This window comes from Dasypus novemcinctus, chromosome 12, assembly GCF_030445035.2.
Source record: "Dasypus novemcinctus isolate mDasNov1 chromosome 12, mDasNov1.1.hap2, whole genome shotgun sequence".
NCBI classification, from domain to species: Eukaryota; Metazoa; Chordata; class Mammalia; order Cingulata; family Dasypodidae; genus Dasypus; species Dasypus novemcinctus.
In genome coordinates, this window is record NC_080684.1 from 33,945,045 (window position 1) to 34,013,683 (window position 68,639).

A 68,639-nucleotide genomic window follows, 5' to 3' on the forward strand; every position below is an offset into this window, starting at 1 on the left:
TCGACTCATATAAAACCATCCAAACCAGATCATGAAGGACAGATAAAACACCGCAAAGGTTTTCTAACCATTTACTTCATTTACAAAGATGAAATAAGCTTATTCTTCCCATATCGTTTCTTACTTGGAGTTGTACAGACCCTGTTTCTCTTTTGCTCCCTAATCCCTTCTCTCTCGGGCCTGTGTCCATCCAGACACATTCCTCAAGATCCTCTTGCTGCAGCTGTCGCCATCCTAACGTTCCAGTGGTTAGCCACGTTTGCAGTGAAAAACCCTATGGGATTTATGAACAAGGCAAAGTAATGTCCCCATAATGGCAAGTGTGGTAGACTTGTGGCGAAAAAATAGGACTATAAGGTTATATATGTTTATGAGTTTTTAATGTTTATAGGCTTAATATTATGGCCCTCATCCTGATGGGAATAGGTGTGTCTGAGGTTGGTTCACTACTAAGGAGGTGACAGGCATGAAGAGTTTCTGCTAACTACCCAAGCTCATAAATGCCTTCAAATGGCATTTTTTCATTTTTATAGGGCCAATCCTCTGATCACTACACACATAAAAGGGGTGCTAGGGATCCACTAGCCTCAGAGGGACTCCTAGCTCCAGCTTGCCCCATTCGACCATCGTGCCTTTGCTCCTGCACAAGAAGCCGTCATGTCCTGCCGCTCCTACAGAGTCAGCTCTGGTCACCGGGTGGGCAACTTCAGCTCTTGCTCAGCAGTGCTACCCCAGACTTTCAACCGGTTCCGGGCCAGCTCTGCCTCCTGCAGGAATGGGTTTGGCTTCCGCGGCCTTGGCGGCTTTGGTAGCCGGAGCATCGCCACCTTTGGACCGTGCGCACCCCGGATAGCTGTCGTAGGACCTCGTCCCATCCGCTGTGGAGTTGGCTTCGGTGCCGGCAGCGGGGCATCCTTTGGCTTTCGTGATGGAAGTGCCGTTGGTCTAGGGTACGGCGCTGGTAGTGGCATTGGCTTGGGGTTTGGAGCCGGCGGTGGCCTTGGCTATGGCTTCGGCGGCCCTGGCTTTGGCTACAGAGTTGGAGGAGTTGGAGTCCCAGCAGCCCCAGCGATCACAGCTGTGACTGTTAACCAGAGCCTGCTGACCCCTCTCAACCTGGAGATTGACCCCAATGCCCAAAGAGTGAAGATGGCTGAGAAGGAGCAAATCAAGACCCTCAACAACAAATTTGCCTCCTTCATTGATAAGGTACTTATGATAGCTGAATCTCTGGGCTTGGGATGATGAGGGCTCAAATGCCTTGTGGTCTTCTCCCCCTGAAGCAGTGGCTCAGGCATGGGGCATCAACCCCGTGTCCTTCACGTGTCAATCAAAGGCATTATGGTTGACTTCTGGGTCACTGTGCTGCAGAGTATGGACAAGCTTGAGGAAACACTGCATGGTGGGACAGGCTAAGAGAGGGGCTGTATCTTCTAGAGGAAAGTGGATCATCCAGTCAAATATGAGGGCATTTAGGCAAACTAAGACCTGCCATCTGGGACTTAGAAATAGCTCCCAAACATACTAAAAATGTTAGAACCTCAGCCAGATGTTGGCTGGCATATGTTTTATTCTCTGGATCCTCATGCTCTTTTTGAGATTCCCATAGTTTCTGAGACTGGTGGCCACATTTGTTCAAGTTTAGGAGAGTGGAGAATGGAGTTGAATAATTTTCCATAAAAATTAAAGAATTCATTGAATAATCTGAATTTTAAAATAATGAAGGGTCAATTATCTGACATTGTATTTAGACTATACAACCAGATAATTACTTCTGCTTGCCTGCTTACAGTAGTGCAGACACAGCCTAAGTTTAAACTGTTCCAAGCTATGAAACTCAGGTAATGAGCTTGCTCACTGGGACTATGTAGTCAGGCAAACCATACCATTCAGAACCAAGCAAAAAAAGTCTTTCCAGGCCTAAATTAAATTCACTTTGGAGTCCACAAAGGGGAGCAGCCACAGGCTTACCTACTTGGGGTATCAAGATTCAGCCAGAGTTGCCTCAGTTGGGGCCACTGCAGGGAATGGCCATTCGTAGCCCCTGAACTTCAGGCCAATGTAAAGGAAGAGTGATGTGGATAACCCAAAAGAAGCAACACCTCACAAGCCAGGTCCACATGGCGCTGGAATGCTTTCATTTTTTCTGAGTTTGGAAATTAACTTCTGTGAGCTTCAGTTTCCTTATCTCTAAAATTGGGGGGTGGGGAGGCAGGGAGCAAATTATCTTTACACTCTCCTCCAGCTCTACAGTTAATGTAATATCTGAAATGATGAAGCCCCATTCCAAACCAAATGAATTCCACTCTGCTCCTCATTCTCTGCTAAGGATGGCTGACATTTCTGAATATAGGCAAAGCTTATATTCAGCTTCAGCAGAATCAGTCTTTCTAATGTCTTGACAGACTGCCTTACACCTTTGTGGTGGAGGGGAAAGTGGTACTGAAGTGTGTTGGTTCAAAACCCTCAGTTTGTGGCTGAGCCTGGCAGAGCCTGAGGAGGAGATGACAGACCAGCTCTTCCAACTCCCCCTGAATTAGAGGAGGGGTGAAAGTCAGCAGAGGAGAGAACAAGGGCAACCTGTGGTTAAGCGTCATCTGTGGCCATCTGAAAAAATGGACAACAAGACAGGGACCCCATCAATTACTTCAGTTGCCTTTTTTAAACCCCTGTGAATGCAGGTGCGGTTCCTGGAGCAGCAGAATAAGCTCCTGGAGACCAAGTGGCACTTCCTGCAAGATCAGAAATGCATCCAGAGCAATCTGGAGCCCCTCTTTGAGAACTACATCAGCACCCTGCAGAGGCAGGTGGATGTAGCAAGTAATGACCAAGTCCGGCTCGAGGCCGAGAGGAACCACATGCAGGACGCCCTTGAGGGCTTCAAGAAGAAGTGAGTGACATCTGGGCTGCAGGATGAAGGATGGGAGTGGGTGGTCCCAAAAGCAGCTGCTAAACTCAGAGGAGAGGGTCAGGAAGGACCGGGGCTGAATGTTGGTTACAATACCAACCTGGGGACAGGGAGAGGGAGGCTCCTCTTCTCTAGCTCTTAAGGGGAGAGAAGACTTGGAATTGGGAATGATTTGTCCATCGTTCTGCCTATGGGAAGGGAGAAGTTGGCCCCAGAAATAGGTGCCCTCTTGTTTTGAACACAGTGACCAGTTCCTGCACTGAATTGGGTGTCCTCCTTCTTCTCTGGTCAAGTGTATGATGCTCATTCTTTTCTGAGAAGTAAAGCAATGGTGCAGAGTGTTCCACCCCAAATTCCAACGTGAGAAAGTAAAACTGATTGGAGAACTGAGAGCCACTGGCTCGTAAGAGGTTTCTAAATGTGGGGGAGAGAGGATGACACAGCATGGGGGTGGCAATAGGAAGCCATGCTGCCACCTGGAGCAATCTTAAGTGGATCACATGGGATTTAGGAGTCACTGACTCTCAGTTCAGAGTGAGAACTTCCTTCCTAATTCTTATTATCCCAGGTATGAAGAGGAAGTGGTACTGCGGGCCAATGCTGAGAATGAGTTTGTGGCTCTGAAGAAGGTAAGACAGAGCAACAGATCCAGGCAAACGTCTCCTCCAGGCAGGCAAATGTTCTCAAGCCCCTCCCCACCCAGAAAATCCCCAGGCATCCCAATGGAGTATGGTTCTACTTGCACAAAGATAGTAAGACCCTAAGATCAAAACACGGTCCCTTCAAGTTTCTCATTTGGCCTCAATTGGTTATGATCAGGGTTTTGTGAGAACGAAGGTCTGAAGAGATGACCTTTTAAGTCTCTTGGACTATCCAGATTTCTCCCTGCCTCTAAATAAGCATCAGGACTGAGACTATATTTAGGGAAAATTTCTTTTTTTTTTTTTTTTTAAGCTGTAAGGTAAAGTCTTTATTGAATAAAGTTTCAAAATTAGATATCTCTTGTGGTACATCCACTTGAGGGGGCTGGGTATCTTTTTCACCTTCAGTAGAAAGAAGCAGAGAGACAGCTGCTGTAACCAGCAGCCCCCCAAGTCACACGATTTCTTTTGACCCTTGACAGCCCAGCCCGCCAAACCTCCCACCCCACCCCACCCTTCTTCAGGGAGACTTTCTGGTCTTTCTAATAGTTGTCTAATATCCTTGAGACACATTGTGCTTAGTTGCGGTGGACTTTTTTTAGTATGCTGATATCTTACTTATATTTCCTAATTTTTCTTTTTTTTTTTTTTTTGCTTTTATTATTTTTTTAATATTTATTTATTTATTTTTTTAAATTACATTAAAAAAAATATATGAGGTTCCATTCAACCCCACCGCCCCCGCCCCCCACTCCCCCCACAGCAACACTCTCTCCCATCATCGTGATACATCCATTGCACCTGGTAAGTTCATCTCTGAGCATCACTGCACCCCATAGTCAATGGTCCACATCATAGCCCAGACTCTCTCACGTTCCATCCAGTGGGCCCTGGGGGGATCTACAGTGTTATTTAGGGAAAATTTCTAGCAGCCCCTGGGGGAGTTTTCACATTTTAGTGGGGAGAAGAGCAAGAGTCACTAAGCATCATTTCTATCCCATGACTTTACAACCCATCCCCAAAGCCCTGGCCTGGCCCTGTGGGAATTGAACTGATCTTCACACCCGTCTCCGGACGCTGCCAAGGTGGGAAGGTGAGCCAGACGCACAGGAAATGAGTATTTTGTCCTTGTCTCTCTTATGCAGGATGTAGATACAGCTTTCTTAAATAAGTCTGATCTGGAAGCCAATGTGAATTCTCTAGACTGTGAGATTGAATTCCTGAAAAACCTGTACTTTGAGGTAAGGCCTCACCCTCTCTGAGTCATCCAAGGAAGTTCAGTGGTTGGCCTGGACTCCCTAAGGGCTTGGTCTGGGGTGGCATTGTTTCCAGCATTTGCTATCAGACACCTTTCCTCCCACTCCAGTCTACATGTTCTATATGCCAAGGTAGCTACAAGTGGAGAATATAAGGTAAGCAGAAGAATTCTCAGAACCTCGACTCAGGACTTTGAATAAACTCCTTGGATCTGTACGATCCAACTCCTTATTAGCCTTTCCAAAAACTGGGTTCTAGAAACCTTACTTCCCATCTCCTAATCAGAAGACTCTAGAAAACTGATTTGCCAGGAGAGGTAAGGGGGAAAAATGAGTTTGATCTAATTAGTTAAACCGACTCACCATCTTTTGCTTCATGAGTGGTCTGTTTGTTCTAGTACAGACTCCAGCCAGAGCTAAGTTTCTGGTACTGAGCGGCATGAGTTTTCTTCAGCCCTTGCAGGCTAGTTCCAAGCACCCTGGTTCTATTAAGGACTTGGGATATGTGAATTCCCAGACCACCAAGTTCAAGAATACTGTCAGCCCTCAACAATCCAGGACCAAAACAGCCAATTTGCAAATAATAAAGAAGAGTTTAAGCCCCGGCATGGCTCCCAACCCCCTCCACAAAGTCCCTAGAGCCCCATGATTATAATATTCGTCTAAGCAAATTAAGATGTTAAAGGGACTTCTCCAAAATGCACAAGGGTCCTAAAGTCAAACAAAAATGGTTGTCCACTCCACTGCTTTGCTCTGAGCCAATGGGCCAGAGCTGGCCACAAGGCTCTCTGCTCCTGACACCACATTCTGGGGCTCCTCTGTCAGAGTCCTGGCCGCTGAGAGGGGTCCTCAGCCCATTCGCTTGCTGATCCCCCAACACAGGAAATACGGTTGCTGCAGTCCCACATCTCAGAGACATCGGTTATCGTGAAGATGGACAACAGCCGGGACCTGAACCTTGATGGGATCATTGCTGAGATCAAGGCCGAGTATGAGGATATCGCCAGGCGCAGCCGGGCTGATGCTGAGAGCTGGTACCAGACCAAGGTGGGCAGGGCAAGGCTTGAGCAGGGGTCTAGGCAGGTCTGGGGGGAGGCTCAAACAAGGGAATTGGCCCACAGGAGGTCTGAGGGCCCCAACTCGGTGGCCTGACCTTGAACCCATGGCACAACCCCTGCTTCCCCCAGTACGAGGAGATGCGGGTGACGGCGGGCCAGCACTCTGACAACCTGCGCAACACGCGGGACGAAATCAATGAGCTGACTCGTGTGATCCAGAGGCTGAAGGCGGAGATCGAGCACAACAAGGCTCAGGTGGGCAAAGGAAATGAGAGGAAGCACCAGAGGGAGGAGAGGCAGGACCCCAAACTTTGGGGAGCCCCAAGTCTGGTGAGGTGGGGGAGACCACCAAGACCCAAAAGCAAACAAAGGGATGGAGTCATCCAGGAAGGCTCCCTGGAGGAGGAAAACGTGGAAAGAAAGAGGAGCATCCCATATAGAAGGAGAGGTCTAGCGCAGACACAGAGGGAGAAGGTGAAACAGAAAGATTGGGTTTATTCCCTGGACCCCGTGAATCTTGGGGAAGCAGGAATTGGGAAGGGCACAGTCAGTAGGGATGGAAACTGAAGAAAAGCCAGGCCCTGTCCCCGAGTGACATCAAACCACAGGGTTGCCAATCCCTGGGAAAGCAGCTACCCAGGAATCCATCCTGGCTTAGCATCAAGCTGTGCTTCCCCCAGCAGGGAGTTTCTAACCTCCCAACCCATACTCCCCTTGGCCCCTGCCAAAGCTCATCTGCAGCCTGCCTTCCTTACAGCATGCCAAGCTGGAGGCTGCAGTGGCCCAGGCAGAGCAGCAGGGCGAGGCGGCCCTTGCCGATGCCAAGTGCAAGCTGGCCGAGCTGGAGGCCGCGCTGCAGCAGGCCAAGCAGGACATGGCGCGGCAGCTGCGCGAGTACCAGGAGCTGATGAACGTCAAGCTGGCCCTGGACATCGAGATCGCCACCTACAGGCGCTTGCTGGAAGGCGAGGAGTGCAGGCGAGTCTCTCTGTGCAGCAGGAGGGAGTAAAGTCAGACTTAGGCATCTAGAAAGACTAACCAAGTGGGGGAGGGGGCATAGACAACCAGGTGAAGAACTGAAGAATTTCTGAAACGAGCAGTCTCTAGAGGTGATAATACCTTTTCTGCAACATCGGTCAGAGGTTGCCGTTGGCTCTAGATCTGTGGCTCCCAAATGCACATACATAGACCGGCTGTACCAGATCCCAGGCGGTTTTGCTTCGTTGGTTAGTGTGTTTAAAAATAATAAGAGTAATAACACATTTCCTCAAATATTTTGACAAATATTTCAAAGCTCATAGCCAGAGGTGAGAAGCACTGGTTCACTTGATCACTCAGCCAAGGAAGTTCTTTTCATAGCAAGTACGATTTCAGGGAATAACAGATTTGTCTCTTTGTCTCTCCAGGATCTGTGAAGGTGTTGGACCAGTGAACATATGTAAGAAACTTGTCTTTTCCCTCTTCATAAATTCCTCTCCTGGGGCCCTCCAAATTGCCTTTAAACTGGCGCACACGTGGGGTCAGGAGCCCGCCAAGAGGGTGGCTGGCCCCGAGAGCCAGGGTCCGCCAGTGCCTGGGCTGGGACGATCTCCTTAGCCGTGGCCTGAGATCTCCTCGGAGCCCGCCTTCCCCAGAATGAAGCATTAACAAAGGTTTGCAGTGGTTACAAAGTGGGAGAAGGCTCCAGAAGCAAGTCAGCCCTTTTTGTTTCAAGACCAGGGAAGGGATGGAAAGGGGGGTGTTGGGAGCTCTCTCACCCCCCGAGGGCAGAGGAGAGGACATGGCTGAATGGAAGCCCCACCTGCCACTCCCCTTATGCCCAAAGCACGCAGGGCACTGCGCCAGGCTCTGCAGGGCAGGGCAGGGGCACAGAGCATTGCCAGCCCCAGCCCCTGCTCCCTGGAACTGTGGTCTTCCTGAGAAGATGGGTGCTGTCCACAATCAACCAATCCTCAAAGGATCCCTGGAGGAACAGGCATTGGCACCCTGTTTGCTCACTCAGAGAAAATAGCTGATCTGCCTGGAGTCACAAAATTAGTCATCGGCACAGCCAGAATTCAAACCTAGGTTTGGTTTCTGACTCCAAAAGCAGAAATATACACCTGCTCGAGGAGATACTTGAGTGGGTCAGACAGGGGAGAGCCGGCAGAGAGGGGGAGGCGGCAAGGAATGGCTTTCTGCAGGAAGTCACACAGGGGGCAGGAAGGATTTGGGTAGGAGGAGAGGCTGTGTCCTCCGCAGAAGGCGGCTAGCCTAAGCAAGAGTCCTGGGGCAGGGAGGAGTGTGGGGTGGAAGCCAGAGGGCTCCCGGAGCAGAGCCGCTGACTCTGGGTGGGAAGAGCGCTGGCGAGGGGCTGTGTTGGAGGGGTTTCTTGCGTGCTGCTCTGGGTGGGAGTGTGACAGCCACCAAGGCGCATAACGTAACTGGAAGAGCACGACGCCCCCCCCATCACTTTATATAGCCACTGCTATAGCTGGATAACAAGGTTCCTATCTGCCTCAGACAGCTCATCCCAGCTCTGGCTATATCTAAGTGACCGTCATCAAAAGCTCTGTGCAGACATCTAGGGAACTGGTTGACTTCTTCCATTCTAATCTAGATGTTTGACCTTAGTATAAATCACAGCCTTTTGAGTCACCCAGACAAGAGAAGGGCAGGCTACAGACAACAGGGAACGCTTCTACCCACCCGGGGCCACTTGCTCCGATGCCCAAAGCCCTGGTACCCACTGCTCCCCAAAACGCCTTGCCCAGGCGCTGGACGCCCGTCGCGCGGCCCCAGCGGGGAGCAGGGCGGGCGCGACCCCGGGGCCCCGGGTGAAGGGACGTCCCCCAGGCTCAGCCTCCCTGACGGTTTCTCTCTCCCGCAGCGGTGAGCAGCTCGCGGGGCGGCGTGGTGTGCGCGCCCGAGCCCTTCGCGCCCTGCGCGCCCGCCCGCGGCGTGGTCTTCTCCAGCAGCAGCGGCAGCCGCGCGGCCGGCGGCCTCCTGGCCTCGGGCGGCCTCCTCGCCTCGGGCGGCCTCCTGGCCTCGGGCGGCCTCCTGGCCTCCGGCGGCGCCTGCGCCTCGGGCCTGAGCGGGGCCCGGGTCGCCGTGGGCGGCGGGGATCTGCTGAGCTCGGGCGCCCGGGGCGGCGCCGTGCTCGTGGGCGACGCCTGCGCCCCCTGCGTCCCCAGCGTCCCCAGCGTCCCCTGCACCCTGCCCGCCCAGGGCGGCTTCAGCAGCTGCAGCGGCGGCTTAGGCGGCCGCGCCTCCAGCGTCCGCTTCGTCACCACCACCACCTCCCGCCACACCAAGTACTGAGAGCTGAGCGCGAGAGCCACTGCTGAGAGAACCATCTCGACGTCCCCTGCTTCCAGCCCCCGAGGCGCGCGGACTCTGTGTCTGAGGGCTTCCAGCCACCCCTCCTGCCAGGAATCCGACCCTCGATCCTCCCCCAGGGGTCGCTCTGCCTGGCCCTGAATCCTCTAAGGGGATTTTTCACCTGTAGCGGCGCCATCCGCAGGCCCAGCGGAGCTGGTGCTCCCTGACTCCCAACTTGCTTCCTTTGGATCACTCCTCACCATCCAGCTAAACAGCCTGGAGAAACGCAGATTCAGAAAAAAATCAGGCTTCTTGCGGAGAAAAGGAACCGTTCAAGGCCAAACGGCATGTGTTGTGGCACCGTCGGCATCCGTGGCTTTGGAGCAATTTGGAGGATCTGGCTGACCATCCGTGGCCCGCGGCTCTAGCCTGCAGTTTCTTTGCTTCCCGCCTCTACCCTTTCCCTGGCAGGAGAAGACGCTTTCCTTCTCTTCCTGACCCAGAAGGTTCCAAAGTCCTTGGTGGCTCAAGGGACCCCCCGAGATGGTTCTCGCAGTTCTCCCAGTGGCATATGTCCTGGATGTTCCTTTTCCTGGGTTGGTGGTTTTCCTCGGGCCTGTGAGTCCGGGAGGTGGGTGGGGTGCTGGTGGAGAGACGGGCTCTGCTCCCCTCCACCTTGCCCTGCCCGGGTTGGTAGGGGGAGGCTCAGCCCTCCTGCTGCAGGGGGCTTGTGGCTGCAAGCTCCGGGGAGGGCTGGGGTGGGACGGGGCTGCTGTTTGTACTGCTCTTTGTGTTCCTGGGTTTTCAATAAACTTGCCAAGCTGATTTCACAAAGACTCTGGCCTCTCCTTCTGGGTCCTGCTGGACTCCACCAGCCAGACAGCCCACCCTACTCAGGACCTGCCAACGGCAGCGACTGGTATCCTAGGCAGGGGCGAGGACCTGAGGATAGAGAGGGGAGGAACCACGGGAGCTGAGAGATCAGCAAGGAGACGTGCAGCAAGCGCGGGGCACTTCCCTCCAGGGATCAGCCTACACCTCGGAGATGCCTTCTCCTGGCCAAGGCCAACCTTTCCCCTGTTCTGGTCCACTTCTCCCACTCCTCTGGGATCATTGTAGGGACTTCCAGGTCTTTCTACTCCCACTCCTGTCCCCATCCAATTCACTCACCGCGATGCAGGGAGAGTGATCTTTCTCACCTGTTCTAGAAAACTGATCGTGACTTTCCTCTGCTTATAGCCCTCAGGGGCTCCCCATTGTCTTCCAGAAATAGCCCAAGCTTATAAACCCAGTGTGATCTGCGCATACATTTCCCACTCCTGCCATCCCCTCCACACACCCCACGTACAGTCTTCCACCCTTTTTTCATTCACTCAACAAACATCTGCTAAGTGCCTGCTACACACCAGCCATGCTGCTGGGAAAATAAGAACAAACAAGATTTGGTCCTTGCCTTCAAAGAGCTTGTAGTCCAGTTTGATAGGTGTATAGGCAAACAAAAACACACAATTATGATTACTGCGTTGAGTGCTGTGTTAACAGTAGAATCAGCACTACAGTGGATAGAGAAGAGGTCCTGTCCAGACGTGGGCCATTGTTGAAGGTTTCCTGGAGGATGTAATGTCCAAGCTGAGATGTGAAGGATAGGAGGGAGCTGTACTGAGAAGGGAAGGTGTCCTGGGCAGAGGCAAGAGCGTGGGCAAAACCAAGAGGCTGGACAGAGCATGACACTTTGGGAACCCACCTGGAGTTGAGGATGACCACAGCACAAAGTGGCACAAGGTGGTCACGGGAGCTGGCCAAGGCACACCCTGGTCATCGCCCCATTAAGGCACAGAGCTCAAAGAGGACTTGTTTGCGGGTCCGCCTCATCTCAAGAGAACACTCTGTTTAGAGAGCTGGAGGTACATCTTCCATCTTTTTCTATTTTGCCTTGCCCAGGCCTCGCCCGGCCTCTGGGGACCTGCAGGTTACAGCTCACAGGGTAAGGTCGGCCTGACTGTGGACCCCCCAGCCCACCTGACCTCCTGCTTGCAGGGGCTCCTGACTTCCCATCTCACCTCCCGTGTGCAAAGTCACAGCCACCCCGGAGGCGGCAGCAGCGCCCAGGCAGCCCCATCCGGACTCGGTGCCTGCCCTCAGCCAGGCCTACACCTGCCCTGCACCGACATGGCTTCATTGCCTCAGCTGCACATCCACTGTTCATCACCTGCTCTGTGACAGAGGTGCTGTTTCCTTCAAGTATTTTTTCTCTGCCAGCTGCCAGGATGTTCAGCTTTGTCAGTAGATATTGCAATTAGTCATGGGAGAGCCATTGCTGAAGGAAGGGTCTCTCCTTCTGGTGCTGTCTTGGTGGGCTCCTGGGCAGGGTCTCCAGGGTTCCTGCAGCACAGACAGCGTCTACAGGCCCAGCTCCCGCAGCAGCTAGCATTTGACAACATTCTACATCCATTCCTGATTTAAACAAACAAACAAACACATTAACTCCCAGCAAACTCAGAAGAGAGGAGAACTTCCTTAACCTGGTAAAAGGCATCTACCAAAAAAACCTCAAGCTAACAATGAACTTCATGGTGAAAGACTGAACGCTTTCTCTTAGGATTGAGAACAAGATAAAGATGCCTGCTCTCACTACTCCTATTCAATATTGCATATCCCATCCTAGCCATTGCACTAGTGCAAAGAAAGGAAAGAAAAGAGGGAGGGAGGGAGGAAAGGGGGGTCATACAGGTTGGAAAAGAAGAAATGAATGTTTCCATTTTCAGAAAATGCAATTTTTTACATAGAAAATTCCAAGGAATCTAAAAAAGAATACCCTACTAGAACTAATAAGTGAGTTTAACAAGATTTCAAGATGCAGGGTCAATATACAAAAATAACTGTATTTCTACATATTAATAGTAGCAATGAACTATTGGAAATTTTTAAATTTAAGTACCATTTATAATAGCACCCAAAAAATGAAATATTTATGTCTAAACCTTTAAAAATATATGAAGTGGAAAGTGGATTTGGCTCAACTGATAGAGCATTCGCCTACCACATGGGAGGTCCAGAGTTCAAACCCAGGGCCTCCTGGCCCATGTCGTGAGCTGGCCCACACACAGTGCTGATGTGCGCAAGGAGTGCCGTGCCATGCAGGGGTGTCCCCCACATAGGGGAGTTCCACGCACAAGGAGTGCACCCTGTAAGGAGCCGCCCTGCACGAAAAAAGTGCAGCCTGCCCAGGAGTGGCACCACACACATGGAGAGCTGATGCAGCAAAATGACGCAACAAAAAGAGACACAGATTCCCAGTGCCACTGATAAAAATGCAAGTGGACACAGAGGAACACACAGCAAATGTACACAGAGAGCAGACAACTGGGGGAGGAGGGGAAAGGGAGAGAATTTTTTTTTTAAAGTATGTGAAGGATCTGTCTACTGAAAACTACAAAACAATGAAAGAAATCAAAGTAGACATAAATAAATGGAGAGCTATTCTGTGCTCACAAATTGGAAAACTCAATAGTGTTAAAATGTTCAGTCTCTCCAGAGCGTTTTATAGACTTAACACAATCCCAATAAAAATCCCAGCATGATTCTCTACAGATATCAAGAAGCTGATAGTAAAATGTTTATAGGACAAAGATCTAGAATAGCCAAAACAATTTTGAAATAGAAGAACCAAGTTGGAGGACTCACATTATCTGATTTCAAAACTTATCAAGCTTCAATATTCAAGACAGTATGGTATTGGCAAAAGGATAACAATGAAACAAAATAGAGGGTCTAGAAATACTTCATGGTGAAAGACAGAACACTTTCTCCTTAAGATTGAGAGTAAGATAACAATGCCTGTTCTCACTATTCTTATTCAATATTGCATATGCCATCCTAGCCATTGCACTAGGGCAAAGAAAGGAAGGAAGAGAGGGAGGGAAGGAGGGATATATGAGGGATATATGATCAATTGATTTTGTCATAAAGGTACAAAGGCAATTCAATGAAGAAATATGATCTTTTCAGCAAACGATGTTCGATAATGGGACAGCCATATTTTAAAAAATGAATCTTACGCCTTGCACCTTATACAAAAATTAATGCAAAATACATCATAGGCTTACATGTAAAACTTAAAAACAAAATTTCTGTAATAAAATACAGGAGAAAATCTTTGGATCTTGGTTTAGGCAAAGATTTCTCAGATACAACACCAAAAGCACGATTCTCTTTTCAAAAAATGATTGAATGGACTTCATCGAGATTTAAAACTTTCTTTTAATAGAAAGACACCATTAAGAAAATGAAAAAGACAAGCCACAGAGTGGGAGAAAATCGTTGCAAATCTCATATCTAACAAGAGATTTGTACCCAGTTCTCCAAACGAGAACTCTCAAAATTAAACATTAAAAAAGCCAACAATCATTTTTTTCAATGGGCAAAAGATTTAACAGACACTCCATGAAAAAAATATGGCATACAAATTGCAAATAAGTCAACATGAAGAATTAAATCTCATTAGTCATTAGGGAAATGCAAATTAAAATCACAATGAGATACCACTGCACATCTATTAGAATAGCTAAAGAAATATTGACAATTCCAAGTGCTGCTAAGAACTGCAATTCTTATATTGCTGTTGGGAACGCAAATGGTACAACCACTTTGGAAAACAGCTTGTTGGTTTCTTATAAAGTTAAATATACACTTATTTAACTCAACAAGCCCATTCTTAGGTAGTTACCCAAGAAAACGTACGTTCATGCAAACACCTGTATATAAATATTTATAATGGCCCTATTTGTAACTGCCAAAAATTGGAAACAACACAGATGTTCTAACAGTGAGTGAACAGATAAACCAACTGTGATGCATTCATACAGTGGACTCTACCCAGCAAGGAAAAAGAACAAACTCCTGGTATACACAACAACATGAAAGAAACTCCAATGGGTTGTGCAACATGAAAAAAGGGAAAGGCAAGACTATAGGAACAGAAATTGATCAGTGATTGCCCAGTCCTAGGGGTGGAGGGAAGGATTGGCTACAAAGAGGCTGCAGAGGGAATTTGGAGGGATGATGGAAATATTTTGTACCTTTTTGTGTTAGTCAATACTCAAAGAACTGTACATCCAAAACAGTAAATTTTACTGTATATAAATCATAAGAGTGAATGTTTTTTATCAACTAAATGGGTCACATTGCTCAAAGTTTTCCAATAGCTCCCATGTCACACTGAGTTGAAATTTTAAAAAAAGGTTTTGAAATGGCCTACCAGTTTCCCCATACAATCTCTCCTATTATTTCTCTGCACTGACCTCCTAGTACCCTGCCCTCAAATATATCAAGCCTGCTCTGACCTCAGGGCCTGTGCCCTCTCTCTTGCCCCTGCCTGGAACATTTCCCCCAAATATATTATGACTCAATCCCTTACTCCTTCCCAGCTCAAGTGACCTTTCCTCCAGGAGGTCCTTCTCTGTAAAATCGCTTGCCCAGTCCCCTCCCCTCCCCATGCTGTATTTTTCTCCATAGCACAGGTTACCAATCACAAACCACATATTTTATTTAGTTGGTTGCCTGTCTACCCCACAAGAATGCAGGCTCTCTACAAGCAGGGGATTTGTTTATTTTGTTCACGGAGAACACAGTAGATGCACAAGAGACATTGGATAAAGGGAGCAGCCCGCTGCAGCCAGCAACTGCCAGAGCGAGGCAGAGCGGCAGGGTCCGGGGCAGTCAGGCTCGGAAATGGCCTTGTGAGTTCTCTCGTCTGATGGCTGACCACTAGAAGAGGCTCCCCGAGGCCTACATCAGCCCAGATGATCGGCGCCTAGGGCTGTACCAGGAAGTTTCAGTAAATGTCTGTAGAATGACTGAAAGAGGGGAGCCACGCCCAGATTTCAAGAAGTGCAGGTTCTGAGCCCTCACCAGGGAAACCAAGCCTCCATTTTTCAGGCACTGGCGGCCGCAGGCTCTGGCTGGGGTGACTCACTCTCCTGCCAGGGCAGTCACGTCCCACGCACGCCCCCTACCGACCAGACACCTCAGCAGCATCTCCACCTGGTAGGAATGTGGGGAAGCAAGGCATATTCCAGAGAATTTTCCACTAGAAGTCTTGGCTGTATGGGACCTCGCCACCCTGTTCCTTAGTAAGATGCCCGTCTCCTGTGTGCCACAACTGAGGAAATGCAATCCCCTGAACATGCCCAGGCCCTACCTGGCCTCACCAGCCCTTCCAGGCCAAAGGCTCTGCTGCCGGGGCTCAGCCTCCTGGAGGGAAACAGTCTGTTCTCCCCTGGGCTAAAGCCCTGAGGATATTCAAAATTGTTAACAATTAGTAAAGTGCAGCCAACAACCAATAAGAGGGAATGCCAGTGGGCACCTCCCGACAGCCTGCCGCCTGAAGGCCAGCCCAGGATTCCCCAGGAAGGCAGAAAGAGGCTTTCCCTGAACCAAGACGCCCGGGGAAGCCACAGGGATTTTCATTCTAGCTCAACAAAGTGCTTTCCTGCAGTCAGAACCGGTGGGTGATGAATTGACCGATCTGGGTGGTAATGAAATCCCTGTCATGGAGGTATGCAAGCTCAGTCGGGGCGAGTTTTGGGTAGCATCATAGAGAGGCGATTGGACTACATATCCTCTGAAGTCTCTGTCGAACCTAGAAGTCTGTGACTGTGGGAACTGTGTTCCCTTGTTTTATCATGTTCTTCCAGGGGAACAAAGCTAAGGAGCTGCCTACCATGGGCCCCTTGGGGCAGGGTATAGACAGACTGACCAGGAAAAAGCCTGGCAATGGAGCCCCCATACCCCAAACCCCATCCATGCACCCCTGAGCCTGGCCACGAATACCCCAAGCCTGCCTGGCTGCTCCTCCAGCGAGCAGCCTAGGCTGCAGGCCTGAGCAGGGGCCAGCCCCGGGGGCCTTCCCCCCAGCCAGGCTCTCCTGCAGCCTGAGCCAGGGACCCACTCAAGGGGGCAAACCACTGCCCCACATCCCCACTCCGGTGGCCTGGGCCATAGCATCTGCCACGCCCTTTCCTAGGTCCTCAGCAGGGCAGCTCACCTTTATGGAAGGCAGTGTTAGGGGTCAAAGTCATGGCCACTGCTGTGGGCATACCTGAGTTCAAACCCCAGGCCCTCTACTTACCAGTTGGGTGACCGAAGGTAATAACAGGTAACAGTAACAAGTATTGAACCAAGCAGTGTTCCCAGGGCTTTTTGTACTTTAACACGCTAATTCTTCCAATAACCTTATAAGGCAGGTACTTTTATTATTTGACAGATGATAAAACCAAGGCACAGAGGGGTGAAGAAGTGGAAGAGGCCATCTGATACCAGAGCTCACACTCTTCACCTGCCCCTTAATCTCAATAAGCCTCTTCCCTACTCTGTAAAATAGGAAAATATTTCCTCCTTCAAAGAGTTGTCATGAAGATTACATAGCTCAAGTGCTTAGTGCATAACCAGCCTGGCATACAGTGGGTGCACAATAAGTGTTTGCTATTGTTTTGATGACAGCAGCGGCGTCTATAACTGTTATTTTGACTTTTATTATTAATGGAGAACGGCTGTGGCCGGCAGCTCAACCACTCCAGCGCCAAAGAGGGGTGGATGGGGGAGTGCCAGAGGACTGGTTCCAGTCCAAAGCGCTGGAGACCAGTGCCACACCCTTGCCCTGCCGCCTTGCCAGCTCCTGCAGTGACCGCGCCTCTGCCGGGCCAGCTTTGGACGTCTGCTGCCCTCTGCTGGCCGACACCTTCAGCAGCAACACCGTGTGAGATTAAGCTGATATTGTTGGGGGGGGGGGCGGTGAGGGCAGAGGGAGGGAGCACAGAGTCTTTTAAAGCTATTTTTTACTCCGAAATTGTGTTTAGGACACAAACACAGTAACATCTTTTTAAAAGAACTCCAGCCTTCCCTCAGCAGCCTGACACAACACTGTTTTCACCATTCTGTGCATGCTCGGAAAACCACAGCCTGGAAGGAAGAAAGAGCCTTAGAAGAATTTGGGAATTGTAAGTTTTCTAACTGGGTGTCCTCCTAGGGGCTTAAAGGCCAAGGTTTGCCAAAGGTGATGTTTTCTGCCAACTATCCACTATTGAGAGCTTCAGGTATCCATTCACTTATTCATTCAGTAAACCAATATTTATTGTGCATTACCTATAGTCCCACAACTGCGGGGAACTATTTATAAGCAAAACAGAAAAAAATCCCTGCTCCCATGGATTTTACATTTTGGGGAGGGAGAGGAGACAGACAATAACCAATAAATATAATAAAAAAGTAAACTATAGGAGGAATTCGAAGGCAACAGTGCTGTGGACAAAGGAAATAGAAGAGAACAAGATTTTCCAGATGGGGAAGGTCTGCAGGTGGGAGGGCAGGCTGTCATTTTATTTTTCAGGAGGTACCGGGTTTTGAACCCAGGACCTCATCCATGGGAAGCAGGCGCGCAGCCGCTGAGCCACGCCCTCTCTGGGCTGTCATTTTTGAGTGAAGGGCCAGGGAGGCCTCTTTGAGAGGTGGTATTTGAGCAAAGACCCACAGAGAGTGGTGGAGCAAGCCGCATGGAGAAGAAATAGAAGTGCCAAGGCCCCGGTGAGGCCGTGCCCGGCGTGTTCCAGGAGGCCAGTGTGGCTGCTGAGGGCAGAGAGACCAGAGGAAGGCGTCAGAGGAGAGAGGGCCCGCAGGGAGAGCAGGCGGCCCTGTGGGCCAGCATTAGGGAGAGTCAGTCACTCCCAGGGACTGCGGAGTCGTTGGGGCTCTGAGCAGAGGAGTGACCTGCTGCGCCTTAATGCTTTACGGGGACTGCAGGAGACCAGGGGCGAGCAGGGATACCTGTGTATCAATCGTGGTTTTTTTTAAGATTTATTTATTCATTTAATTCTCTCCCCCCTCCCCCCCCCCCAGTTGTCTGTTCTCTGTGTCTATTTGCTGCTGTCTTCTTTGTCCGCTTCTATTGTTGTCAGCGGCACAGGAATCTGTGTTTCTTTTTGTTGCGTCATCTTGTTGTGTCAGTTCTCCGTGTGGGCGGCGCCATTCCTGGGCAGGCCGCACTTTCTTTCACGCTGGGCAGCTCTCCTTACGGGGCGCACTCCTTGCGCGTGGGGCTCCCCTATGCGGGACACACCCCTGCGTGGCAGGACACTCCTTGCATGCATCAGCACTGCGCATGGGCCAGCTGCAGATGGGTCAAGGAGGCCCAGGGTTTGAACCACGGACCTCCCATGTGGTAGACGGACGCCCTAACCACTGGGCCAAGCCCGCTTCCCCTGTGTATCAATCTTGACTGGCTGTATAACTAAATAAGTATATGGCTTTACAGAGCTGCTTTCCTCCTAAGAGTTAGAAAAAATGCTTCTTCAGCTTTAAAAAAAGAATAAAAAGTTTCAAAACCATTTCTCTGGCACAATGCTGAAATGAGAGGTTCTATTTACCCAGCACCTGCTCTGGCCCGGAGCAGCCGTGGGAAATAGCAAAGCTGCCGGGGTTGCTCCCTGCCGGAAGGTGGGTGGGCAGAGTGTGGGAAGAGAGCACAGAGTTTCTTGGTATTCCTGGTGGAAAAGCCCTTGGCGGGAAAGATGGGGCAGGCCAGGGAGCAGCCGTGATGGATGAGGGCTCCCGGGCCCCGGGGCAGAGGGGAGGGCCGGGCGGGTCCCCCAGCGCCTCGGCTTGCTCCGACCCTCACTGCTCTCACACACAGTCTCGAAATCATGCCCAAGTCTTATAAAAGCCAAAGAAAGCATCGTGGGGCCAGAAGACCCTTCGCGAGCTGTGTCCCGGCACCAGGGAACGGCATACACGCGGGTGCAGCGTAAAAACCTGGGCGAAGACCTGCGGCGCTGGAGGGTGCGACTCTTGAGCTGTGTGCCGGGACAGGCCCCGCCCGTGGGGGGCTGGTCAGGGCTGACCGGGGAGCAGACAGCCGGGAAGGACCGGGAGACACAAACACAAACGGGCGTGGCCCACGGGCAGCCCAGGACAGATGGGGCGGGAGCGGGGCAGACAGCAGCACCCCCATATCCCTTGAAAGCTCCAGACAGTCTTCCCGGAAGCAAGGGACCTTGAAGCACAGTGGAGAGAAAGAAGGGAAGGGAGCGGTGAGGCCCTGGGGTGGGGGAGAGGGCGCGTTACCCTGGAAACACCCCAGCTGAGGGGCAAACGCAGGAGGGGTGTGGCAGAAGCAGGTGGGCTGAGGCGGGAGTGACAAGGTCCCTGGGAGTCTCCAGGTGTGCTCGGGGAGCAGGTGCAGAGGGCGTTTACAAGATGCCTGGAGCTCCAGACCAACCAGCCCTGGAGCCTCCCTGGAATATGTGGCCCCTCGAGAGCATTTCAAATTACAGGAGGGACGTGGGTTCTTGAGCTGGCATTCCCGAAACTAGGTGTGGCCTTCAAAGGTGTGGGGCGTGGGGGAACAGGACCTAAGCAGGCTGTGAATGACTGCACCTCGGACGTGAGGGTGTGGAGGGGGATAATTGGGCTTACCTGGGGAGCCCAGGAGAGGGCATTTTATGGCTTACCTGCTGAGGCGGAACGGAGAAATCAGCCACCCCCTGGTGAGATCACAAAGGCTTCCTGGGAGAGGTGGACGTTCTGGGATATTCCAGGAAAACGTGTGACCAAGGAGAAGGCGTGGGAGGGAAATGAAGAGGGCACGGGTGGGCAGTAAATGAGGTGGCCAGGAAGCGAGGTGGTGGGTGACAGGTAGAAGCAGCCACTGGCCGTGGGTTCTCTGCCCCTCCCTCGGACGGCTGGTGGACGCCACGTCCCCCGGCTCCACACAGGCCCTCAGCTATGTCCAGACTGACCTGGCCTGGGAGTCTTCAACTGCCCCTGATGACCTGGGAACAAGCCCAGAGGACTCAGCCTCCCTCCCCGCTTTGCTCTCAGCCCAGCTCCTCCAACCCGTCGTGCCCCTGGACAGCCGTCCCGAGCAGCCCCCGCCGGCCCTGGGCTCAGCGCAGCCATCTGCAGCAGCGCGCGCGCCACCTCGCACCCTGAGCGCGTCCCATTCCCGTGCTGGGCTAGCCCGTCCTCACTCCCGGGATGCCCCCCACGGGGGCGCACACCTTTGCTCTGCCTTAGGATCGTCTGGACAGTCCTGGACGGGTATCTGGTTTTAAAACCGGTGGGTATCCCCCAGGTCTCCTGGCTCCCCCGGCTGCCCCGTCCCCATCCCAGTGCCCATGCCCACTTCAGGCTGGAGGTCTGGGCGGGATGTGTTGGGGTGTGGGTGAGCTGCTGACGCAGGAGTCTCCCTCCAGGACAAGCCTCTGCTCCCTTCTGCCCCCGAGGAGAGGCAGGAATGGAGGCCCCTGTTTCCACCAGCGCCACCCCCCGGGGCAGAGGAGCTGTGAAGGTGAGGGCCCCCCCTCCACCTCCCACCCTCGCCCCCCTCACTCCCCACGATCAGAGGGCTGCAAATCTCCTTTGGCTCACACCAGACCAGCTCTAGGTCGACGCAGCAGTCAGTCAGTGAGCTCAGTGTCCAAAGCACCAGAATTCACCCCTGGACCCGGGCCCCCAGGGCCCCCGCAGAGGGGAGGGGCTGGGAAGTCATCCCCAGGGCCCCTAGGTATAGCCCCCTCCTCCCCCCACCCCGACTCCACCCCACATTTTTATACAAGTGAAATCCCATTAAAGAAAGCCTTGCAGCTTGAAAAGGTACAGGAGTCGCAAATGTGCAAGGAGGCGAAGATGGGCAGGCAAGGGCCACACCCACTCTCCCCTGGGTGAAGGGGGCAGGGGATGTTCTGATGGAAGCGGTGGTCTGTTTCCTTTACCCAGAGTTTCACAGTCCCCAAAGCATTTTCACCTGTGTTATCCCGCTGAATTCTCCCAACAACCCCAAAAGTTGAGGATGACTCCCATTTTACAGTCAGGGAAATGGAGGCTCAGAGAGGTGGAGAACTGCCCCAAAACCACACAGCGAGGACGGTTCAACTGGCACTTGAACCGGATCTTCCCACGCTGATTTCATGGCACAGGTTGCCGCATTCCCTGGCTGGATAGGATCTGAGTGTCCTTCAGGGCTGGCCGGTGAGGCCGCCTGCTCCTCCCCCAGCCACTGCCCAAGGCCTCTGTGCCCTAAAGAACAGGCGTGGGATTTGGAGATGGAACTCAGTTGACCCGATCCCAAGTGAAGACCTGAGGTGGCCCCGGCTGCGGGACGAGGGCAGGCCCAGGACAGAATGAGGGCCTTTCGCCGCGGCCTCGGGGGAATGGCGGCAAAGGGTCAGTGCCTGCCTCTGGAGGACCCGCCCTCTGAGGGAAGCCCCCCTCTTTCCGCTTGCATTCCTAACGTCCCCATCTGGCTTACCACATCCCCAAGTTATGCTCAATAAACATGAAAATAATAGCAACCATTATCCTAATAAGTGGCCCAAGGAAGCGGGACATGGAAAGGTGTGGGGCTCCAGAGCCCGCAGGAGCCAGAAATCACAGCGTCCTCAGAGAAGGAAAAGTCCCATTCCACTCCCCTCCGCGCAGACCGTCTCTAAACAGCCCTCCAGGGACGCGAGCTCGGGGCTGGCAAGCAGGCGCGCGCCCTCCCACGGCGGGCGCTCTTGGGAGGAACAGAGGCCCACGGGGCCTGTTCCTTCCTAAGGAGCAATGTGGTGGCAACCAGGTTGTCCCAGGGCTGGTTTTCCCGATCCTTTCGGCCAGGTGGAGGAAAGTGCCTAAAGGAGAGTCTCCCCACCATCCGCACATGGCCGTTTTTGTGGCCACTGATGACTGAGTGGTTTGCAGTTTTGCTGGGTAAGAAAGGAAAGAGAAGTTTCCAAGAAACCATCCGCTCCTGTCCTGGAGGAGGACATGGCCCAAATGGCCCCTCTGGTCCTGACCCACTTTCTGGGCCACACTACCTGGGTAGGTTCAGCCCCTGAACCCCAGGCATCCGCTTATGAACGAGCCCCGCACATAGCCAGGGGCTGGAGGCGCCGACCTGCCGGGGGCTCACCCGGCCTGGGACCCCAGGACTCATCCCTGGAGTCGGGAGCTCCATCCTCCAGCCCAAACCCGGCCACCCCTGGCTGTTCTGAAGTTCAAATGCGTCTCCAGGTGGGAGCCGAGGCCATCTCACAGGAGACGGCGAGGAAATTAATTACTTAATGTATGTAAACGAGCTTTGAAGATGAAAAGTGCAAACGCACCTAACAACATCTTCAATACTTTTACGGAGCCCCGGAGTCACCGCTGAGCTCACCTTTAAGACGAGTCCTTGGGGAGTTGCTGGCAAACTCCCCAAGCTAATAAACAACATAAAGTGGCTTTTCGCTCCTTTTACGCAGCCTCCCCGCACATAAAAGGACCAGGGAGGATCAGAGAGGCCAGAAGGACTCTCAGCCGAGCACTCCGCAGCCCACACCGACTCCCGCAGCCGCTCAGCCTCACACCATGTCGTGCCGCTCCTACAGGATCAGTTCCGGATGCGGGGTCACCAGGACCTTCAGCTCCTGCTCGGCCGTGGCGCCCAAAACGGGCAGCCGCTGCTGCATCACCGCCGCCCCCTACCGAGGGGTGTCCTGCTACCGGGGGCTGACGGGCTTCAGCAGCCGCAGCCTCTGTAACCCGGGCTCCTGCGGCCCCCGCATGGCCATCGGGGGCTTCCGAGCCGGCTCGTGCGGCCGCAGCTTCGGCTACCGCTCGGGCGGCGTGTGCGGGCCCAGCGCCCCCTGCATCACCACCGTGTCAGTCAACGAGAGCCTCCTGACGCCCCTCAACCTGGAGATCGACCCCAGCGCACAGAGCGTGAAGCACCAGGAGAAGGAGCAGATCAAGGGCCTCAACAGCAAGTTTGCTGCCTTCATCGACAAGGTGGGTGAACCACCCAGGATGTGCCAGCCCCAGGGGGCGGAGAAAGGCCCCAGCCGTGCCCTGCCGTGGCGAAGGTCCCAGCCTGGCGGGCACACAGGGTGGCAGCGAGGACAGAGGCTGAGGCCAATGGAGCGAGGGGGATCGGATCTCGCCGTTTAATTCCGGCAAAGCTCACAGAGGCCTGGAGGTGGTCCAGAAAGGGAGTCTGGCATCTTCTGGAGGGAGACGGCCCCCAGCGGAATCCCAGAGCCAGCTCTGAAAAACCGGACTGGGCGCTGGGTGCTGGAAGAGTGGGAGGCAACAGGGAGAGCAGAGAGCACCGAGGCTCCTGGCCCAGGAGGAAGGGGCAGCAGTGGAGGGGTGACGGGCTCCTCTGATGGTACTCGGCCGTGCAGCAGGGCGAGACCTCGGGCGTGGTGCTGGGCTTCGCTGGCGCAGCCCTCGTGCACCCGTGGGGAGGGTTAGCGGGTTAATGCACGAACAGCGCTGACAAGCAGCACATGGTAGCTGCTGCCATTCCCTCCCAAGTTCAGGGGCCTGGAGGCCGAGGGGGCGAGGCGGTGATTGAAGGCCGGGCATGTGCAAGGGGTGACCCCCAGCTGGCGGGAGGAGACCCATGGATTCAGCCTGGCCCCACATAGCAAATATTCAATAGCATGTGTTGCATAACGAGTAAATGAAGGACAACTAGTAATTATAATAATAGAACCATTTATTGAGTGCATAGTATGTGTCAGGGCCTATTCGAAGCGTTTTACGTGTACTAACTTGTTTTGCCATCACAGCTCTAAGGTGGGTACTGTTGTCATCTCCATCTTAGAAAGAAGAGAACTGAGCGCTTCAGTGGCTTGCCCTGTGAAAGTGCCAGAATGGCACCGGAAGCAGGCCCTGGCTTCGAGCCTGGGGTGCTTTCCCGCTGGCCACAGCCTGGCTGAGGGCCTGGGAGCAGGGACCCTGGAGCCCCAGACACTTCTGCCCATCGCGCAGACCTTGGCTGGACCCCGGCTCTTCAGGAGACCCGAGGGCAGAGGGAGCTCTGGGGAAACAGGCGTGTGCCCGGGCTCCCTCTGAGTCTCTCTCCCCACCCTGGGCGGCAGGTGCGCTTCCTGGAGCAGCAGAACAAGCTCCTGGAGACCAAATGGCAGTTCTACCAGAACCGCAAGTGCTGCGAGAGCAACCTGGAGCCGCTCTTCAACGGCTACATCGAGACGCTGAGGCGCGAGGCCGAGTGCGTGGAGGCCGATGGCGCGAGGCTGGCCTCCGAGCTGAACCACGTGCAGGAGGCCCTGGAGGGCTACAAGAAGAAGTGAGTGCCTCACGCGGGAACAGCTCGGGTGAAGGCGGGGAAGGCTCTGCACACAGCCCTCCCGAGCAGCGTCCGTTCTTGGCGGCGGCTGCCTGGGACCCAGAGGGAGGGTTCAGGAAGGACCTAGGTGTCTTGGGGTTCCTTGGCTCCCCCTCTACCCCCTGGAGGCCTGGAGTTCTTAGAGCCAGCTTTGGGGGGAGTGAGGAAGGGAGACCCAACGGCATGCCACAGCGACCCTTCCCCGATGAGCTCCCTTCGGGCTCTTTGGTCTGCTGGCCAGTGGTACCCGCTTTCTTTGAGACTAGTGTTAAGGAACGTGCCTTCCCTGAGCTCCTTCCGAAGCAGGACTGGGGTGGAAGACGGCCAGACAGGGCAATGCGCAAAATAGGGCACCAAGAGCACCGGCTCACCTCTAAAGGCGGTTGATCCCTCTGCAAGAGCTTGCCCAGGAGCTGGGGTGACATGTAGCTCCCGACACCTGAGCTCCAGCTCCTCTCTCTCCCACACCTAGGTACGAAGAGGAGGTGGCCCTGAGAGCCACGGCAGAGAATGAGTTTGTGGTCCTGAAGAAGGTGAGGGGGCTGGTCGTGGGCTGGGAGGCGGGACCCCAACTGTGCAGCCTCCAGGTCACCCCACTGAGCGAGAGGCCCCTCCCTTGGGACCTCTTCTCACATGCGCCCCCCATTCTCGGACGCGCCATCAGGACGTGGACTGCGCCTACCTGCGGAAATCGGACCTGGAGGCCAACGCAGAGGCCCTGGTGGAGGAGATGAACTTCCTGAAGACGCTCTATGAGGAGGTGAGGGGCGCCGGCCACCCGGCCAGGGCAGGTGGAGGGAGGCGCCGAGCCTGGGAGAGAGGGGAGCATGCACGTGTGCGTGTTTGCATGTGCGCGGTGTCAGTGGGAGCAGATCCTGCTCACACACAGAGGAGCCGTGGTCCGGAAAAGACCAGGTGGAGACCAGAGGCGCATGCACACGTGTGCATAAGCTACGTCTGTGCTCATGCACAAGCCAGGCACGCGTGTTTCATGATCGTGGCGTTTACCTGTGCCTGGGCTCCTCTGTGTCTGGGAGCAGCTTTGTGCAGGCGGGCGTGTGTGCCTGCTGTGTGTGTGTTTGTGTCAGTCTAGTCGGCCTAGAGCGGGGAGGAAAGTGTGCCTGGTAGGGTGGCAGGAGTCAGGGCACGGGTTCCCAGTTAGGGAGGAGTCACAATTAGTGGCCTAATCACTGGTGCTGGCATTCAAATCCTACCTCCCAGGCTGGGTGATTTAGGATTAAGCCATTTTCACTTTCAGGGCCTCGTTTCCTCATTTGTTAAGTGACTTCCAGGGCTCCTTCCAGCTTTATTACTTTATGATGTGCCTATATGTGAATGGGGGGGAGGGGGTATGTGCAGCAGGAGTCATGTGACATCCATAGCCAGAGCCCCTTCCAGGGAGGTGGGGCGCATGGCCCAGATCAGGCGCCAAAACTAAATGCACTGGATATTGGCTCCTCCCAGGAGATGCGCATCCTCCACTCCCACATCTCAGACACCTCGGTCATCGTCAAGATGGACAACAGCCGGGACCTGAACATGGACTGCATCGTGGCCGAGATCAAGGCTCAGTATGACGACATCGCCAGCCGCAGCCGGGCTGAGGCCGAGTCCTGGTACCGCACCAAGGTGAGTGAGTGGCCCAGGACACCTGCTTCCTACACAGCGCTGGGAGGGAGGCAGGGTATATACCAGGAAGGGCTTCTGTTGTCTGGGGATTCTGATGCCAAAGATGATTGTGAAGTGACCTTCCTAGGGATGTGTGAGGAAAGGGCAGACAGCAGGTTGGGTGGGCATGAGCAGGGCTGCTACACGTGGTTGAGCAGGCTGAGCACTGCACAACCTGCACAGTCACGTGTGGTGCCCTGCATGGGTGGGATATCCCATCCTGTGCCCCATGAGCATCTCTGCCTCTCTCCAGTGCGAGGAGATGAAGGCCACGGTGATCCGCCATGGGGAGACCCTGCGCCGCTCCAAGGAGGAGATCAACGAGCTGAACCGCATGATCCAGAGGCTGACGGCTGAGGTGGAGAACACCAAGTGCCAGGTATGGTACAGAGAGGTACTGATCCCCAGCACAGGAAGGCTGCGGTGCCGGGCCTTCTCCCCAAGGAGGGTGGGGGCCTGGCCCTGACCAGACCTCAAAGGGCCCCGTGAGGAAATGGGGACCCACGGAGAAGGCAGGGGCTCTTCCACACCACACGGCACTTAAGCCGAGATGAGCCCTTGGAATTTGGCTGAATTCCAAAGGAGTGATTCAACCTTGTCCTCGACCACCAGGGGCCCAGCACCAAAGAGACAGGGTGAAAAGCTCTTTGACTCCCTGGCCAGAGGCCCCAACCCTCTCTCTGGAGACCTTCTTGCCCTGCCCAGCTCCATCAGCTTGGGTGCTCCACGCTGTCCTTTCTTTCTCTCATCCTTGTCCTCACATGTTTGTCCCCGCAGCGTGCCAAGCTGGAGGCCGCGGTGGCCGAGGCGGAGCAGCAGGGCGAGGCGGCCCTCGCCGACGCCAAGGCCAAGCTGGCGGGGCTGGAGGGCGCCCTGCAGAAGGCCAAGCAGGACATGGCCTGCCTGCTCAAGGAGTACCAGGAGGTCATGAACTCCAAGCTGGGCCTGGACATCGAGATCGCCACCTACCGGCGCCTGCTGGAGGGCGAGGAGCACAGGTGGGACTAAGGAGGACCCAGGGGGGTCCAGGAGTAAAATTCCTTGGGCCCAAGTGTGAGCCACCTCTATGACCACTGCTGGTACAGGTGAAGCTTCAGTAACAATAATTTGCCGAATGCCTGGTCTGTGCTCAACCTATGCTAAGTGCTCATTTTAATTCCTAGCCCAGTGAAGCTGGTGTAAATTTCCCAGCCAAAGAGAAAGAAATAAGCCTCAGAGAAGTGTAGTGATTATCCCAGAGCCACACAGCAGCTAAGTGGAAGAGCCGGGACCTGCCCCCAAGGCACGTGGCTCCAAGTCCATTCTCCTGACCGCTTTTGCAACACCGAAGGATCTTTTCCTACTCAAGGCTTCAGCTCGGCATGTGCACAGGCTTGCGTGTTGCAGTGACAGGGTGCCCCGTGTGTATTTAGCTCTTCTTTGTCCACAAAGTCCTTTCACACACACTGGTACCCTTGACTCGACTCTCCCTCTTCTCTGAGCTTGATCGGCGCTATCTGGCCTGGCTGGGACAGGCAGACTGGGGGCTGCGGTGAAGTTCAAAATCTCACCCGCTTCACGGGAAGCCAGAAGTACTGGTCACCACCGTTCAAGGACAGTTAAAGAAAGTGGGCGTTGAATTCAGACTCCAGAGAAAGCCTTCCTGCCTCTCAGTGGGGTCGCATCCACACGCAGGATGGCCCTCTCTGTCCCCAAGCAGCCCCCAGCTCAAGCAGTCCAGCTCAAGGTCCAGAGCTAACGCGTTTTCTTTCCCCACAGGCTGTGTGAAGGTGTGGGCTCCGTGAATGTGTGTAAGTATCTGCTAGAAATTCCCCTAGGGAAAAAAAAAGGTTTTGTTGGTGGGCAAAGGTGAAGTCCATGGCCTAAGCCGCTGGACTTCAAATGTTCCCCACCTGGGAGGGCGACATTTGTTCCTCTCCTGGCCCCCCAGGGGGGCTAAGGCAGTGACAGAAAGCAGAACTGAACGCCTTCACTGATGGCCAGGGGGGGCGGCGGGTCGTGGAAATGGGGCAAGGCGGCTGTGCCCCTCTGGGTCCCGGGGTCCTCGCTGCCTTCTTGCCCTAAACCCCAGACGGGTACTCTGCAAGGTGCATGCAGCTTAGGGCCGCCGTGGGGTCAGCGGGAGCCCAGCTGCCCGCTCACCCCTCCGTGTTTCCTCTCTGCCCGCAGGCGTCAGCAGCTCCCGCGGCGGGGTCACCTGTGGGGGTCTCACTTACAGCACCACCCCGGGGCGCCAGATCGCCTCCGGACCCTCGGCCACCGGGGGCAGCATCATGGTGATGGCGCCCGACTCCTGTGCCCCCTGCCAGCCCCGCTCCTCTGGCTTCAGCTGCGGGAGCAGCCGGTCGGTCCGCTTTGCGTAGAGTGGAGGGCCTCGGGCCAGGTGGCACCTGTCGTGTCTGCCCCAGCACTGAGTGATGTGTGAATGGAAGAGGTGTGCTTGCTTCTAGAACCTCCCACATGTTCCTACAGAGGAGAGGACCCTCGGGCCATGCTCCCCCACCTTCTCCTTTTAGGGTATTGCTTCCTAGTTCTCTTCTTGGTCATTTCCACACTTTAACTCCAAAACCTCTGTATTACTCCCCAAGGCCTCTGGGGCACTGCCAGTAGCCCAGAGTGGCCAGGCCTCCTGGAGGCTTGGCCTTGGACAGGGAATGGGACTAACCGTCCAACCGGGCCTCCTACAACCTGAGAACCAGAGAGAAACTCCCAACAGCTCCTTTCTCCCAGCTGGGAAGGTTCTCTCTGCAGGAAGCACCTGCCCATTCATTTCATCTGCGTCTTACTTGTCTCTAAGACTGATGACCTTCTCCTGAGTTAACCTGTTCCAGCTAACCTCCTGATGTGACTCCCCATCCAGAGGCCCATTACACTGGGGAATCCTTTTGCTTACAGCCCCCTGGTTGGGGGACTTCAGAGAGGTCAAAGAAACTGCTGGGCACAGCAGGGTGCAGGAGGCTCAGGTCAATGCCAAGCAGGTGGGGTGGAGGTTAGGCCACCTCTGGGCCTCCCTCTTGGTTATGATTGTCTGTGGGTGCCTTGCCTTCTGGGTTGTCTCAATCTGTGTTTCAATAAAGCTGCTGCAATGCAAGACTATGTGACCTTGTGAACTGTAATATCTCTGGCATGTCAGACACAAGCTCCCTTCTCGGGTCACCCCCGTCCTACCGCAGTCCAGCCTGGTGCAGTGTTTCCCCAGCACCACCCCCATGACTCTAGCTCAGCCTGAACTGGGGCTGCTGGCCTCTTTCCCCTCCGCCCCAACCCTTCCTACTCCCAGCAGCCAAAAGCCTGTCCCAAATCCGTTGCTCTCACTTCCTCCCACCGCAGCTCAAACTGCTTCTGGGCATGTGTTAGGCACTTCATAGGCCAAATGCAGGCTTCTTCCATCTCCTCTCACCCCACCTACCCCTCAGCCCTGTCCACCCTCTCTACCCAGCCCCCATCCTTCCAGACAGGGACTCCACCCCACGGAGGCACATCCACCCTCCAAGGCCACCCAGGACCATTCTCTCCCACCCCAGGTGGACCCAGGTGGACACATGGGCCACCCCATACCTCTCCACCCATTAGCCTTTGCTCACTCCCCAACACACACATGCACACCTCCCTCCCACTACCCCACAGTGCCCAGAACCCTGAGCGGCTCCTTTTCTGTTCTTGAGGATCTGGGCCATGGGTGTCAGTGGGTGCACCAGGAGCCTGGATCAGGCTGGAAGTTTTCTGGGTATAGGAACTATCTCCTTTGCGATGGGACCCTCCACTAAGACCCAGGATGGGGCTCAGGACAGACCACAGTTGTGTCAGATGAACTCAGCAGCTGGTAGAGCAGTAGGTGTAGACACCCTACCCTCTCAGCCTCACCTCCACTTCTCCATTAGGAGAACAAATTGGATGTCACTCTTTCCAGGCTGCCCCCTCTCCCAGCACCTTCCCTGGGAGAAAAACAGGAAAACAAATTGGCTGTCACTCTTGCCAGGCTGCCACTTGCTCGTGTTGATGTCACCCCTTCCCCAGCCCTCCTGGACATCAATACCAAAAATCTAAAGCGGACTTGGCCCAGTGGTTAGGGCATCCGCCTACCACATGGGAGGTCCGCGGTTCAAACCCTGGGCCTCCTTGACCCGTGTGGAGCTGGCCCATGCACAATGCTGATGCGCGCAAGGAGTGCCGTGCCACGCAGGGGTGTCCCCCGCGTAGGGGAGCCCCACGCGCAAGGAGTGCGCCCCGTAAAGAGAGCTGCCCAGCGTGACAGAAAGTGCAGCCTGCCCAGGAATGGTGCTGCACACACACAGAGCTGACACAACAAGATGATGTAACAAAAAGAGACACAGATTCCCATGCCGCTGACAACAACAGAAGCGGACAAAGAAGGCAACGCAGCAAATAGACACAGAACAGACAACTGGGGTGGGGGGGAGAGAAATAAATAAATAAATCTTTTAAAAAAAAAAAAAACATGTAAAAACAAAAACAAAAACAAAAAAATCTAAAGCAAGTTCTTCTGGTTCAGAGGATCCGAGGGCTCCCACAGCCCTCCCTCTCCTGATAAAAGAGCTGGTCCCCAGGTAGAGTAAAGGGTACCACCCAACAGGAATGACAGCTTGGAGTTTTATTAGGGAAAGAACTTAAAAGAAGTTGATTGATCTGAAATCAGAGATCAAGGTAAAGCCAGGAGAGCAACAACCCAAACACAAAGCAGGTCCATGTGAGTGACTCCAGAGCTCTCTCCTGAACTCCCTTTACCTTTGAAAACGTCACAAACGTCACAAACCAAGCGAAGACCTTCATCAGAGAAAATCAAAGCTGCTCTTTCTACTCTACTCTTATTTACATATTCAACACCCTCCCCCCCAAAAAAACACAGAGTCTCCAAGGGACTAGAGAATATGGATATAGCCCTTTTAAAAAGCAGGTAACCTTGGGCTTCCTAGTCTTTTCCTTCCCTCTCCGAGGCCTCTGCCAAGTCTGGAATCTCCCCTGCTTGGCGCGTCCTCACAAGTCCCCACAGCTCGCCTCCTTCTCCCGGCCCCAGTGTCCGGCTGCTCCCTTTGGAATCTCAGGAAACAGGAATTTGTATTATTATTCACCTGACCCAGGAGGAGTGAGAAAGATCAACCCTTGCTAAAACAAACACCATACAATGAGTTGGCTCAACAACAGGAATTTATTGGCTCGTGGTTCCAGAGGCTTCCAGCCTCCTTCCTCCCAGGCAGGTGTCTCCTGCTTGGCCAGAGATGTCGGGGTTCCCTGGCTTTTCCACCAGATGGCAATGCTCTTGGCCCTGGCTTCTCCTTTCCATCCGGTTCTATTGACTCCGGCTTCTGGCTGCTCCCAGTGGCTTCTCTCTGTGGCCTTCTCTATCCCGCCTCCCGTAAGAGGATAAAGACCCATCCAGATTCAACTGGGCCTCACTTCAACGGAGGGAGCCTCATCGAAAGGTTCTGCTGGTGTTTGGGGGTTAGGTGACTCCAAACCAACCCAGCCACGTTGCCAAGAGAAGTACGCAGTGTGCTCCACACGGAAATGGAAGTGGGCATCGTGGGATGACCTCTTGGCTGGATTACCCACACCACTGCTGACCTCTGAAACATGACCCTCAAGAGGTGACTGCACTAAGTTTTCATTGCATAGTAGAGCAGCTAGGACATCTGCACCAAGTGCACTCTCTCTGGGTGAGGGGCCTGCCAGGAAGAACTGGCAGTGGGGAGAGACTGGTCACAAGGGCCTCAGACCACTTTCCTGCTCCCCCACCTGGTCAGACATCATTTTGTTCCCTGGAAATCCCTGCCCATTTCTGACTTGTTCAAAACCAGGGGGTCCCCCCAATGTGTCCAGCATTGTCCCTTGGTGCTACTGGACATAGAGGGTGAGAAGCGGATGCCCAGGGATGGGGAGGGGGTGGGGGTGAAGGAGAAGCAGCACCCACAGGAGGAGCCTTCGCCTTGGAAACAAGCAAAGAAACCACCTCGGGTGCAAATATGTACATACACACTCTCCCCACCCCCCTACCACCACCTCCAAAAGGGCGATGTAAACCCTCCCCCACTTGGCATTCCCAGCCCCCGTGCAGCAAGTGCCTTGTGGGGCTCCTTTCCCTCTTCAGAGCTGCCCAGTGGCCCTTCAACCTGACCTTGGCTCTGCTCACACTTGGCAGGATCGAGGAGGTGATGTGCTGGGAGCAGTCTCCAACGGGACCCTCTGGGCCCAGGAGGCAAGGAGGGGGGCACACCACTGCCAAGGAAGACAGAGCTTGGTGGGTCGGGGCCAGGGTGGCCCACGGGCAGCACCTGCAGGCATCAGAAGGGTGGTATGGCCAGGGAGAGCTGGGCAAACATTCTTCTACCTCTCGAGACCTGATGTGTATTCTCATGACAAAATGGTCTCTACACAATCAAGTCCCTTTTTTTCTCTCTCTCTCTTTTTAATTTTAAGAAGGAATTTAAATAGAGTCCATTTACTACCAGGTGAGAGAGAGAGGTTCTTCCTGTACTGACAGGTGAAGGAGAGCTCTCCGTCAAAAGCCCCGCTCCCCAGCTCGTTACACCCAGGAAGCGACACCCTGGCCTCAGAGGGGGCTCTGGGCAGGCTTCCCTAGGAGGGACTGTCCCAGGGGAGGATGTCTTAGGGGCTGTCAAGTCAGGAACAGGCCAGAGACTGTCCACTGCCCCCTTCCAGGCCGCGGGGACCTCCAGCCCAAGGCTGGACCTTTCGTTCCGGCTTCCCAGGCAAGCGCCTGTATAATGAGATCTCCAGGGCGTGGTGGACCCTCTGCCCAGCGTCCTGGGAGAGCAGAGGTGATGGGGGTTTGAATCTACACATGCCTCCAGGGGCCCTCATGTCACCTTCCAGCTCTTTCCTTCCAGTGTCAGAAGCCAGGAAAGGAGGGTGAGCCAGCCTTCCTGCCCGGGAGCAGCTAATGGCACTGATGAGCCAGAATGTTTCTCCTGAAGGAACAATCAGGTAATGCAGCAGAAAAGCAGATGGACTCCAGCATTCCCCAGCCCCGAGTGTGGATCCCGGATTGGCCATGTGACCCTAGTGAAGTTACGTGACTTCTCTCCGCCTTAAATCCTGGCGTGGAAGCTGAGGCTAAGCGGCCTGTTGCTGTGAGGGCTGCAGGCAGGTGCCGCTCTCCTCTCCCCTTCTCCCTTTGCCTCACCCCGCGGTTTGTGTGGCCCAGACAGTAGCTCTGCCCTTTCGGGAAAGCCAAAGGAGAAATGCGAAGGGGTTTCCCTGATCCTGTGAGCATCAAGGAAAGCCACCTTCACAGCCAGAATTATCCAACCCTCCTCTTCCTTCCGCCCACATCAGTCAGCGATTCTCAGACGCTAGTGGTTGTAGAAATTACCCGGAGTTTATTAAAATGCAGATTCCTAGGTTCTACCCTAGAACTTCCGAGGTGGTCCTTGAAGACCGGGTCCCGCTGCAGGCGGTGGTCCATGAACCACAATCAGGACGGGTTCTGAAAGCGGGTTGGGAAAGCAGCAAAGGAGGCAGGCATTAACTTGACTACTGGAGAGAAAGCCTTTGCCATTGACATTTAACCCCATACACCCAAAGGGAGAAAGAGCCTCGCAGGAATCACCCCAATACAATAAAATCCCAAACAACCAATAACAAAAATACTCAGCTGATTAATGAGCCTCAGTAAGCGTTTCAACCCAGACACGTGCAAGTTTGGGGATGCTGATACTTCTCTCCCCAGAGTCCCAGCCCCACGTCCCCCGCTGCCCCTCCAGGCCCAGACGACCATCCCAGCCCCTCTCCGCCCCCACTCACTGCATACCCTCTACCTGCTCCCTTCCCAGAGGGCCTGGCACACAGTCGGTACTTAACAACTGTCTGTTACACAAAAGTTAATTAGGGAAGACAATGACTAAACAGTTGGATACAAAAATCCTTTGCATCCTTTTTCCTGGGCAGGAAAAGGGGGTGGGCCAATGGAGGTGGCAACAAATGCAAGTGCAGGATTTACAGTCAAAGAACAAAGAACCACTTCAAGAGGAAGGAAAAGGGGAAGGTAGGTCTTTTCTGAACTCCCTGTAAGGATAATTTGCTACACTGACATTCAGGCCTGAGAGCGAGATTTCCCCTCCTGCCTCCTCTCCCCACTCCCTGCTCCCATCAGACTCCAGCCACACAGAGTGCCAGCCCCTCTATGCAAACCATACAGATCTGGCACTGGAGCAGCCCCCCGTGCCAGAGCGGGAGCAGAGAACGCCCCTGCCAGCGGCCAGGCCCCCCGGCCACATGTCACTGGGGACCTAAGGTCCCCACAGCCCTGGGGACGGCTCACATCTGTGGACAGAAACAACAAGGTCAGCGTCCTCTTCCACCCCAGATGTGGAATCTTTTAGAACCAACGGTTAACTCTCTTCACACTTGGAGGGACCAGTGACATGAATCTTTTAAAACTACAGATGAGGGAAATGGATGTGGCTCAAGCAGTTGGGCTCCCGATTGCCATAGAGGAGGTCCAGGGTTCGATGCCCAGGGCCCCCTGGTGAGGGCAAGCTGGCCCACATGGTGAGCTGGCCCACACGGGAGTGCCACCCCATGGGGGAATGCCGCCCAGCACAGGAGTGACCTCTGCGCAGGAGTGCTGGCCAACGCGGAGAGCTGGCGCAGCAAGGTGACACAACAAGAGACACAGAGGAGAGAAAATAAGACGTAGCAGAAAAGGGAGCTGAGGTGGCACAAGAGAGTAATCGCCTTTCTCCCACTCTGGAAGGTTCCAGGATCAGTTCCCAGAGTCTCCTAATGAGAAAATACAGCACACAGAGAAGAGCACACAGTGAATGGACATAGAGAGCAGACAACGGGGGACAGAGTAATTAATTAATTAATTAATTAAACTACAAATGAACTTAAACTCATAGCCATCTGTTTCTTGAGGGAGGGTAGCCAAATAGGACACCTAACTTCTTGGCCCAGTTGGTGTTGAGACATGTTTATACCATCAGCAAAAACTGATGGATTGCCTCAGATGACTCACCTAGAAATACGGTGGCTAGGAAGGTGAGGGGAACAGATAGAGCAGCAGCAAATACCTAGCCTGGAGGGGCTGTGTACCTATTGGATTAAAGATTTAAGAGTTGCCTGCAATGGCCCCAAATGATCAGAATATAGTTTAGTATTTCTTCTGTGGTACGTGTACCCCTTGAAGAGTAGTCCATGTGTAACTGAAAGCCCCAGGCTATTTTCACAGAACCAAATAGAGGGTTAGACTCTGCCACACTCCTTAGCTTAGGCTTCCAGGAGGTCCCAGATGGATCCATGCAGGGGCCAGGTGTGTTGGGCTGTCCATTTGTCCAGATCGCAGAGCTCTTCAGCTCCGGTCGCCCTCGCCCAGGGCTCCCCAGCAGAGGCTCGCTCCCCAGTTAGATGCAGCCCGATGCTAAGACTATGGACACCCAGGAAAGCCATGCATCCCAATCCAGGCACACAGCCACTTACAGATATTGACCGAGCCCACTCCTTCACACAGCCTGCAGGGAGAAGAGGGGAGGAGCAGTTAGCACAGGGATCCTCTGCTTTTGTGGCAAAGACCTGCTCCCCCCATCCAGAAGGAGCAGAGAGGAGCTGAGGGGCCAGCATACAGCAGACAGACTCAGGGTTGGCCCTGCTCACCAGCCTCCCCAAAGGACAGGAGCAGAACCCAAAAAGCCATATTATGCCTTGTTTGCTTCTCAACCATGGAGAATTGAGGGACTGACAGGGGAGGAAGGGGTCTTCCTCCTGGTCCCTTGGCTGGAATGTCCAGCAAAGCCAAAGAGTAGGTGGTGTGTGCAGCTACTGCCGAGCTGGGCACCTCTGGGTGGGAAAAGACTTAGGTGTCATCCAAATTGACTCATTCTCATCACATGCTTTTAACCCACAAGATTTTCTTAAATGCAGGAGGAGGCTGGCTCAGATCTGGCCGGGCCACTCACCAGCTAGGTGGCCTTGGGAAAGTCCCTCAACCTTTCTGTGCCTCGGTCTCCTCAGTCATTAAATGGGGCTGATCACACCGGCCTTGTAGACCTGTTAGAAGGTTTACTTGAGTTCTGCATGGAAAGTGCCTAAAACAGATGGGAACTTAAAACTAAGCCCCTGTAAGTGTGTACTCTTAACATTATAAAAATCTCATTAATAATGAGACATCCTAAATGGGTTATTCATAAAGCACTCCCTCCTCCCTCACACCTGCTGGCACTTTCTCTTCTACCTCTCCATGTGTTTTAACCAATCAGCTTCAAATCTTTTTCTCCAGGAAAGCTCCACTCTGATTCATTCTGCTTGACTCAGAATATGTCTTTACCCCATACCTTTCAACATGGATATATTCATTAAAGATGGCTCAATTTCCTGCCACAAAGATCTGACATTTTTGCCTTGGAACTGTGCCCCTCCAGAGGACTCAGCCAATCCCAATCCCCATCATGGAGTCTGTGGAAGCCAAACTGCTGATGAGTGGTAATCTCTAAACCAAACTCAGCATGTAAATGCATTACCTTCCCCCCAGCATGGGACATGACTCCTGGGGATGAACCTCCCTGGCACCGAGGGATTACTACCACCAGCTGGTGATGTAACTCAAAAAAAAACTTGAATAAAAGGGGTAAATGGTAAAGACAAATGAGTCAATATGGCTAAGAGACTTCAAAATGAGTCAGGAGGTCATCAGAGGGGTCGTGCTTACACACATTTCATCAGGATCCCAGAGACAGCCAAGTAGATACAATCTCAGGTACAGGTGTTCCTGAGGGCTATGGAGACATACAGATTCTATCATCATTAAAGATGGCTCTGGAGTTCATTGCCTTGCCAGTGAGCCCTACTTTGGAATTTGTGCTCCTGATTGTGATGGAGTTGGACTCAGATGTGACCTTTCTACATGTGCCTCTTCTGTCACTTTTACTGAACCAGTGATTGGTGTTGGGGTTTGTGTATGCTCAGGAGACTTGAATCTCTGGACTGCCCATATGCCAGGTGGGCCCTGAGCCTCAGCAGAGTTGCAACACCTGCTGTCCGGTTCATTAGACATACCCAGGTCAGCTGATAGGGAGGTGAGAAGTCAACCACCACACCAGGGAACTGAGAGTGTTTATAACTGCAAGCAGGAGAATCGCATCCATCAGCCATGTGGGATCTAAGCCCCCTCTCGATTTAGAGGTGGAGTGGACATCACCATCCCAGGGTCCACAGAATGGAAGAATAAAATGTGGATTAGAGTGGACTTACTGATATTCTACTATAAAACTATTGGGACTAGTAATAGAAGAAATTGTAGCATCGATATGGAGATGGTGGCCACAGGAGTTGCTGAGGGCTGGGGGAGGGAGGAAGAGGTGTGATATGGGGCATTTTCTGGACTTGGAGTTGTCCTGAATAATATTGCAGGGACAGATGCAAAACTTTGTTTATCCTGCCATAAGCCACTGGATGGACTGGGGGAGAGTATGAACTACAATGTAAACTATGGTCCATGCAGTGTGGCCGTGCTCCAGGGTGTGTTCACCAAATGCAATGAGTGTGCCTCACTGATGAAAGGGGATGTTGATGTGGGAGGTGTGGGGTGTGGGGGGAGAGTGGGTATATGGGAACCACTTATGTTTTTTGACGTAACGTTTTGTGTGATCTATTTATCTTTTTTTTAAAAGATGATAAAAAATTCTAAAAATCAAAAAATGGACTTTTGATAAGATTACTTCAGTTAAAGTATGGCCCAGCTGAATCAAGATGGGTCTTAATCCTATTACTGAAGGCCTTGTAGGGAAGGTCTCAGAGAGAGTGAAAGCCAAAGGCAGCAGCCAAAAGCTGAATGCCCACAGAACCTGAAGAGAAGGGAAAAACCAGGAGAGGCAGCCACGTGTACTGCCATGTGGCAGAAAAGCCTAGGGCCAAGGACGGCCAGCAGCCAGGCACAGAGCGCCACTGTCTTCTAGGAGAAAGCATCACCTTGATGATGCCTTGACTTTGCATTTCTCCTAGCCCCAAAACAATGACCCAATTAATTCCCATTGTTTAAGCCAAAAGAAAAAAAAATGCTGGCAGTGGCCACTCCAAGTTACGTGGTGGCTGCTTCTACTTTCATATCTTCTGTATTTTCTGCAATGCGCATGACTTGTATAAACAAATTAAACATTTTAAATGCCAAGAGGAAAAGGTCTGTTAAAAAGATCAAAGTCTATCATGGGGAATGGATGTAGCTCAAGTGGTTGAGCGCCTGCTTTCCATGTACAAGGTCCTGGGTTCGATCCCCAGTACCTCCTAAAAACAAAAAAGATCAAAGCCCAACAATACAAAAAATACTGTAAAATGTAGACACCTTTTAAAATCTTGTGTGTTGGGGACAGTGGATCATTCATTATATGAATACATTAATACATTCGTTATACTATCAAAGTGAAAATAAATATCATAGTATAAATGCCACGTGCCTCAGGAAATGCTCGTGAGTAGGTAGGGGCTTAATGGTCCATAGGGGAAGTTAGTGCTGGTGGCTTCCCCAAAGCACTGAGAAAAGTTTCCCTGCTATGGTCAAACATGGTGCAAATCCAGCTGCAAGGCCCTTCTACCTTCTACCTTCAGTGCTGCTTCACGCCAGATTTCTAACGCTAACCGGATTTATAAGGAGCTATCCAGGGCTTCCTGGGATAGTCTCAGGGTGATACTAAACTGCTCCCTGTGTGCTAACTCTGTTCCATTAACTCATTTAATCCTTGCAACAACCTGAAGAGGTCGGTACTAGGAGTATCTCTGCTTTACAGATGAAGACACAGAGACATAAAAAGCCACAAAGCCGAGAAGCAATGGAGCTGGGGTTTGAACCCATGCAGTCTGGCTCAGAGACTGCTCTTTACCTCTAGCCTCCACTGCCCAGGCCAGTCCACTCCCCTCTGCTGGAAGCCAGCCAGAGACAGTGATGGCGTGGGCACCTCTAGGCCGGAGGCCCGTCACCCGGGGGTGACACCACGTTTCCCCTTCACATGCTGTCGTCACGTGCCCCTGATTCTCAGACCTTCCCCATGGCCTGAGGTGTCCTGTCCCTTTCCCATCCCCTCGTCTCTTCTGCCCTTTTTCCAGGACGCCTCCCATCAGAATCAACCTCCCTGTCCCTGCCTTCAGAGGCGCAGTCACCTGGAGGAATTGCCTCCCCTGGCAGGCAAGAACCCTGCACTGCTCCTTTCTACTCCCTGGTTCTAGCACCGAGCTTCCCAGGTGGCTGGAATTCTTCATCTGTGCACCCTCAATCACATGGTCTTTAGCCAAATTTCTGAATCATTCTGAATCATTCTGGCAAGGTGGCAGAAATATCCTTTTGGCCGCCTGGGTAAAGAGGTTGCCTTGGAATGAGCCTGAGGGGACAGCGTAGGAGAGGAACGGGCACGGAAGTGCCAACAGGAGCCTGGGTTAACCTCAGCTTAGCTGCCGAGCAGCTGTGGTCCTGAGCAAGGCCTTCCCAGTCTGTAAAATGGGGGAGTGGCTGGGCTCCACTTTCTCTGCAGTCTCTTCCCGTCTGAGCATTCTTTGCCTGGAGGGTTAGAGTCCAGTGAGGCATTATGCTAGCCCTGAACAGGGGTGCGGAGGGGCCCGGAGCCCCGTCCTCACCTGCGCTCCTCGCCCTCCAGCAGGCGCCGGTAGGTGGCGATCTCGATGTCCAGGCCCAGCTTGGAGTTCATCACCTCCTGGTACTCCTGAGCAGGCAGGCCATGTCCTGCTTGGCCTTCTGCAGGGCGCCCTCCAGCCCCGCCAGCTTGGCCTTGGCGTCGGCGAGGGCCGCCTCGCCCCGCTGCTCCGCCTCGGCCACCGCGGCCTCCAGCTTGGCACGCTGCGGGGACAGAGACGAGGGAAGGGCCGGAAGAGGGTGCAGGCTGTGGGCCCTGCTGATGTCCAGGGGCCTCGGTCAGCAGACTTCTCTTCCCTTCAGACCGGTCCATTTTTTAACTTTGTAGTTTTTTATTAAAGTGCACGAATGGGGAATTAATTAAGAGAGAAATAATAGCCCATTTGGAGCCTTTCTCCTTCATCTTTATACCGTAAAACTCAAATTCACGGTAAGCCATTAGAGAGCGCAGATGTTAGCATTGGAATGGGAATGGTAGTAATAATTAGTGATGCTGCCTTATTTTCACAGACTGTTGTTATCTTATTTGACCTTCAAAAGTTACACACTGTGAGCTTGTCAGAACAGGTATTATTATTACTGTTATGCAGATGAAGAAAGCCAGGCTCAGCAAGGCTGTGATTTGCCCTCGGCTGCCCAATTAATTACCGCCAAGCCCTGGATTTCAGTGTCTTCTTTAAGGGGTCTCTCTCTCTCTCTCTCTCTTATAAATTTTTATTGTGGTAAAATATATATAACTTTAGTTTTACCACCTTACCCATTTCTAAGTGTACAATTGAGTGACATTAAATACATTCACAATGTTGTATAACCATCACCACTATTTTTCCAAGACTTTTTCATCAGCCCAAACAGAAACTCTGTACCCATTAAGCAGTAGCTCTCCGTTCCCTCCTTCCCAGCCCCCAGTAACCTCTGGTCTACTTTCATCTCTATGAATTTACCTATCTAGACATAAGTGGAATCATTCAGTATTTGTCTTTCTGTGTCTGGCTTCTTTCACTTAGCATGTTTTCAATATTCATCCACACCGTAGCATGCGTCAGAACTTCATTCTTTTTATGGCTGAAGAATATTCCATTATATATACTGCATTTTGTCTATCCATTCCTGTTGCTGGACACCTGAGTTGTTTGTACCTTTTGGCTATGGTGAACAAGGTTACGATAAGCATTGGCGTTCATCCACTTGAGTCCCTGCTTTCAATTCTTTGGAGTATACACCTAGGAGTAGAATTGCCAGGTCATATGCTAATTCTAGGTTTAATTTTTTTCAGGAACTGCCAAACTGTTTCCCACAGTGGCTGTGCCATTTTACATTCCCACCTGCAAAGCATGAATTTCAATCTCTTCGCATCTCGCCAACACTGGTTATTTTCCATTTTTTATGACAGCCATCATAGTGGGTGTGGTTGGAGTCTCATATTTGGGGCCATCATGATCCACACGAACAGAATTTCCCATTTACATCAACTCCCAATACACACAACCACAGCCCTTCCCTTTTTGGCCCTACTTAAGGAAGCGTATCAACATGTGAGTAAGAGTAATGTCCTTATGGGGGTAACTTTGAATCTTTTCAAACTTCATTTCTGAAAAGTAAAGCATTCCCGTATTTCCATACTTTTGTTACTAATAGCAACAAAATTACATGTGCTCTATCTTACATAGTAGTTGAGAGCAGCCACCCAGAAGGGAGCAGACAGAAAGTGAACTGGGAACTTGGCATGATGATAGAGAGCGCATCACAGAGCAGTGGGGGGAAATGGATTACAGAGTAAATTGTCTCACTATATGGAGAACTATTAAATGAGAACCCTACTCACTCCATATACACAACCCATTCAGATGGATTAAAGACCTCAATGTGAGAGGTAAAACCACAAAACTAATAGAGAACAAAATAGAAGAGGCTACCTCTATGACTCTCTTTTTTTTTAAAGTTTTATTTATTTATTTATTTCTCTCCCCTTCCCTCACCCCAGTTGTCTGTTCTGTGTGTCTATCTGCTGCGTATTCTTCTTTGTCCGCTTCTGTTGTCAGCAGCGCGGGAGTCTGTGTTTTCTTTTTTGTTGTTGTTGCGTCATCTTGTTGTGTCAGCTCTCCGTGTGTACGGTGTCATTCTTGGGCAGGCTGCACTTTCTTTCGTGCTGGGCGGCTCTCCTTACGGGGCGCACTCCTTGAGCGTGGGGCTCCCCTACTCAGGGGACACCCCTGCGTGGCAGGGCACTCCTTGCGCGCATCAGCACTGCGCGTGGGCCAGCTCCACACAGGTCAAGGAGGCCCGGGGTTTGAATCGTGGACCTCCCATGTGGTAGACGGATGCCCTCACCACTGGGCCAAGTCCGCTTCCTACCTCTATGATCTCAAAACTTTGTAAGTACAAACCATTAGGGGAAGAACTGAGGATCTGGCCACATGCAAATTAAAGCTTTCTACTTCGGGACACACCCCAGAGTAAACTAAACAAAGTGACATTGAGAGAAGATTAACTACATGCAACATATATAACTGACAAAGGCTCATCTGTTACAGTGCACAAGGAGATGCAGCAAGGCATCAAGGAAGAAGACAGGAATACCAAGGGAAAAACGGACCTTCTTAGAAATGGTCTTCTTAGAAAGGGAAATACAAATGACTAGTAAGTGTATGAGAAGACTTTCCACCTCACTAGACTCACTAGTAACAAGAGAACTGAAAATTAAAGCAACGGTTAAATACCAGATTATACCTATTAAAGCCAGACAGTTTGAGAAGAACAAGTGCTGGAAGCAGTGGCCCCCAGGTGCTGAGAAAGGAGCATGTTAGACCCAGCCCTCGTAGTACACAGTGAAAGTAAAGACATGCACATGTTTCTCACTTTTGCCATCAAAACATCTCACTTAAGTGTATCTAAAGGCATGTGTAACAATGCTTGTGACACAGATGATTGTAGCGCCAAGCTGGATACCCATCAGAGGGGAACGGATGGGAAGCATGGTCAGCGTGTGTTACAGAACCCTCCTGCAGCAGTCGGAAATAGTGAAACAGAAAACTTACAGCACTATGAAAGGATTTCAAAACCATAAGGCAAGAGCCAGAAAGAGCTCTATGGCAGAATATCGTGGTGTGCATTTAAAATACCAAAAATTTTATATAAATCTATTTTCAAGTCCACACACATATAAATATACACATGAAAAATGGGCTGTAAGGACATACGTATATTAAAGACACGAGAATGAGCACTGGAGATGGAGGGCGGAGTTGGGATTGAAAATGGGGGAAACAAATCACTTTTTTTTTTTTTTGCTTTTTTTTTACTTTTTTTGTCCTTATTTATTTTTTTAATGTTACATTTTAAAAAATGAGGTCCCCATATACTCCCACCCCCTTTCCTCCCACTCCTCCCCCACTAACAATAACCTCCTCCATCATCATGAGACATTCATTGCACTTGGTGAATACATCTCTGAGCACCGCTGCACCTCATGGTCAATGGTCCACACCATAGCCCATACTCTCCCACAGTCTACCCAGTGGGCCATGGGAGGACATACAATGTCCGGTAACTGTCCCCGCAGCACCACACAGGACAACTCCAACCCCCAAAAATGCCCCACAAATCACTTTAAAATAACGAAATGGACAGATGATGGCAGTGTGCCCTCTAAACCCAGCCCTGTGTGGTCAGTTCAGGTCTATGCAGATGAGGTCTATCAGGAGAGGTGTGGTAAACCAATAATTCACTTCATTCTGAGAGATTATTATATCCAATAGTTAGAGCTGTAATATAAAAATTAGAATTATAATTAATTTCTATGATATTAGAATTATTATTTACATTTATAAATGTTGGTTGCTATATTATCTATTTCTTATAATTGATTCTATTAAATCTAACCTGGCCTTATACTCTCTTTTAAAATTTGTAATTTCTTTCTATCTATTTTTCTATTTTATTTTACAATTTTACAAGAAAGGTCTTTTTAACAGCTAAAAAAAAGTCATTGATTATACACTTGGATAGATCAAATGGCATGTGAATATATCTCCATCAAACTGCTAACAAATAAATAAATAAATGTGCAAGAATAGCCAGAAATAGCAGCTATGTACAGCAGGTGAACAGAGAAATTGAAAGGGGAGGAATTTCCTTGTTGGTTTTTTTTTCTTATTATTATTGAAATAATGAAAATGCTTTAATAATGATTGAAGCGATGAACACACAACTATGTGATTTTACCAAATTCATTGATTGTTCACTTGGAAAAATTGTATACTTTATTGTATCAATAAAATTGACTTGTTCTAAAAAAAAAAAATAGGGTGGGTTTGGGGGAAAATACACCAAACCTAAGATATGGACTATAGTTAGTAGTAAGATTTTGATGATGCTTTTTCATAGTTTGTAACAACTGTATCACAACCATGCAAAGTGTTGATGGAGGGGTGATGTATGGGACCCATGTATGATGATATGCACGTTTATTTTATAGATTCACAACCCTTACTATATACTTAGTGTTTATTTGTGTTCATGTATGAATGATATCTTCAATAAGAAATATTTTTTAAAAAATAAAGAGGTGTGAATGAGAGAGTGAGAAATCAGAGGGGCGCAAGGACGGCCACTGCACTGCCCCAGACTGTTACAAGCCTCTCCACAGCCTGTAAGCCAGGAGAGCAGAGAGCGCTTCCAGAGCAGCAGGGCCACCGAGCGGGTCCCGTGTCCCCCTGACCTGCTGCTTGGTGTTCTCCACCTTGGCCGTCAGCCTCTGAATCAGCCAGTTCAGCTCGCTGAGCTCCTCCCTGGTTCTGCAGAGGTGCTCCCCCTGCTGGGTCGTGGCAGCCTTCATCTCCTCGCACTGCGGGTGGGAAGACAAGGATGTGAGAGCGGCCGGATCGCCATGTGGCTGGACAGTGGGGCTGGCTGCTTCCCCCACCCAGACTGGCCGGGCTCTGTTCCCAGAGCTGCAGCCCCTTGGGAGGGCAGTGTCATCGCTATCCCCTTTGACCAGTGGGGCAGGTGCGGATCAAACCTACCCCCAGCCGGCAGCTCCCCTTGGTCCGGTACCAGGACTCAGCCTCAGGCTGGCCGCGGCTGGCAATGTCGTCATACTGAGCCTTGATCTCAGCCACGAGGCAGTTGTCCATCTTCACCACCACCGGGGTGTCTGAGATTTGAGACCGAAGGAGGCAGATCTCCTGTAGGAGACAACAATCAGCGCCCTCATCAACAAAGCCCCCTCCGGTTCCTGTCTGCACGGAAGTCCCAAAGTCAGCGTCGACTCTGAAACCTTAGGAAATAAACTATGAAACTACCAGCAATTCAGGAAAATTCAAAAAGTGTAGCATTACGAGGAGAAGGCTGGGGAGGAATTTTGGACCGTGGCCCCAAAGCAACTCTTAAGGTGGAATTCAATTACGGCCTGGATGGGTGGAGAAAACCTCATCCGTGTGTGGACAGACTGGCTCCGCCCCTTGGGGCGCGAATTATCCAGATCAGCTGTGGTTATTTGTAAATTCAGTCAGATAATGACCAGACCTGGGGTCCGGGATTAGCTAACTGGGTTTTCACATCCCCTGAACAAACAAGTATCAAACCACTTCGTGTTGTGCTGTGTAGACTGGGAACGAATCCCGGTCTTTCGGGTTATTTTATTTATTTGTTTTGTTCTGTTTTTGCTTTTGTTTTTGTTTTCCAAGTTATTTTAAAGGAAGAGCACCATCCGCTTCCATTTGGAAGGAGGACCAAGTGGAAGGAGATCTCTGGTCCCCGAAGCCAAGGTGCTCAGGCCTGGGGATAGGGAAGGGCCGCGTTCCTGCCGAGGACCAGGCAGGCACACCCTGGAGACCCTCCTCCACCCCCTCCGCGTGCTCTTCTGGAGGCGGGAGAGACTCACTTCTTCACAGAGGGACGGCAGGAAGCCAGTGTCCTCCCTCAGCGCCCGCGTTGGCCTCGAGGTCCGCCTTGCACAAAGAGGCACCGTCGACGTCCTGGCGGAGGAGGGAGAGGATGGGGCGGCGCCGCTCCCCTCGCCACCCGCATCCCCTTAGCCCCCGCTGCGGCCCCCCAGCGGTCTCTGCCGCTGACATGTCCCCCTCCAGGCCCCTGCCCCCTTCAGTTGCCCCTGGACTTCTCGTCTTCACTTCAGGGCCCCTCCAGGAGAGACGGGATCTTTATTAGCTGCCCACCCACCGACACTGCCTCCCATCGCATAAACCTCAGTGGGACCGGGAGTTCCCAGCTGGAGGAGGACGAGGCACATCAGACCCCTCCCTAACCGGGGACCTTGCTGGAAAGGGCAGCCCAAGGTCACAGTCCAGAACGCCCGGCTGCTGCCTCTGAGCTCAGCTGGCCCACGACCGTGAACCCCTGGCGTCAACAGAGCCAGGGTGCACCCCTCCCGCACAGCATCGTTGGCTCCGGGTCAGGGGACACCCACCACACCTCCAGGGGCAGATGGTTTTCTCGGCCACCTCTGGGTTCCGTGAGTATTCACAAACAGTGGGGAATCTGGTAAGCACATTGCTAGCAAGCATTAGCGCACACTTCAGCTCAACAAGCACAGTTTTCTTCTCTAGCTTGCTTATCACCTGCAGTGCCACTGAATGGGGGCCACAGCCCATAAAACCACCAGCAAGTGGACAACCAAGCACCCCACCCTGCAGGAGGGGAGGAGGCAAGGTCCACCTGAGAGTGAAGAGACTTCAGAACAAACACACAAAAAGCCAAGTGGCAGCACGAGAACGGGGGAACGCAGCCTGCATTCCTGCGCACAGGCCAGGAGGCTCCCGTGGCCAAGCCAATGGGCCTCCAGCTGCCAGGGGGCTGAGGGCCTCGCCAGCCACGGACACCGGCCCGCACACGACAAAGCCCCTGACTCAGAGCATCCAGTGGCCTCAAGTCACTCACCTTCTTCAGCAGCACAAACTCATTCTCGGCTGTGGTCCTGAGCGCCACCTCTTCTTCATACCTGAGGAGAGAGCACACGGGGCAAAGGGCCCTGGGCCGGCCAGAGCCCTAGGTTTTCAAAACCCCTGGCTCTGCCCGTGACATTCTGTGTGGCTTGGGAGAAGAGACTTGGCCTCTCTGGTCTTCTTTATCCAGCCACAGAGAATCCATCAAAAGGACACAAATCCACATCCCTGGTGTCTGGTCCCAGCTTTGACCGAAGTCACTGTAAAACCTGCTGCACGTCATTTACTCTCACTGCATCTAGAGCTAGATTGCTTGCTGTGTAGGAAGGCCTCAATAAATACTGGTGGAATGAATGAAAGGCTAGATGCTCCCAGGCCCTCTCGGCTCTAAAGTTGTATAGAAGCATAAAGCTCTATGAAGCCACCCCCACGACGTTCTGCTGTCCAAATCACCCCACCCGCCCCCACTTTCCAACATCTAAAGACTTGAACTCCCAGAAGCAACCAGGGGCCTGGGACCTTGGCGTTTTCCCAGCCCTCCTCCACCAGCAGGCCTGGGCGCCTGCCTGGAGGCCTTCTCCCCGGAGCAGTGTGCCCCAGCTGACCGGGAAGAGCAGAGTTCCCAGAGTTCGGTTGCACAACTTGTTAATTACAGGGCAGTTGGGCTGCTATAAACGCTCAGCTCTGTCATTACCAGCCTCACACCCCGAGAGTGGGAGACAACCACGACACCTGTAAGCTGAGAAGCGGATGTGTGTTTGCGTCACCCCGAATGAAGGCCCTGGCTGGGCCCATCTAGATCAGGGGTTCTTAACAAGGGGTCCGCGAGCTTGAACTGAAATTGCAAAGACAAAAAACATTCTCGGGGGGACATGTTGGTGCAGGTGTGATATATTTATTAAATCATATACGGTAGAGTGTGGACTTGGTACAGGGTCTGTGTTTTTCATCTGACTGGCAAAGGGGTCTGTGGGACAAAAAAGGCAGAGAAGCCTGATCTAGAGGGTAAAACCTGACCATCCAGGACAAGAATTCCAAGAAGGGTTAGAATTACCGGGACTGAGAATCACCCTTCTCTCTGCCTGTATCTACAAGGTAAAGAAGGGCAAGTTAGCAGTGACCCCCGTGGCTTCGGGCTGGGTAATGGACAAACTAAACTCAGGTTAAAGCAAAAGCTCAATTGGCATCTGAATGACAGAACTTGGCAAAACAAGAGCCTAATGCTTTTCTGCCAGTTAATAAATGAATAGTCCAAGGTCTTTGGTCAGATACCTTGAAGGGCATCAGCCAGCTCGCTTGCAAGCTTGCGCTTCCAGGGTCTTTTCCTCTCCACCTGTCCTAGTGCCAATTATTCTTCAGGCCTGCTGATCCAGTTCCTCCCCCTCTCTCCATCCCTCTGTATGCATCCCGCCCTTCCCACACTGGGAGCACGTCTCTCCAAAGCTTTCCCCAAGCCCTAGGATGGGGTTCATGAGGCGAGAGCAAAGACAAGACAGAGCAGACTGATAAAGCAGAACCATCCAGTAGGTGGTCTGAGAGGACCGACTTCCGGTCATCTTGGCTTCAGGTGGACTTGGGCAGCCCCAGCCCAACACCTACCCTTGAACCTTCCCCAGGAGGTCACATCATCTGGCAAAGTCTGAAAGTGCAGGTCACAATTGTTCCCCAAGTAACACTCCATGCTCCCCTCCCAGAAAAAGCACTCAGTTCACAGAGAAGCGTTTATTCTGCACAGAATGAAATAACGTCTCTTATTCCCTATACTACTGTGCTAGTATAAAGATATCTACACCCAGGCAGGCACCTGGCAGGTGCAGTAAGGTTATGGACCTAAAAATGAGGAGATTATCCTGGATTATCCAGGTGGACCCAAGATAATTGCCTTAAAGGTGGAAGAGGAAGGCAGAGGAGTGAGAGAGATGCTCAGGAGAACAAGGCAGAGGAGAGATATGAACTATGAGGAGGATCTCCTCACCCACTGCTGGCTTTGAAGATGGAGGGGGTGAGGCATGAGCAGAGAGGAAGGTTCTAGAAGCTGAGAATGTCCCCTGGCAGCCAGCCGACAAGGAGAAAGGGACCTCAGTTCTACAACCACAGGGAACTCAAATCTCCTAAAAGCCTGAATGTCCCTGGAAATGGGTATCCCCCCCAGAACTTACTGAAAGAAGTGCAGCCCTGCCAACACACTGACTTCTGCCTGGTGAAATAAACGTGTCTTGTTTTCAGGGGCTTAATTTGCAGTATTTTGTTACAGGAGCGATTCTGAAACGAGCCCACCGTGACTCTGCCTCACTCTGATTCTGGCGCACTGGAGCACAGGAGGGGAGTTTCTGGGGTTAGGAGACCCCGCAGGCCTAACTCTGCCACCCACCAGGTCACTTGGCCTCTCTGAGCCTCAGTTGTAAACCAAGTAAGAGAGGGTCAAAACTGGTACTCCCAGTCCCCCAGACCCTATCTGGGCCACAGGTACATTTTATTTGGCCTGCACATGGTTTTATTAAAATCTGAATTAGTCACCAACCTTTAAAACGTGGGTAGTCTCAGGCAAGAGCCTGGATTTCTCGGACTTTCTTGAAAAGCCAGACACTCTGACAAGGCTGGGCCTGAGTCTGGAGGCGAGCAGGAGCTGCTGCCGGTCGGTGTAGGCGTGCCCCTGCAGCGGCTTCGGTCACGCCACCTGCCGGCCCGCATGGAAGTTACCAGCCCTAAACTAGATGATTTCCTCTTGAGCCCTAAACTTCTGGGGGGACAAGTCCGGTACAGGCAACTCTCAAATGCCCGTGCCCGTGGGCCAGGAAGCCCAGCCCTGCTTAGCGAAAAGGCATCTGCCTTGGCGTCAACGTGCTCGCCCACGGCGGGGGAAGGCGGTCCCCAGCTCGCCTGCCCTGCTCCAAAGGCGTAAGCCCACCGCACCAATGCAGCCGGCAGACCAGGGGTGCCTTCTAAAGGAAGGATGCTGGAGGGTGGGGGGTGGTTCCCAGCAGCCCCAGGGGAGCGGAAGGCCAGCCTCCTGCGGCTGTGAGTCCCTCTCTCCAGCCCCGGAACTGACCCCTCACAACAGAGGAGTAGCATATATTGGCAATGCCCAACGGCCACATGCAAGGACCCCTCCAGCATGTCCTGGCAATGCCCAATGGCCATGTGCAAGAACCCCTCCAGCATGTACTGGCAATGCCCAATGGCCACGTGCAAGGACCCCTCCAGCGTCTGCTCAGGGCCCTCGCTGGGCTTTGGAGCAAATGAGGGAGAGGAGCCCCCTCCTGGCAGGCACAGTGCCCCACCCCCCCAGCCCAGGCTGGACTTCACCACCACCCCCCCATCCTGGCTGGTGTCCTTGTGCATCCACTAGCCTGCATGACTCCAGGACCAGCTCCTTGTGCCAGGGGGAGGGAGCAGTGCCTTGGCCAGCCGACACTGTGTTAAGAAGAGTTGTGACAGCAGCTTTGCTGGATAATGCACCTGTACCTAAGGCTGCTGTTTGTCTGAGGGCAGAAGCCCTGCCCTTCCTCACCCTGGCACGTGTCTTCTTACATGCACACCAGTCAGCCCTAAAGATGAGCCTTACGGAAAGTCTGAGGTCATGTATATTACTAGAGGGAAAGCCAAAAACTGTAACATGGGACTGTGTAAGACACTAAACCTCATGTAAAACATGAATATAGGCGATATTGCACACAGAAGACTGTTTTTACAAAATATAAATACAAATATACTAGAGAGAAGGACAAAGAATAAAAGCTATGTACAGTAGGGGAGGCATAGATTGAGAGGTGATTAGTTTTGTTTATTATTATTATTGGAATAATGAAAGTACTCTGGGAAATCACTCTGGGAATGATTGGGATGATGAATGTACAAACGTGATTACACCAAATACCATTGATTGTACTCTTTAGGTGGATTTATATCTTATTAAAATATAACAATAAAATTGATTTGTTTAAAAAAAATTATAAAATGTAAAAAGAAATGGGGAAATAAGTATCCAAGGGCGAATATGTATGAATAATTAACCGGCCATAGAACATTTTTTAAAATGTTTTTGGGAAGCAGATGTGGCTCAAGCGGTTGAGCTCCTGGATACCACATGGGAGGTCCCAGTGCCTCCTAAAGACAAGCAAGTCAGTGAGCTGATGCGACAGGCAGGCGTGGCAAGCTGGCACAACAAGATGACACAAGAGACGTAAGGAGGAAAACATAATGAACGACACAACAAAGCAGGGTGGAGGTGGCTCAAGTGATTAAGCACCTCCCTCCCACAGCGGAGGTCCCAGTTTCAGTTCCCAACGCTTTCTAAAAAGAAGACCAGCACACACAAATAGACACAGCAAATGCAAACAAAGAGGGGGTGGGGAGAAATAAATAAATAAATCTTTTTTAAAAAATCTTTTTGTGGTACACAACATCTCCTTTAAGTAATGTTCCAATTGAAGTGTTGATTTAATTCAACGTGCAAGTCTGACATTTTATGTAATCTTTCTAAATAAAAGACCAAAAAAAATGAGCCTTTCCTCCCTTGAACTTCAGTGGCTGTCCTTGCCCAAACATCAGACTGTGAGCTCTCAAAGAAGACATCATTGTATCAACAGAAACCAGAACTTCATCACCAACCTGAAAGAGGGCTCAGAAAGAGCAAAGCCAGAAAAGTGCAATTATACAGGCGCTCCGTGGACCATCCCCTGAATATCTCAACTCTCTGTTTTTAATCTCCGTGAGTATTGGGGCTGGTGCTTTGGGCAGAAGTCTTGGGAATCCACAGCTTTCCTACAATGTCACCACAAAGGAGCGGGAATGGAGCCTCCGGCCCCTCTTCTTCTTGGCTCCCCTCTCCAGGCTGGGGTTGGAGAGCATCAGGGGTGCCGGCCCTTCCCACACCTGCTAATTGCATAAAGGCTGATATCCAAGAGATGAAGGAATTAGGTATGTGGAGGGACAGGTGTACATTCAGCTCTCGCTGAGCATAGAACTAACAGCAGTAAACCGGCCTGGTGCTTCTGCCGATTTCACATCCATTATTGCATTTGCCTCTCGCAGCAATGTGTACAGACGGAGGCCCTGAGCTGGTGGGTGGCAGGGCCGGGACTCTGAGAAGGTGAGCCCAGTCGGCGCCTGGGCCCTGCCCCTCCCTGCCCCAGCCCAGGGGGCCACACCCAGACCCACCTTGTCGATGAAGGCAGCGAACCTGCTGTTGAGGCCCTCGAGCTGCTCCTTCCCCTGGTGCTTCACACCCTGCGCGCTGGGGTCGATCTCCTGGTTGAGGGGCGCCAGGAGGCTCTCGTTGACCGACACACTGGTGACGCAGGGGGCGCTGGGCCCTCAACGGCCCCCCACCCGGTAGCCAAAGCTGCCCCCGCTGCGCCGGGGCCAGCCGCAGGCCACCGTAATGCGCGGGGACCCCGCTGCACACAGGCTCCGGCTGCCAAAGCCTCGGGGCGCCTGTAGCCTGGCCCCCCTGGTCCCCAGGGCCGACGGGCCATGACGCTGGTGCAGCCGTGGGCCCCGGGCTTGGGCACGATGGCCGAGCAGGAGCTGAAGCTCCTGACCCTGCAGCCGGGGCTGGCGCGGTAGGAGCGGCTCGCCATGGCTCCGCTCCGCAGGGAAGTGCCAGGGAGAGCCAGCTGGGCCGACGCACAAGCCTGACGAGCCTGACGCAGGGCGGTGGTTGTTCCCGCCTTTTATCAGGGAGAGAAGAGGCCTCCGGCCAACGTAAAAGGCAGGAGAAAGTTAGGAATGCCAATTAGGGGCGTGGGAGCCTCCCTGGGCAGGCTGAGAGGAAAGCTGAACCTTGCCTCTTCTAATAGGCGTATCAAGGAGACCCCCATAAACCTGCCCCCTGCCTTCCCAACCCCACAGGCCCGGGCATCTCCATTAAGCCCCTAACTCCCCTGTGGCCCCGTTGGTAGGCCAAGGGTCATTACCCCACACGGGCACTGAGAGGCTGGGCCACTGCCTTCCTGACAGTCAAAGGGTCCCGTGTCCCACCCACGCCCCGCCCGGCCCAGCCTTCAGGGCTGACCACAGGCGTGGCCAAAGCAGCTGCTGAGGGCAGGTAGAGGGAAGAAGAGATGTGATGTGGCGGCATTTTCAGGACTTGGAGTTGTCCTGGGTGGTACTGCAGGGACAGATGCTGGACATTTTATGTCTTGCCATGGCCCACTGGGTGGACTGCAGGAGAGTGTAAACTACAATGTAAACCATTATCCATGTGGTGTGCAGCGGTGCTCCAAAATGTATTCACCAAGTGCCACAGTGATGAAAGAAGTTGTTGATGTGGGAGGAGTGGGGTGAGGCGGGTGCGGATCGCTTACATTTTTTTAATGTAACATTTTTTAATTAAACAAACACACAATTAAATAAATAAATAATTTTAAAAACACTTCAAAATGTCTAAGGGCTCCAGCAATATACCAAAACGGGGGGTGGGGGGAGTGGGATCAGTCTGCCTGTGGGGAAGAGTATTTCATCATTGACATTATTAAAATCACTGATGCACGACGATAATAAAAAGCAGGTTGATTTTTAGTCATTTTATGTATTTTTTTAAGATTTATTTTTTATTTATTTCTCTCCCCCCACCCCCCTGTCTGCTTTCTTGTGTCCATTCACTGTGTGTTCTTCTGTGTTCACTTGCATTCTCAGTGGGAATCTGTGTCTCTTTTTTGTTGCATCATCTTGCTGCATCAGCTCTCTGTGTGTGCAGCACCACTCCTGGGTGGGCTGCGCTGTTTTTGCGCGTGGGTGGCTCTCCTTGCAGGGCACACTGCTTGCACGTGGGGCACCCCTATGTGGGGGGCACCCCTGCAGTGTCACAGCACTCCTTGTGCATGGCAGCACTGCGTGTGGGCCAGCTCACCACACAGGCCAGGAGGCCCTGGGTTAGAAGCCTGGACCTTCTATATGGTAGGTGGACGCTCTATCAGTTGAGCCACGTCCACTTCCCCAGACTAACTTTTATATTAAGATGCTTGGGGATATTTGTTCCTATTGTAAATAAACTGTTTCCAAAAGCTGCACTCCATAGTTTTTGTCACTTCCTCTTATCTTTCATTTCTATTAATGTCTACTAAGTAAATGTGTCTGAAGCAACTTCACTTCTCCAACTCAATAAAGTGCAACAATTTCATGAGTCATGTTTTTTCCTCAGAGAAGCGGTCCTTAATACCTTTTGTGGGTATATAAGAACTCACCGCACTTATTGCACAAGTTTTCTGTAAACCTAAAACTGCTCTAAAAGAAAGAAAAAGGAAGTATATTTAAAAAAAAATTTTTTTTTAAATCTACCTTTTAGGTTTCTCTAAGTAACCTGAATAGCTGAGATTACTGAAAGTCTGGTCACTAAATTAAATGGATGTAACTGTACTATAACAGAAAAATGCTGGACTACCACAATAAACTCCTTATATACTGAAATAAAGAATTTGCACACAGTACTTAAAAGACTTACACCTATTTAAATAGAAGATTATTTTACCCAGTTTTAATTCAACAGGTTTCTCTCAGGAGAAACACACATACACAAAGAAAAATTAAGAAGTATTATGTCACCTCGTCTTACCTGAGCACCCACCAGCTGCAATGCTGAGTTCACTGGGAAGAGCTCAGTGTCGGTGTTGATAGTGGTCTGGTCAAATGGGCAAGCCTTGCGGTGTAGTTTACTCAGGCACATCTTGCAGACAGTATGGCCACAACCCAAACTGATGGGCTTTCGAATCCTTTCATCAAAAGTCTGAGTGCAAATTGGGCAGGAAGGGATATCGGTCCATTGTGGAGCTTGTGCAGGCATTGCTCCTGGAGCTACAATTCACTAGCACACACAAAAAAAGATCTAAAGCAAAGATTCCACTGGAATCAAAGTCTTTGAGAAGTTGGTCTTTTTTTTTTTTTTTTTTAATATCTTCTGTAGATACGGTCAGCACATAGTGTGAAATATAACTGTGCTGGTCCGAGCAACAGCTCCTCTCAGCTCCGAGTCCCCACAGCCGTTGCCACCATAGATCCTGGTGCTGCCCCAGACCTCCAGGCCACGGCCACCGCTGCCACTGCCACTGCCGCCTCCAGGCTCCCACCTGCTGCTGCTGAGGCTGCTCCTGCATCAGGGGCCATCTTGCTAGTCTGCCTTCTCTGCCTCCTCCACCTTTTCCTCCTCCACCTGTATTTATTTTTAACTGACCAAAAATCTCATCCATTATGGCCTGTGCCCAGGGTGGACCAGTCCTACTGTCTCCTCCCCAACCTTGTACATCAATGAACAGCTCAAAAGCAATAAACCTTTACTCCTTGCTCACTTAACGGTACTGAGGAAGTAAACTGGTCAGTCGGCAGCTTTCCTCCACATGGTCATTCAGGGATCCAGGCTCTGATACGTGCTGCCATTCTCCACCCCACCTCGCATGAGAGAGAGGGAACCCTTGGGTGGTAGGATTAATCACCAAAGTAGAGCTGAGACTCTTCTAGGGACTGGGAGAGTATGAGCCGGTAGGTAGAGTAATGCACTGCCCGAACCCTTTGCTGGGCTTCCAGCTCAAGAAGAGTTAAACTTCTTAATGATGCCATTATGCAACATTATAGAGTGAAAACAAAAAATTCAGAAGTGAACAGAAAGGAAGATCTCAACTTGAATCTCGGGATGTGTTCTGCTCCTGGAGGACATTTGTCATTTCCTGGCCAGATTCTTCAGAGAGGAAACAGCAGGGCTGGAGTGGGGGAGGCCCTCTCAGCTGGAGTGGGGGAGGAGTGGGGGAGGCCACGGTGACATGGGCCCTGGGTGCAGCCTCCCCAGCAGCCCGCCTGGCAGTCATCTCTGGCAGCAAGCCTTTACCTAACACCCGGATGTGTCACGCAAGTGGCACAGGGGCCCCTGAATGCCCACCTTCCACTCTCATCCGTGAGTCCTTAGCTGACCTCATCCTCTCAACCATTCATAACAGTTACTCATCAAGTACCTGTGGATAAAGCACCTTCATGAGATGCTGTTGACACAAAGATGGACAAGAGCCAGCTCCTTCCCTGAAGGGGCTCCTGGTCTATGGGGCAAGATGGGTGATACACAGGTACAGTACACTTCGACAAGCACTGCAACATCTTAACAGAGATGTGCAAAGGTCACTGGCTTTGGTGAAGGAAAATGGCCCTGAGCCAAGTCTTGGGTTCCCAAACCCAGGGAATAGTGTGCACTAGGATATGGAAACATGAGAGAGAGGCACATCTGGGCACGTGCAGCTGCTGGAGCAAAGCCAGTGCCCAGGGCGCTCGCCAGGGAGTGATGGCAAGTAGTGTGGGAGCATAGGTGGGGCCAGAACACGAGGGCTTGTGCCCCATGGCTAGCAGTTTCCAATTTCTCCCGTGGACAATGAAGAATTTTCATCTGATAGTGGTATTTAGGGGTAGATGGTTTGGGTTGGATGGTGACAGGTGAAATGGTGGATGGGTGGGAGGAAAGTGATCAGATGTATGACCAGTTCAACCAAGTATTGGGTGAAGACTAGACTGTGGGAACATAATACAAGCAGCAAGTCCAGTTAGGAAGCTATCGCGTGAAACAAAATGAGAGAGAGCACGGGTCTGAGCTAAGACAGTGTGGGAGGAAACAAAGAAGAGGTGTAGAGAGAATGAGGAGGTATTTAGAAGGGTTTTCAACTTACTGGGTGTGGGGGAAGATTGGTCACTGTTCCTAAGACTGGAAGGTGGTGTCCACCTCAGTGGAAGCAGGGGAGCAGGCGCAAAGGCTGGGTTGGCAATGACCCTGGGGGCTGAGTTGGGTTTGGATGTGTTGACCTTGAGATGCCTATGGGGCATCAAGACAGGAAAATAACAATCGCTACCCATACTGCATGTTGGTGATGGGCAGGCTGTGCTCGGTGCTTTACAAGCACTAGCTCCTTTAAACATCACCGCAACCCCACGTGGGAGCTTATCAGCGAGGTTGGGCCAGGCCAGCTGGTGGCAGCCCCAACATTCCAGTGGCTTAAAACAAAAGCATTCTCACACCCATGTCTACCACAGTCGGATGAAGACTCTGCTTCTTTTTTTTTCTTTTTTTGCAGTCTACATATTTTATTTAGGCTTTCGCATAAGAGTTTCCCATATAACCCACTCCCACCCCCCACCACATCATTTATGTAAATTGTATTTTTTTGAAGATATCTATGACTCTGCTTCTTAATAAATGTACTCGAGGACCCTGGCACAGTCGCTGGTGGAATAAACACTATCTGGAACTTTCCCAGTTGCTGTGGTGGAAGGACAGGGCGGTCTGGAGAGCCGCAGAGACAACGAAACGGTGTGGACTGGACGGGACCCACCTCATGTTCACGCACAACTCGCTGGCTGGACCCAGCACATCCAGGGACAAGGAAAGGCCATCCTGCATACGCCCGGACTGGGGATGAACTAGAGCCATCCAGTGAGACGCACAAACGGCGTCCCCGGGGGGCTTATCCTCACCTAGAGCTCAGGAGGCTCGGCTGACTGGGCCGATGGTGGCCACAGTCGGTCCACCCCGTGCCCGAGACGGGCGCCCTGAGCACCGCACCACTCTGGCCGACTGTCCAGAGGGAGCTGGATGTGGGCACAAGGGACCCAGCAGGAGCCGAGAGTGAGCAGTTTCCACCGGTTTAATGACAAGCACTCACGACCTCTCCTGGCACACGCGGGAGACGGCTGGCACTCGGGACACCTCTGCTAAAAAGGTTCCAAGCTCAGCACCTAGAGTAAAGAGAACTGCAGAAAGGCTCTGCTTCTCTGGAGGCCAAGCTGACGGCCATCTCCATCCAGAGCACCATTGTGCATCGGACATAAGCATAACTAGACCACAAGGTGGCCAAGAGCAAACCAACTGCCCTTTCTCTCGCTAGGTGAAGAAAAGCCAACGGCAAGTATCCAGGCACACCAATCACATCCCTGCCTGAGCTTGTTGGCACGATTAAATGAGAGCACCCAGTGTTCAGCAGAGTGGGCTACATGTACCACATGCTCAGTAACTGGCTGCTCTTTCCACACTGGTGTCCTGCAGGCATCTCAAGCCAGTGTCCTGGGAAATAGCAGGCGCTGGGCTCCTTCGGTGTGAGTACAAATTATTTCACACATCTCAAGATCTCTGGTCGGCAGCACAAACTCAGGATCGTGGTACAAGTCAGAATCAATGTGGACATGAAATTACATCATGGTCACAGAAGCGCTGTACAAAGGAACAGTCACTGTTCTGGGGCTAGTGCCATCGTGAGGTGGTTGCACATCCAGGAGACAGCGCTGGGCTCGCAGCAGAAATCTGGGTTTCTGGTTCCATCTCGGCCCTGAGCTGGCTGTGTGGCATGAGGACAGTCATGGGCCCTCTCTGAGCCTGTTTCCCTGTCTGTGAAAAGACAGGTTGCACAGAATAGCCTCTGAGAGTCCATCAGGGTACCTGCAGCCCGAGCCACTGAGTAAACTCCACATCATGTTTGATGCACATTAATGCACACGGAAGTCAGTAATAGACTTTAGAAATATTTCTATGCACAATGAAAAGCTTTGGGTCAAACTTCAAGTATCTAAAATTGGGTTATAATTCCAGATAAGCAGAAGGTTCCTGCCTGTGGATTCAATTTCTCCTTCTAAGATGCGTTCAAACTAAGCAAGACATACAGTACTGAGGTGGGGGAGAGGACAGTTTTGAACAAGAAGGACAGGTCTGCAGGTACCCCTAGGCAGTTTGGTGGAAGGAGCAGTGAGTCTGAAGTGTGGGGTTATCAGAAGGAAAGTGCCTCACTGGGGTGAAGAAAGAGGCAGCTCTGGGAAGAGCAGCTTTGAGTCTCCTGCTGGTCAGGAAGCGGGCACATAGGTGCTTCTGATTTCTAGGGTGAAGTTGCTGCAAAAAGCTACTGAGGCTCGTGTCCAAGAAGCAAGGATATTCATCATGGTATTGCGTGAGGAATGGGATATACAGTGGAGAACATCTTAGATTCAGGATTAAAAGTATTCTAATAATCAAGAGTGATTGAGAATTATGGGATCCAGCCAAGATGTTTGTTCCAGTTACTATGGTTGTATAATAAAGCACCCCAAAACTTAGTGGCTTTTAAAAAACACCCGCACATTTGCTTCGCTCATGAATCTGCAGTGCCCGAGGTGGAGTCCAGCAGGGACAGCTCCTTTCTGCTCCACGGGACAGGCCGGGTGCTGACAGCCTCACGCAGGAGCCTGGGGCCCGGGTGGCAGCTGCAGAAGAGCCGGATTCCTCACGTGCTGACTCCAGGCTCCAGAGGCACGTGCTCAGAGAGAGAGAGGAGGGACGAAGGGAAGAGAGGATAAGAAAAGAGAACAAGGGAGAGGAGAGAGCCAGGCACCCCGCCAACACACACACCAAGCCTCACTGTTCTCACAGCTAGCCTGGGGGCACACGGTGAGCCTTCTGCCTGCCTCTGGTCAGTTACCCAGGCGACCTGGGTTTAAGCGGAGGGATCAGAAACCCCACCCTGCAGAGAGGAGAGTCCAGGTCACATCGTGGGCTGGAGGGCAACCACCTTTGGATGTACAGTCTGCCGCGAGGGAGTGTCAGGACCCCCCACCCAGGGGGTGTTCAAGCCAGCATAGCTGAGAACAGTTTTCCAGAAAAGACACACGAATTCATGTTTATAACCCAAACAAATAGTACTCTGTTACCTCTGTAAGACCAAAACCAAACTGAAAACAACTTAATTGTCCATCAGCAGGAGGCTGATCCAATCAATGGTAGGTACCCCCACATCGTGAAGTAGCAGCCTATAAAAAGGAGGCATCTCCAGTACATAAGGGGAAGCTGGGGGCGGGGGGATGGAGAAGCAAGGTAGAGAGCCATCTGGGTGGTGCGCTACCAGTCACGTAATTACATGAGTGTGCGCGTGTGCGCGTGTGCGTGCGCGTGTGTGCACGTGCGCGCGTGCGCGTGGACCGTCTCTGGAGGGATACACAAGAGGCTGGTGGCTGCCTCTGGAAAGGTACCGGGTAGCTGGGAATAAGGAGATTTACTTTTCACTGGACACCTTTTTGACCCTTTGAACTGCACACCTTGTGATACATAAACGTCCCCAAAATAAATCTTTATATTCTGCCTTCCGGCGCTCTGGCGCTCAGGCAGCTCCACAGACGCTGGCGTCCAGCGCCGCGCCCGCCCTTGCCCTCTGCTGCTCAGGCCACATGGGAGAAAGAGGTCTGTCTGAGCCCCTGCACAGCTTCCGGAGGGACGCACGGCCAAGAACGCCCCCGGAGGGGCGACGGCACACCAGGGCCCCAAGACCCCACTGGGAGGAGTGGCTGGTGAAGAGCACACCTAGGGGGCAGGAGGCAGCTGAGCCCCCAGGCGCTGAGTGAGGCTGCTGGCGCGAGGGTTGAGGCCGTGGGGTCCCCAAGGAGGCGGACGGCAACCACGGGGCCGAGCAACAGACCTGTGCTTTGGCTGCAACCGAAGGGCACTTCCGGGGCTGCCCACCCGACAGGGCTCCCTGTCCCTGAGAGGGACCCGGCAGCGGCTATGGTGCCAGGAGGGTGAGGTGCAATGGCAACTCCATGGGCTCCAGAAGGAGGAGTTTCGGGGGATAAACGAGACGGAAAACGTGGCGCGGATAATGACCCCTTTCCTGTCTTCTTCCAGGAGCTCATCCAGTTGCGTCACGTGGCATGACGTCCTTCCCATTTCACAGACCAAAATCCTGAGGCCTGAGGACACGCCCACGTGGCTACGTAAGTCTCTCTGCTGCAGAGCGCCTTGCTCGAGAGGCTCCTGGGCCAGTCAGGCCGCGGCGCTGGTCCCACTAGAGGGCGCCTTTGCCTGGCGTCAGAAGGTGCCCAAGCCTTTTCCTACCAGAAGCCTGCCCGGATTCATCCTCGCAGTGTGGCTCCCGGGCTCTTCTCTGCCAGGATTTTTCACTCCCGCAGTAGCTCCCCTCCCAGGGCTCAGCACCCCATAGTGAGTGTGCCTGCTCTGAGACACACACACTCACACACACACACACACACCACCCCGTTTTAACTTGCTAACAGACCTCAGTGTGCCACGTTTCCCTTCCCTGGTCCCTCCCCTACTCGCTTACAGCTTAAACTCCCTAAAGACCCACTTCCATGCAGATTTCTCAGAGGGGCTCCAACTAAGCTCTCTAACTCATTTCCTGAGGTCTTCCCACTTCTCACTTGGCTTTATTTTCCATTTTTCTTTTGGACCTCAGGGAGCTGAGTCATCACACTCTCTAGTTGTACAGTGTCGTCATGGATCCATGGACACCCCCTCTCTTTTTCTATTGCTCATTCCCTTTAAGTCTTACCCCTACTCCTCACCCCAAAAGGCAGCCACCCTAATGCAGCAGTTCCTAAATAAGTATTTATCCCTGTAAAGTTGGAAGCAATGCTTCATGCTGGGTAGGTTTATTTTCACCAATAGTATGGTGCCATAGCTCTTGCTCTGTTTTTACATTTTTTTAACTTACCACTATGTTGCTTGCAAGTACATCAACTTTGCTGCTTCCTGCACTTATTCCATAGACTGCTTTTCACCATCCTTTACTTGATGGCCACGTAGGTTGTCTCCAAGTAATGCCACGACGAATAGGCTGTCCCTTCCATGAGAGCGGCTCTCACGTGTGGACTGGATTTCTCTCAGGAGTGGGACTGCTGGGCCAGAGGATGGACACATGCCTAAAGCCCTGAGCAATGCCGCGCTGTCTTCCGGATCGCCTGCCCCAGCGCACACCCCCGCCCACCTCTCCATCCGTCGTTGGCAGCGCCCACCTTTCTGACCCTGGCCATCCTGTTCGCCTGGTTCTCATCTCCATCTTTCTAAGCTCTGGTGAGCGGCAGCATCTATCTCTTCACGTGCTTTTACCCGTTTGCGCTTTCCCTGTTGTGAACTGTCGAGTAGACCTTGGCTAGCTTTCTACCAGCTCTCCTGTTATTCAGTTGTTTGATGGGAGCTCCTTACATATTTTAGTCATTCAACTTTTCCCAAGCTATCGTCTGTCTGTTGGCGTTTTTCTTCTATAGTCTTTCACTGAACTGAAATTCTTCATTTTGATATGTTCTCACTTTCTCACAAAGCCTCCCGACTTCTCCGGGGCGCAGCCAGCTCCTGCTCTCCACTCCAGAGATGGACTCTATCAGTCAATTGACAACACGTGCAAATAAATAAGCGTGCACTGTCTTGAAACATTGCCTGGTCTAGTATCCATTTAATTTTGCCTATTCGTGTATCCACCCAACTAAACAGTTGGCTCCTTGAAGACAAGAACATGTATTAGATTAAACTTCTCAGCAACGTATACGCGCATAGTACTTATTGAATAAGAGTTGAGTATGGGAATGCCTGCTTGTCTGCTGCCCAAGTCCTCATTTTATCAGCTCTAGCCCAGTATGTTGTGAGTTCAAGACCAGAAGGCAAAACTAGAGCAGCAAGCTTGGCAGAACAAAGTCAGAGGACGGCACGGAAGCTCCCCATCCTGGATAAGAAGCCAGTGCCTGCTCGGTCCACTCTGGCCGGATGCTTGCCATATACTTTTTTGTTGTTGTTGTTGTGGTTGTTAAGTACCAGGGTGGGAGATTGAACCCAGGACCTCATATGTGGGAAGCCGGCGCTCAACCACTGAACCACATTGTTTGGTTTTTTTTAGAAGGTACTGGGAACAAAACCCTGGACCTCCTATGTGGGAAGCAGACGTTCAACCCCTTGAGACATATCCACTCCCCTCTATACTTTTGCATACACACTATTTCATCTTCTTAGAGGCTCTTTAGGCAAATATTATAATCACAGAGATTAACTTTTCATACAGGTAACAAGTGTCAGAAATGGAATTTGCATGCACAGTCCCTGACTCCCAAATCCTGTGTGTATCCCAGGACTTCACCTCTCTGTGAAAACACCACTTCTACAGCCAGGTAGGCAACAGATGGGCACACACAGGGCCAGGACGGTCCCCTTTGATGCAGCAATTCCACTTCGAGGGATTCGTTTTAAGGCAATTAGTGGAGACATGCATGAAGACATACTTACAAATGTTCATCACAGAGTCATTTACCAAAAATTCCATTAAGCAGGGACAAAAATTTGGGGGGGGTGGCGGGCGGAGGGTGGGGTGGATTAAGCCAAGGTGGTGGAAGAGCAAGGAGCTCCTAGAGTCAGCTCATCCTGCAGGGCAGTTAGTAATCACCAGAGCTAGTCAAAGCACCTGTTTGGGGGCTCCAGGAGGCCAGAAGAGCATCCTGCAGCATCCTTGAAGGAATGGAAGGAGGAGAATGCCCATCTGCAGGGAGGATTCATGAGTAGAGGCCTCCGCACCGCAGAGGCCAGTGCCTGCGGCACAAGCTGTCTCAGGAGCTATTCTGTGGCTGGAGTTAGAAATTCCATTTCCCAAAAATAGGAGAGGAAGAGACGGTGTGGCACCAACTTCAGATACTGATTAGTAAATTTGGCGGGCTAAATTATAATCCTAAGAACAGCTAAAGTTTAAACCTATCCAAGTCAGAAAGAGGCCAGTAGCCACCATTTTAACTCCACCCCCAGCATGACGGGAAGTGGGGCTGACTGAAAATCACAGTGCTGGTGGGGACTGACTTCTTTCTACCCAGATTGGATTGCAGCTGAAAATCACAGTGCTGGTGGGGACTGACTTCTTTCCACCCAGATCAGATTGCAGCTCCAGCCTAAACCGCAGCCCCTCCTCCAGCAGGGAGGAAGCTGGCAGCACCTGTCCCAGGCTCTCCAGGCAACTGCAGGTGCTTGCTGTCTACACAGGCTGAATAGTCAGACACCTGGGGCTACATGCCTGCACCCCGTTAGGACAGGAGAGGACCTGGGTATCCTCAGCCTCTCCAGGCAACTGCAGGTGTTTTCAGCCCAAACAGACTGGTTTGTTGAGTGCCTTCGAGCCCATCTCCACCTCTGTCTTTTGGCCTGCACAACCTGACTGTTGGGCACCTGTGGCTCCACCCCCACACCTAAGAGGACAAGAGAGGGGCTGAGTTTGCCCAGCCTCTCTGGGTAACTGCAGGTGCTTTTGGCCCACACAGCCTGGATTGGTGGGTACTTGTGGATTCACCCTTACCCCCCAGTAGGAAAGGAGAGGGTTGGTGTTTTCACAGCCTTTCTGGGCAACAGCAGGCACTTTAGGCCTGCTTGGACTGGACTGTTGGATGCCTGTGGATCCATCCCCACCCCCTATAGGATAGGAGGGTCTGGTGTCTCCACAGCCTTTCTGGGCAACGGCAGGAACTCTTGGCCTAAAGGCACTGGCTCCACCCCCACCACCCAATAGGATAGGAGAGGGCTGGTATGTCCTCAGCCTCTTTAGGCAATGGCGGGTACTTTCCACTTACAGGGACTTTCATTCCCATAAGATCTGCTTATGAGACTACAGGGACCGAACCCACCCTCTAAGGGACAGAAGGACAGTATTTTCCAGCTTCTCAGGGCAACTGCAGGCGTAGTTGAGTGCCCAACCACATGAACTAGATGGTTGGGCACTCCAGAGGGTCCATCCCCACCCCCAGCAGGGAGGGGGCCTGGTGCTATGTCAGTCTACCTGGGAGACTGTGGTCATTTTGGCCCCACATGGAATAAACTGTTGCCTACAACTACAGGTCCATCCCCGCCCCAGGTAGGGGAAGAATGTTGTGAAGCTTCATCAGTCTCTCCAGGCAAGTATAGACAGTCTTGTCTTGTACAACTTGGATTATTACACATGACTGCAGCTCTGTCCCTACCCCTGGCAAAGGAGAAAGTTGGGAGAAGCTTCCTCAGTTCCTGGGGAAACACGGACAGTTTCAGCCTCCATGGCTTACAGCAGTAACTATATTCTTTGCTTCTACTACACAACCAGCAAGGAAAAAAAGACAAGAAAGCCCTCAACTAAAGGGAGAAGCTGCACCCAGAATAAATATACCTAGCAAGCCAAATGCAAGGACACCAACAAAAAAATTACAATCCACACCAAGAAACAGAAAGATATGGCCCAGTTAAAGGAACAAGATAAGCCTCCAGACAACCTAAAGGAGTTGAAACACTAATCATAGATGTTCAAACAAATCTCCTTAATAAATTTAATGAGATGGCTAAAGAGATTAAGGATATTAAGAAGACACTGGGTGAGCACAAAGAAGAATTTGAAAGCATACATAGAGAAAGAACAGATCTTATAGGAATGAAAGACACAATAAATGAAATTTAAAAATACACTGGGGGCATATAACAGCAGATTTGAGAAAGCAAAAGAAAAGATCAGTGAACTTGAAGACATGGCTTCCAAAAGCAAACATACAAAACAGCAGATGAAGAAAAGAATGGAAGGAAGGGGATGTGGCTCAAGTGATTGGGCTTCTGTCTACCATATGGGAGGACCCAGGTTCAATTCCCAGGGCCTCCTGGTAAAAGGCATGTCCACACAGCTAGCCAGTGCCCACACAGTGAGCCAAGTGACCCTGTGGCAAGCCAGGGCATGCACAGCAAGCCAGGCCCATGCAGCAAGCCATGCAGCAAGTAGATGATGCAACAAAAAGAGAGATGAAGGGGAGAGTCAAGGTGAGATGCAGCAGAACCCAGGAACTGAGGTGGCGCAAGTGACAGGAAACCTCTCCACATTGGAGATCTGCAGGATTGAATCCCAGTGAATCCTAGAGGAGAAAACGAGAAGAGAAGACAAAAAAAAGAGAGAGAAAAAGACACAGAAGATCTCACAGCGAATGGACACAGGCAGCAAAAAAAAAAAAAAAAAAAAGCAACAGGGGGTTAGGGAGGGAGAGGGGGGAGGGAAAATGGAAAAAGTTGAACATGGTCTCAGGGAACTAAATAACAGCAAGAGACATGCAAAATATGTGTCATGGTTGTCCCAGAAGGAGAAGACAAGAGAAAAGAGGCAGAAGGAATACTTTAAGAAGTCATGGTAGAAAATTTCCCAGCCCTATTGAAGGCCATGGATATCTGTGTCCAAGAAGCATAGTGTACTCCCATCTGATTAAATCTAAATAGACCAAGTCTGAGACACACTAATATGACATACTAACCAGAATGTCAAATGCCCAAGACAAAGAGAATCCTGAGAGCCGCAAGAGAAAAGCAATGCATAGCGATAAGGGATACCCAGTAAGATTACATGCTGATTTCTCATCAGAAACCATGGAGACAAGAAGGCGGTGGTGTGATATATTTAAGATACTGCAAGAGAAACACTGCCAGCCAAGAACTTTATATCTAGCAAGATTATCTTTCAAAAATGAGGGCGAGTTTAGAATATTCACAGATAAACAGAAACCGAGAGAGTTTATAACAAAAAGACTGGCTTTGCAGGAAACACTAAAGGTAGTGTTCCAGCCTGAAAAGAAAAGACAGGACAGAGAGGCTTGGAGGAGTCTAGAAATTATTATTGTATCAGTAACAGTATCTAAAAGTGTCAGGAGTGGTAAAAATAAAATGACAGATAAAACTCAAAGGTTAAAATGGATGAAATAAGAATTGCCTTTACAGTAATAATGTTGAATGTTGCTGGATTAAACTCCCTAATCAAAAGACACAGACTGGTATAATGGATACAAAAATATGAGCCATCTATATGTTGTCTGCAAGAGACACACCTTAGACCCAAGGATAAAAATAGATTGAAAGTGAAAGGTTGGAAAAAGACATTCCGCACATGCAGTAACCATAAAAAAGCTGGGTTAGATATACTTATGTCAGATGATATAGACTTTAAAAGCAAAACTGTTATTAGAGACAAGGAAGGACATCATATATTGATAAAAGAGGAGATTCACCAGTAAGAAATAACAATCATAAATGTATATTCACCTAACAAGGATGCCCCAAAATACATGAGGCAAACACTGGCAACACTGAAGGGAGAAACAGACATCTCTACAGTAATATTTGGAAATGTCAATATACCACTCTCAGAATTGGATGAAACATCTGGGCAAAGAATCAGTAGAGAAACAGAGACCTTGAATAATATGAAAATGGACTAAACCTAATAGACATATATAGAACATTGTACCCCAAAACAGCAGGAGATACATTCTTTTCAAGTGCTCATGGATCTTTCTCCAGGATAGACCATATGTTGGGCCACAAAGCAGATCTCAGTAAATTCAACAAGATCAAAATTATACAAAGCACTTTCTCTGATCATAATGGACTAAAATCAGAAATCAACCAGAGGCAGAAAAAGGGAAAATTCACGTGTGTGTGTGTGTATATATACATACATACATATATATATATATATACACACATATATATATATGGAGATTAAATAACACATTATCTAGTAATCAGTTGATCAAAGAAGAAATTTCAAGAGAAATCAATAAATATTTTGAGATAAATGACACAACATTTCAGAACTTTGAGAGGCAGTGAAGGTAGTGCTGAGAGGGAAATTTATTACCTTTGGTGCTTACATTAAAAAAGAAGAAAGAGCTAAAATCAATTACCTACTACAAAGCTGAAGGAACTAGAAAAAGAAAAGCAAAGTAATCCCAAAGCAAGGAGAAGGAATGAAATAACAAAGATCAGAGCAGAAATAAATGAAATTGAGAACAAAAAACAATAGCGAGAATTAACAAAACCAAAAGTTGGTTCTTCAAGAAGATTAACAAAATTGACAAACCCTTAGCTAGACTGTCCAAGAAAAGAAGAGAGAAGATGCAAATAAATGATATAAAAAATGAAAACAGGAACATTACTACTGAACCCACAGAAACAAGAGAGATAATAAGAGGATACTATAAACAACCTTATGCCAAAAATCTAGATAACGTAGATGAAATGGAAAAATTCCTAGGAACATACAACCTACACTGCCCCTAGAAAAAATAGAAGACCTCAACAAACCAATCACAGTAAAGAGACTGAAACAGTCATCAAACAGCTCCCTAAAATAAAAAGCCCAGGACCAGAGAATTTCACAGGAAAGTTCTACCAAGCATTCAAAGATTTATCTTACTCAAGTTCTTCCAAAAAATTGAACAAGAAGGAATGCTAACAAACTCATTCTATGAAGCCAATATCACCCTAATATCAAAGCCAGATAAAGATATTGTGAAAAAAGAAAATTATAGACCCATTTCTCAAGAATACAGATGCAAAAGTCCTCAATAAAATACTTGCTAATCGAATCCAACAACATTAAAAAAATTATTCATCATGATCAAGTGGGTTTTATACCAGGCATGCAAGTCAAGAAAATCAATCAGCATAATACACTACTTTAATAAATCAAAGAGAAAAATCTTATCAATTGATGCAGAAAAGGCATTTGACAAAATACAACATCATTTCTTGACAAAAAATACTACAAAAGATAGGAATTGAAGGAAACTTTCTCAACATGATTAAGGCCATATATGAAAAGCCCACCGCTAACATTGTACTCAACGGTGAAAAACTGAAAACTTTCCCATTGAAATCAGGGAAGAATGCCCACTGTCACCACTGTTGTTCAGTATAGAGTTAGAAGTTTTAGCTAGCACAATCAGGCAAGAAAGAGAACCCAAATTGGAAAGAAAGAAGTAAAACTTTCAGTATTCGCAGATGATATGATCTTATATCTAGAAAGTCCTGAAAAATCTACAACAAAGCTGCTAGCGCTAATAAATGATTTCAGTAGAGTGTCAGAATACAAGATCAATATGCAAAAATCAGTGATATTTCTATACAATTATAATGTGCAATCTGAGGAGGAAGCCAGGAAAAGAATTCCATTTACAATAGCAACTAAAAGAATCAAGTATTTAGGAATAAACTTAACCAAGAATGCAAAGCACTTATATTCAGAAGACTATAAAGCATTGCTAAAAGAAATTTTTAAAAGACCTAAATAGTTGGAAGAACGTTTTATGTTCATGGATTAAAAGACTAAATATTATCAAGATGTCAACTCTACCCAAATTTATATAGAGTTTCAAGGCAACCTCAATAAAAATTCCACCCGCACTTTTATAAACAAATGGAAAACACTAATATCAAATTTATCTGGAAGGGTAAGAGGCTCCAAATAGCCAGAAACATCTTAAAAAGAAGAAGTGAAGTTGGAGGACCCTCACTTCCAGACTTTAAATCATACTGCCTAGCTACAGTGGTTAAAACAGCATGGTATTGGCATAAAGATAGACACATAGACCAATGGAACTGAATTGATGGTTCAGAAAGAGACCTTC

The 68,639-nt window shown here is 51.2% G+C and overlaps 2 protein-coding genes and 1 pseudogene across 2 annotated transcripts; 2 read left to right on the top strand and 1 right to left on the bottom strand.

Annotated features, from left to right (window-relative positions):
* Positions 1–657: 657 nt before the first annotated feature.
* On the top strand, positions 658–9,786 carry KRT84 (keratin 84). Its single transcript, XM_004460952.3, has 9 exons — positions 658–1,209; positions 2,682–2,890; positions 3,477–3,537; positions 4,695–4,790; positions 5,688–5,852; positions 5,993–6,118; positions 6,621–6,841; positions 7,270–7,301; positions 8,733–9,786. Exons 1-9 carry the CDS (start codon positions 658–660, stop codon positions 9,161–9,163), a joined length of 1,893 nt encoding a protein of 630 aa, XP_004461009.1. The 3' UTR covers positions 9,164–9,786.
* A 12,712-nt stretch (positions 9,787–22,498) lies between these two features.
* Positions 22,499–28,405, top strand: LOC101418158 (keratin, type II cuticular Hb5). Its single transcript, XM_004460951.5, has 9 exons — positions 22,499–22,963; positions 24,061–24,269; positions 24,781–24,841; positions 24,973–25,068; positions 25,773–25,937; positions 26,230–26,355; positions 26,754–26,974; positions 27,735–27,766; positions 28,146–28,405. The coding sequence occupies exons 1-9, from the start codon at positions 22,544–22,546 to the stop codon at positions 28,337–28,339; spliced, it is 1,524 nt and encodes a 507-aa protein (XP_004461008.1). The 5' UTR covers positions 22,499–22,543; the 3' UTR covers positions 28,340–28,405.
* Positions 28,406–35,382: 6,977 nt separating this feature from the next.
* On the bottom strand, positions 35,383–52,072 carry LOC101427291 (keratin, type II cuticular Hb5-like; annotated as a pseudogene).
* Between the last annotated feature and the right edge of the window lie 16,567 nt (positions 52,073–68,639).

What these genes read in the sequence shown, in the direction of transcription:
- KRT84 (XM_004460952.3), top strand. Translation starts at nt 658, where the DNA reads ATGTCCTGCCGCTCCTACAGAGTCAGCTCTGGTCACCGGGTGGGCAAC. An exon ending in TTGCCTCCTTCATTGATAAG is followed by an intron (nt 1,210 to 2,681) that starts GTACTTATGATA and finishes CTGTGAATGCAG; the next exon opens with GTGCGGTTCCTGGAGCAGCA. An exon ending in AGAGCTGGTACCAGACCAAG is followed by an intron (nt 5,853 to 5,992) that starts GTGGGCAGGGCA and finishes TGCTTCCCCCAG; the next exon opens with TACGAGGAGATGCGGGTGAC.
- LOC101418158 (XM_004460951.5), top strand. Translation starts at nt 22,544, where the DNA reads ATGTCGTGCCGCTCCTACAGGATCAGTTCCGGATGCGGGGTCACCAGG. An exon ending in AGTCCTGGTACCGCACCAAG is followed by an intron (nt 25,938 to 26,229) that starts GTGAGTGAGTGG and finishes GCCTCTCTCCAG; the next exon opens with TGCGAGGAGATGAAGGCCAC. An exon ending in CTGGAGGGCGAGGAGCACAG is followed by an intron (nt 26,975 to 27,734) that starts GTGGGACTAAGG and finishes CTTTCCCCACAG; the next exon opens with GCTGTGTGAAGGTGTGGGCT.